Source organism: Nicotiana tomentosiformis, chromosome 4 (genome assembly GCF_000390325.3).
Source record: "Nicotiana tomentosiformis chromosome 4, ASM39032v3, whole genome shotgun sequence".
In the NCBI taxonomy this organism is placed as follows: domain Eukaryota; kingdom Viridiplantae; phylum Streptophyta; class Magnoliopsida; order Solanales; family Solanaceae; genus Nicotiana; species Nicotiana tomentosiformis.
Window position 1 is genome coordinate 104,164,680 of NC_090815.1, and position 72,089 is coordinate 104,236,768.

The following is a 72,089-nucleotide window of genomic DNA, read 5'->3' on the forward strand; positions in this document are numbered from 1 at the left end:
CTTTGACCTCGTTCATCTCGGGCCGAAGCTGGTCAATCAAGTCTATCTTCTCTTGGACCTGCAAGGTTGCGTTTTTAGTCACTATGCATAACCTCTTGTTTTTAACCTAAAAAATCCTTACCTTCTCGACCAGTTCGGCATGCTTCCGATTCACGGACAAGGCCTCCTTTTGTAACATTTCCAGCTCGGCTCAGAGAATTGGGAGATCTTTGAGGGCCTCATCTTTTTGTTCACTGAGAACCCTATACATGTCCTTCTGCCTGAGTTACTCTTTGATCTCGAACTCGAGATCGCAGACTTTCATTCGAGACCAAAGGAAGCTTTCATGGTAGAGCACTGAAGCCTGAAAAACAAAATGATAAAATTGTAAGAGGATGTTGAGACTAAGCAAGATTTGCAAAGGGAACAAGGAATAGATAACTTATCTGGTTCAGTGCAAGTTGTGCCTCGTTGAAGAGGCTTGATGTGCCTAATTCATTCATCTCCGCCTGGTCCTCCTCGATCACCAGGCAACGAGGATAGCTGGCCACACCTACCGGAGTGGATAATGCTCGGGAATCTGTCGGGATAGTAAGCACGATCGTTCTTTTACGGTCGAGGATCCACACTCGGAGCAAGGAACTACCTTACTGTAATGACCCGGCAGGTAATTTTGAGTATTACAATCCCGTTCCCCCATTTACTTCTCAATTTACACTTTACAGTTGTTATGTGCCTCGCCAGGGTGATTGGTTCGAGTCCGGTGAGGTTTTGGAATGAATGGGAACACTTAGTTCCAAGGTGTTAAAGTTTAAGTTAAAATAGTGTCCAGATGTCGACATATGTGTAAATAACTCTGGAATAGAGTTTTGATGATTTCAATAGCTCCGTATGGTGATTTTGGACTTAGGAGCATGTCCGAAAAATTATTTGGAAGCCCGTAACTAAATTAAACTTGAAATAGCTAAAATAGAAATTTATGTTTGGAAATTTGACCGGGGAGTTGACTTTTTGATATCGGGGCCGGAATCAGATTCTGAAAATTGGAATACCTCCTTTATGTCATTTATGACTTGTGTGCAAAATTTAAGGTCAATCGGAATTGAATTGATAGGTCTCGACATCGAATGTAGAAGTTGGAATTCGATAGTTTTCGTTAAGCTTGAATTGGGGTGTGATTGGTGATTTTAGCGTTGTTTGATGTGACTTGAGATTCCGACTAAGTTCGTACGATGTTGTAGGACCTATTGGTGTATTTTGTTGAGATCCCGGGGGACTCGGGTGAGTTTCGGATGGTTAACGGATCACATTCGGACTTAGAAGAAATCTGAAAGTTTCTGCCTTCTGGTGCAATCGCACCTGTGGAATTTGGCTCGCATGAGTGAGATGGGCATCGCAGGTGCGTAAGGTCCGTAGAAGCGGACGGAAACTTGCAGAAGCGAGTCCGCAGAAGGGACTCTAAGGTCGCAGAAGCGGAGACAAGGGGAGCTGGGCAGGACCGCAGAAGAGGACAACTTCTTCGCAGAAGCGAGTCTGCAGAAGCGAAAAAGGCGCAGAAGCGGCAGCATGACCGCAAAAGCGGGACCAAAGATGCGGTTAGTTTTCCGTAGAAGCGGAACCCCCGGACAGATTACAAAACATAGGAGTTCCGACATTTCTGTCATTTGGGACATTTCAAGCACGGTTTAGGCAATTTTTCAGAGGGAATTCACGGGAAAACTTGAGGTAAGTCACTTGTGATCATTGTTAGTCAATAATATTGGATTATCATTGAGTATTTCGAATAGATTACATGTTCTTGAGGTGAAATTAGAAGATTTGGGCCTAGGGATTTCAAAATGATAATTTGAGATTTGGAGGTTGTCTTGAGGTCGAAATTTGGTAAATTTGGTACAAATGGACTCATGGTTGAATGGGCGTTCATATTTTGTAACTTTTGTCAGGTTCCGAGGCGTGGGCCCCATGGGCCATTTTTGGGTGAAATTTTGGATTTTGATGGAAAGTTTGTGTTTTGATATGTAATTAATTCCTATAATTTTTATTGACTGAATCAGATTATTTGTGGCTAGATTTGAGACGTTTAGAGGCCGATTCGCGAGGAAAAGGCATAGCATAATAAAGAATTATGCGGTTTGAGGTAAGTAACAGTTCTAAATTTGGTCCTGAGGGTATGAAACCCCGAATTATGTGTTATGTGATTGGTTTTGAGGTGACTCACATGCTAGGTGACGGGCGTGTGGGCGTGAACTGTAGGAATATTTACTTGGTCAATTCCATTAAACTGTGTAGTTGAATAAACTGTTGATATCCGAACATTTTTCACGTATTAGAAAAATTGAACTATAAATCCTGTTTAAGCCATGTGTTTACGCAGTTGGGACCCACAGAGGTCGTGTACTTGTGGAATTATCTGCTAAATTGTTATTTTGCACTCAATCACAGTTTTATTTGCATATTTCATCTCAGTCTCTATTGTTCATTATTGATGCATCATATCATTGCTGTTTGGGCTGCTTATCACGATTTCTGAGAGCCCGAGAGACTGGAGAGGTTGATGACTTAGTGAGGCCAAGGGCCTGATTGAGAGGATATTTATGAGGTCGGGATGCACGCCGCAGCATATTTCATTGTTATATTCCATGATTAGCTTGTTATAGCGCTTGGGCTGAAGGAGCCTCTACGGAGTCTGTACACACACCCAGTGAGCGCATGTACCTACTGAGTGCGAGTGCCGAGTGCTGAGTGATTGAGAGGAATGAGTGACTGTGAGGAATAAGTGACTATGAGGAAAGAGTGAATGGGAGGACTGAGTGACTGTTACTCTGAAAGGATGCATTGATTTCATTATTGTTGCATTTCAGCTGTCATATATCACTATTTTGGAAATTTCTAAAAGATATTAGCTTCTGTTTTAGTCGAAGTTGATATGAAATTAGTGTGGAATTTTAAATGTTGAACATGAGAGCATGCCTACCCTTTTTGTGTTGAAGACTACTGTATTTAGACTTAGCTGTGAAGCTCGTCACTACTTTCAGTTCTTATTTATTATTGTTACTTACTGAGTTGGTTATACTCAAACTACACCCTACACTTCGTGTGCAGATCCAGGTGATACCAGACACAATGGGTGTTTATTCTTTCGCACAATTGATTTTTCGGAGATTCAGAGATAGCTGCCATCCTTGTCTCTCCTTCCCTATCTCCTTGTTTACTGTATTTGGTCTCAAACTATTATAGACCGTGTTTTCCAAACTTGTAATGTATAGATGCTCATGTACTCAATGACACCGGGTTTTTGGGAGTGTATTTATATCCAGTATTTGTAGGATTTTCTCTTAAACTTAAATTATTATGTTTTCCGTATTTAAAAGAAATTGTGGGTTATTGATGTTGTCGGCTTGCCTAGTATTGAGATAGGCGCCATCACGACAGTTAGGATTTTGGGTCGTGATAAGTTAGTATCAGAGCCTAGGTTACATAGGTCTCACGAGTCATAGGCAGGTTTAGTAGAGTCTTGCGGATCGCTACGAAGACGTCTGTACTTATCTTCGAGAGGCTGCCGAACCCTTAGAAAGATTTCACCTTCTTGTATTGTGTCGTGCGAATTTTGCTCATTCCGGAAACTAAATTTCTGTTATTCTATTCTATCATAGATAGTGAGGACACGTACTACCAGATCGGATAGTCAGCCACCAGTGCCACCAGTTAGGGCCGCGAGAGGCCGGGGCCGTGGTAGAGGCCGCGATCGAGGTAGAGGTCGGGGTGTAGCTCGTACAGAAATTGGAGCAGCACCTGTAACACCACCAGTTGCTCCAGCTCAGGAGCATATTCCTGATATAGTTGAGCCGGCGGGACCATCTCAGGCACTAGCTGCACCTATTGTGATTCCAGGCCTTCGGGAGGCTCTAGCACAGATATTGACAGTTTGCACTGGCCTTGCTCGGGTGGTTTCGGCTCAAGCCGCACCAGCCACTTCTTAGGCCGGGGGAGGTACTCATACCCCTGTTGCCCGTACTCTAGAGCAGGTAGTGCAGGGACTTCAGATACCAGGGGGATTACCAGCCCAGCCGGCTGCAGCTGCTTAGGCCCCGGTAGTCCCCGTTATGGCAGACGATGAGCAGAGGAGACTTGAGAGATTTGGGAGGCTTCGACCTCCATCATTTAGTGGGGCTGATTCAGAGGATTCTCAAGGTTTTCTGGATAAGTGCCAACGGATGCTTCGGACAACTGGTATTCTGGAGACCAGTGGGGTCTTGTTCACTACTTTTCAGTTTTTGGGGGCTTCCTTCAGATGGTGGTAATCTTATGAGAGCACATGCCGATCGGTGCGGCACCACTTACATGGCAGGAGTTCTCCGTTCTCTTTTTGGAGAAGTTTGTGCCGCAGTCTCGCAGGGAGGAGCTGTGCAGACAGTTTGAGCAACTTTGGCAGGATGGCATGTCTGTGACCCAGTACGAGATACGATTTTCTGAGTTGGCTCGTCACGCAGTCTGGTTGGTTCCCACTGATAGGGAGAGGATTGGGAGGTTCATTGATGGCCTCACATATCAGCTTCGGTTACTTAGGACTAGGGAGAGGGTATTTATTGCTACTTTTGATGAGGTAATAGACATTGCTCGGTAGATAGAGGTAGTCCGTATTCAGGAGCGTGGTAAGAGGGAGGCCAAAAGGCCTCGTGGACCAGGTGATTTAAGCGGTGTTCCTTCAGAGGGTCAGTTTTACCGCGGCATGGGTCGTCCTTACAGGCACGCTCAGATGGGTCATCCAGTTCACCATGGTGCATCATCCAGCCATGGTTCATACAGCTCTCATCGGGGTCAGCCATCTCTCTGTGCCCTTCCAGCCCAGAGTTCGTCCAGTGCCCCTTCATTTAAGGGTTCATTTGCTCCAAGTGCTTTTAGAAGTTATTCTGGTTCTCGGGGCCCGATTCAGTCTGCACCACTACCAATACCGGGGAACTACTTTGAGTGCGGGGAATTTGAGCATAGGTGGAGACAGTGTCCTCGTCTCCCGGGAGGTCCAGTGCAGTAGAGGAGTCAGACTATGACTTCAGCATCAGTACTTCGCCACCCGCCCAGCCAGCTCGGGGTGGAGCTCAGTCAGCTAGGGGTCACCCAAGAGGGGGAGGCCGATCAGGTGGCGGTCATGCCTGATTCTATGCTTTTCCTGTCAGGCCAGATGTTGTTGCTTCAGATGCAGTGATCACAAGTACTGTTTTAGTTTTCCATAGGGAGGCTTCTATATTATTTGACCCTGGTTCCACTTATTCATATGTATCATCATATTTTTCTCATTATCTGGATATGCCCAGTGAGTCCTTAGTTTCACATGTTCGTGTATCTACGCCGGTGGGCGATACTTTTACTATGGACCGTGTGTATCGGTCGTGTGCGGTAACTATTGGGGGTTAGAGACTAGAATTGATTTTTTATTGCTTAGTATGGTTGATTTCGATGTAATTCTGGGTATGGATTGGTTGTCTATATGTTATGCTATTGTGGACTGTCACACAAAAATTGTGACATTAGCAATGCCAGGGCTGCCGAAGGTCGAATGGAGAGGTTTGCTAGATTATGTTCCCAGCAGGGTAATCTCCTATTTGAAGGCCCAACGTATGGTTGGGAAGGGGTGTTTGTCATATTTGTCCTTTGTGAGAGATGATGCAGATACTCCTACTATTGATTCAGTACCGGTAGTGCGAGACTTTCCGGATATATTTCCTGCAGACCTACCGGGTATGCCACCCGACATGGATATTAATTTCGGTATTGACTTGGTGCCGGGCATTCAGCCCATTTCTATTCCTCTGTATCGTATGGCACCAGCTGAATTGAAATAATTGAAAGAGCAACTTCAGGAACTCCGTGATAAGGGGTTTATTAGGCCTAGTGTGTCACCTTGGGGTACACCGGTCTTGTTTGTGAAAAATAAAAATGGTACTATGCGGATATGCATTGATTACAGACAACTGAACAAAGTTACAATCAAGAACAAATATCCTTTGTCGGGCATTGATGATTTATTTGACCAACTTTAGGGAGCGAGGGTAATCTCCAAAATTGATTTGTGATTGGGATATCACCAGTTAAAAATTCGGGATTCGGATATTCTAAAGACAACATTCAGGACCCGTTATGGTCACTATGAATTTATCGTGATATTTTTTGGGCTGACCAATGCCTCAGCAGCATTTATGCACTTGATGAATAGTGTATTCCATATCTTGATTTGTTTGTCATAGTATTTATTGATGATATCTTGGTGTACTTAGTAGCCAGGAGGAACACGCATAACATTTGAGTATTGTACTACAGAGACTGAGGGAGGAGAAACTTTATGCCAAATTCTCCAAGTGTGAGTTCTAGCTTAATTCAGTGGCATTCTTGGGACACATAGTGTCCCGTGAAGGAATTAAGGTGGATCTGAAGAAGATAGAGGCAGTTCAGAGTTGGCCCAATCCATCTTCAGCTACGGAGATTCGAAGTTTTCTCGGTTTGGCCGGTTATTATCGACGCTCTGTGGAGGGTTTCTTGTCTATTGCATCACCTATGACTAAATTGACCCAGAAAGGTGCTCCGTTCAGGTGGTCGGATGAGTGTGAAGAGAGATTTCAGAATCTCAAGACGGTTTTGACTACAGCCCCAGTATTGGTGTTGCCTACAGGTTTAGAGTCTTATACTATGTATTGTGACGAGTCTCGTATTGGTCTCGGCGCAGTGCTAATACAAGACGGTAGGGTGATTACCTATGCGTCCAGACAGTTAAAGGTACATAAGAAGAATTATCCGGTCCATGACCTTGAGTTAGCAGCTATTGTTCATGCCTTGAAAATTTGGCGGCATTATTTGTACGTTGTCCATTGTGAGGTTTATACCGATCACCGGAGTCTACAGCATTTGTTTAAACAGAAGGGTCTTAATTTGCGGCAGCGGAGGTGGTTGGAGTTGCTTAAGGATTATGACATCACCATTCTCTATCATCCCGAAAAGGCCAATGTAGTGGTCGATGCCTTGAGTCGTAAGGCGGAGAGTTTGGGCAGCTTAGCATACTTATAGGTAGCAGAAAGGCCTTTAGCCTAGGATGTTCAGGCCTTGGCCAACCAGTTTGTCAGATTGGATATTTCCAAGCCGAGTCGAGTTTTGGCTTTTGTGATTTCTCAATCTTCTCTTTATGATCGTATCAGAGTACGTCAGTATGATGACCCCCACCTGCTTGTCCTTAAGGACACGGTTTAGCATGGTCATGCCAAGGAAGTCACTATTGGAGATGACGGTGTATTGCGGATGCAGGGCAGGCTATGTGTGCCTAATGTAGATGGTTTGCATGAGTTGATTCTCCAGGAAGCTCACAGTTAGTGGTGCTCCATTCATCCAGGTGCCGTAAAGATGTATCAAGATTTGAGGCAACACTATTGGTGGAGGCGAATGAAGAAAGATATAGTTGGGTTTGTAGCTCGGTGTTTAAATTGTCAACAGGTAAAGTACGAGCACCAGATAACGGGAGGATTGCTTCAGAGACTTGAAATTCCGGAATGGAAATGGGAGCGTATTACCATGGATTTTGTAGTTGAGCTCCCACGGACCTTGAGAAAGTTTGATGTTGTTTGGGTGATTATAGATTGGTTGACCAAATCCGTGCATTTTATTCCAGTTGGTACTAATTATTATTCGGAGCGGTTGGCTGAGATTTATATACGAGAGATTGTTCGCCTACACGGTGTGCGAGTGTCCATCATTTCAGATTGGCGCACGCAGTTTACATCACAGTTTTGGAGAGCAGTGCATCAAGAATTGGGCATACAGGTTCAGTTGAGTCCATCATTTCACCCTCATATGGACGGACAGTCCGAGCGCACTATTCAAATATTGGAGGATAGGTTGCACGGTTGTGTCATTGATTTTTGGGGTTCTTGGGATCAGTTTCTGCCACTCGTAGAGTTTGCTTACAATAACACCTACCAATCGAGCATTCAGATGGCTCCGTATGAGGCTTTATATAGGAGGCGGTGACGGTCTCTAGTGGGTTGGTTTGAGGGTGAGACTAGGCTATTGGGTGCTGATTTGGTTTAGGATGCTTTGGAGAAGGTTAAATCGATTCAGGAGCAGTTTCGCACGTCGCAGTCTAGACAAAAGAGTTATGCCGATCGGAAGGTCCGTGATGTTGCTTACATAGTTGGGGAGAAGGTTCTGCTCACGTTTTCACCCATGAAGGGTGTGTTGAGGTTCGGGAAGAAGGGAAAGTTGAGCCCTCGGCATATTGGGCCATTTGAGATACTTAAGAAAATTAGAGAGGTGGCTTATGAACTTGCTTTGCCACCTAGTCTATCAGGTGTTCATCCAGTGTTCCATGTATCCATGATCCTGAAATATGTCGGGGATCTGTCTCATATTTTGGATTTCAGTACCGTGCAGCTGGAGAGTCCAGCCAATCGGGGAAGCTACTTGGGAGTCTTAGCGGGAGATGCGGAGCAAATATCTACACCTATTTGAGACTCCAGGTATAATTCTAAACCCGTTCGAGGACGAACGTTTATTTAAGAGGGGGAGAATGTAACGACCCGGTCGGTCATTTTGAGTATTACAACCTCGTTCCCCCATTTACTGCTTAATTTATGCTTTACAGTTATTATGTGACTCACCGGGGTGATTGGTTCGGGTCCGGTGAGGTTTTGGAATATATGGGAACACTTAGTTCCAAGGCTTAAAGCTTAAGTTAAAATAGTATCCGGTTGTCGACTTATGTGTAAACGACCCCGAAATAGAGTTTTAATGATTTCAATATCTCTGTATGGTGATTTTGGACTTAGGAGAGTGTCCGGAAAATTATTTGGAAGCCTGTAGCAAAATTAGGCTTGAAATGACTAAAATAGAAATTTAAGTTTGGAAGTTTGACCGGAGAGGTGACTTTTTGATATCGGGGCCGGAATACGATTATGAAAATCGAAATAGCTCTGCTATGTCATTTATGACTTGTGTACAAAATTTGAGGTCAATCGAAATTGAATTGATAGGTTTCGGCATCGAATGTAAAAGTTGGAATTCGACAGTTTTCATTAAGCTTGAATTGGGGTGTGATTGGTGATTTAGCATTGTATGGTGTGATTTGAGATTTTGACTAAGTTCGTATGATATTTTAGGACTTGTTGGTGTGTTTGGTTGAGGTCCCGGGGGACTCGGGTGAGCTTCGGATGGTTAACGGATCAAATTCAGACTTAGAAGAAATCTGAAAGTTTCTGCCTTCTGGTGCAATCGCACCTGTGGAATTTGGCTCGCAGGTGCGAGCTCGCAAAAGCGAGATAGGCATCGCAGGTGTGTAAGGTCCGCAGAAGTGGACGGAAACTCGCAGAAGCGAGTCCTCAGAAGCGACTCTAAAGTCGCAGAAGCGGAGGCAAGGGAAGCTGGCAGGACCGCATAAGCGGACAGCTTCTTCGCATAAGCAGACTCTTGTCCGCAGAAGCGAAGAAGGCACAGAAGCGGCAACATGACAACAAAAGTGGGATCGTAGATGCGGTGAGTTTTCTGCAGAAGCAGAACCCCTGGACAGATTACAAAACATAGGGGTTCCAAAATTTCCGTCATTTGGGACATTTCAAGCACGGTTTAGGCGCTTTTTCAGAGAGAATTCACGGGAAAACTTGAGGTAAGTCACTTGTGATCATTATTAGTCAATAATATGGGATTATCATTGAGTATTTCGAATAGATTACATGTTTTTGAGGTGAAATTAGAAGATTTGGGCCTAGGGATTTCAAAATGATAATTTGTGATTTGGAGGTCGACTTGAGGTCAAAATTTGGTAAATTTGGTACGGTTGGACTCATGGTTGAACGGGCATTCATATTTTGTAACTTTTGTCGGGTTCCGAGGCGTGGGCCCCACGGGCGACTTTTAGGTGAAATTTCGGATTTTGATAGAAAATTTGTATTTTGATATGGAATTAATTCCTGTAATTTTTATTGATTGAATTAGCTTATTTGTGGCTAGATTCGAGACATTTGGAGGCCGATTCACGAGGCAAAGGCATAGCAGAATAAATAATTACGTGGTTTGAGGTAAGTAACAGTTCTAAATTTGGTCCTGAGGGTATGAAAACCCAGATTATGTGTTATGTGATTGGTTTTGAGGTGACACACATGCTAGGTGACGGGCGTGTGGGCGTGCACCGTAGGAATTATGACTTGGTCAATTCCATTAAATGTGTAGTTGAATAAACTGTTGATATCCGTATATTTTTCACGTATTACAAAAATCGAACTATAAATCCTGTTTAAACCATATGTTTACATTGTTGGGACCCACAGAGGTCGTGTACTTGTGGAATTATCCGCTAAATTGTTGTTTTCCACTCAGTCACAGTTTTATTTGCACATTTCATCTCAGTCTCTATTGTTCATTATTGATGCATCATATCATTGTTGTTTGGGCTGCTTATCATGATTTCTGAGAGCCCAAGAGACTGGAGAGGTTGATGACTGAGTAAGGCCGAGGGCCTGATTGTGAGGATATTTATGGGATCGGGCTGCACGTCGTAGCATGCTTTATTGTTATATGCCATGATTGGCTTGTTATAGCGCTTGGGCTGAAGGAGCCCCTCCGGAGTCTGTACATACCCCCAGTGAGCGCAGGTACCTACTGAGTGCGAGTGCCAAGTGCTGAGTGATTGAGAGAAATGAGTGGCTATGAGGAATGAGTGACTGTGAGGAAAGAGTGGTTGTGAGGTTGGAGTGAATGGGAGGACTGAGTGACTGTTACTCTGAAAGGATGCGTTGATTTCATTATTGCTGCATTTCAGTTGTCATATATCACTATTTTGGAAATTTTTAAAAGACGTTATCTTCTGTTTCAGTCAAAGTTGATATGAAATTGCTGTGGAATTTTAACTGTTGAACGTGAGAGCATGCCTGCACTTTTTGTGTTGAAAACTACTATATTTGGACTTAGCTGTGAAGCTCGTCACTACTTTCAGTTCTTATTTATTATTGTTACTTACTGAGTTGGTTGTACTCATACTACACTCTGTACTTCGTGTGCATATCCAGGTGATCCCAGACACAGTGGGTGTTGATTCTTTCACGCAATTGATTTTTTGGAGATTCAGAGGTAGTTGTCGTGTTTCGCAGACCTTGTCTCTCCTTCCCTATCTCCATGTTTACTGTATTTAGTCTCAAACTATTATAGACCGTGTTTTCCAGACTTTTAATGTATAGATGCTCATGTACTCAGTGACACCGGGTTTTTGGAAGTGCATTTATATCCAGTATTTGTGAGATTTTCTCTTAAACTTAAATTATTATATTTTCCGTATTTAAAAGAAATTGTGGGTTATTGATATTGTCGGCTTGCCTAGTATTGAGATAGGCGCCATCACAACGGTTAGGATTTTGGGTCGTGACACTTACTAGCTTCGGGCTCGAGCTCGGATCGCTTGTTCCCAATGGTACATCCTTTTTTGGGATCTCCCGGTAACCAAGCCCGGAATAATCCTCCAATGCGCTCATGTTTATGCCATCAAAAAACATGTTGAGGGCATCATCTACCCCGTTCCATCTCATTTGATTTCTCTTTATCAGCTTGAGCCTCGTCGAACATAGATTTTGGGTAAGACGGAGACTTCGCGATGTCGGTAACACCGGCTACTTCCTTCGGGGCAAGGGCGATTTCTCAGGAGACCGTGGCCTCTGATTCTCCTTCTGGCTCCCGATCTAGAGGGGGATCGGCCTCTCGGCCACTCTCTCCGATTGCCGCTTGTTCTCCTTCATCGATGGTTAAACCATGAGCAACGAACTCCAGATCATTGTCCTAAGGGTAATCCCTGAGCCAGAAGCAGGAATTGGGGTCTGGTACCCTAGCTTTGGTAATCTTTTTATTGCTTTTCTGGACCCAGATAGCTACCCTCTTCTTTTTGAACTCGGCGTCCAGGGAGCCAAAGGATTTCCTCTTTTTCTTCTCTTTCTCCTCCTTTGCAGCGGCTACGGGTTGTCTCGAAGCGGAGGGTTCAGCAAGCGAGGACAAAGCCTCATCCTAATCCAATGGATGAAGCTCAGTGGTCTTGGGAAAGCCTGTGAAAGAGAAAAAGGCTTAGCAAAAATAAAAGTTAAGTATGAAAATAGAATTGTTCGGGAGGAGGACTCACCATGGGAACGGGACTCCCATTTTCCCTTTGAAAGCTTGCGCCATTTGCGCTCGAAATAAGACATTAATTTGCAGATCCCCTTGATCCACTCCTTGAAGCGAGGGACTGCATTGGGAACTTGGGTGACCATTGCACAACGGTAGACATAAGCAATTAGAAAAAAAACAAAGGAAGTGTCGAGTACTCAAGAAGGAGAGAAAACTTACAGGATGAGTTCCACTTTTCAAGGAACGGTAATAATTCGTGGGGAATGAGGTCTTTAGTTTTCACCCGAATGAACCCCCCATGCCAACCTCGATCTTCATCGATGCTCGAGAATGGATCTTTGCTTGCTCGACGAACGAGATTGATCAACCCCTCTCGGAAGACTCGGGGACTGTAGAGACGAAGTAGGTGGTCTAGGGTAAACCTAGGTGCATCGGTGTTGTTGACGAAGTGGCGAAGGAGGATTACGATCCTCTAAATGGATAGGTGAATCTGCCCAAGGCAGACCTCGTACTATTTGTAGAAGCCGATAATTATAGGGTCCACCAGGACGAGCGTGAAGGGGTAAGTGTAAACACTTCGATATCCCTCCACGTGAGTGATAATGTCTTTGTTGGGCCCGGGGACGACCACTTCCTTGCCCTCCCAGTTGCAGTCCACCCGAATTGTGTGGAGTGTATCCTCGGTAATGGAGCATATGTACCTCCGTACTTATCATGACCCAAATCCATATGACCGACATCCCGCACACTACCTGACCCAAGCAAACCAACCCATATGTCAAGAACAAGTATAATTGTGGAAGCCAATTCAAAATCTTGTACATTTTCAAATCAAGTTACAAAATATTTTTTCATTTCAAAAATCATACATGAAACTTTTCATAAAAATGATATAATCAAATTAAATAATTATTCCTTTATGCATGACGTCCACAATCCTATTTTTACAATCCAACACAACTATCTATGGAGCCTCTATACCAAAGAATAGAACCAACACTTAGAATAATTCCAACAAAAGAAAATAATAAATAACATGATAGTTATCACACCTCGGAAAGAGAGTCATCCTAGGCATGTCCACACATCACGTGCCATATCTTATCCTGAAACACGTAAAGAAAATGGGACCCTGAAGGGGGCCAACCACAATGTTACTAAATAAGTGTCATAGATTCTCTCTAACTCAAGTTCTTGGGACAAGATTTGATAAAAATAAAACAATCAAAATCGCATACAAAATAATAATAATTTTATCAATTCATATCCTTTGTCATTTTTTATGAAAAGACAAGTGAAATTTCAACCATGATGTAAACTTTTAAAATATTTATATCATTTGTGATTTTTTTAATAAAGATCATACAAAACTATTTCAATTTCATCAAGTCATTAAAATCACTTTCGGCTCCTTAAGCCTAAACATAAGAAAATCATCCTTACTTTTCATTGGGAGTATTATACCATCACCGACACAAAAAGATCAACTAGATTATGTACCTAGCGGCAAGTATCATATACCCTACTTTCTTAGATCGTCTCATCGTAGTTCCATATGAATCAACTCAGCCATGCTAATAATAACACAAAATAGTACTCTCTCGAGGGAGAGCACTCTACCGTAGTCTATACCACAAAGTGGCCATCTACGCCTACACCGGCACGTGTAGTTTCATGAAGATGAACACAATATATCCGAAGCCAATCTCGGTGAACACAAGTAACTCCCAAAATATTTGATTCTCCAAAAATAGATTCATAGCCAAATAGCCTCAAAGTATTTATTTTACCAAATTATGACATTTATAGTCAATCCAAATCATTTGAACAAAATTAAATGAAATTCTTTCTCATTTCATATTAAAGCAACTAACAAAATGAGATTCCAATCCTTACAGATTTAACAAGTGCTATGTCAAAATGTAAAATTTTTAAAATATCATATTTTCTATTTTATAAAATAAAGATAACAATAGAACTCAAATGTTTAATCTCTTTATCATCAATATAAATTTTTAATAAAACTTATAATATTTTCCTCAAGTGTCATTTGACATCAAGTCCTTGGAAACAAGATTATTTTTTTAAAAATAAAATAATAAGGTCTTTTCTATGCAACACAATTTAAGATAATTGGTGACATCCTTCCCTGCTTGCCCCCACAAGTATGGGTGCACATTTATAAACAATTTCATATAGTCCAAAGCATAAGTTTAGAGAAAACTACTCGAGAAGAGTAAGTTTTAATCAACTTACCTCGCTTTCGCTTTATGAACATTCACAAGCTTACAATTCTCTTCCATCGTTCCAATATTGATTAAAATGCTCAAATATAACCAACAAGTCGATATCTACAATTAGATATCCTAATTATATCAAAATATAACCTAAAATATTGATCAATATCCATTTATGGCTCATAAGTTGGATACAAGCCTCCAACAACTCAAATCGCCTAATAGATTCACATGCTAGCCTATTCAACTTCATTCTTATAATTTAATACCCATTCGAAGTCATTAATGATACTACATTAATTATCCAATGCCATCAAGTTACTATTCATCATCTTCTATAATCAACACTTGCAAAATATACAATTCGGGTGATTACGTAGTTGATCACTTCTAACTTTTGCTAACAAATAATTTCATAGATTCATTGTATTCATCAATTTCGTCACCAAGATTACCATTCATCTTCTCTCTCATTTTCTCAAAAGTACTATTCATGCCATGAACTAGTGTTTTATAATCCAATCTTTCAATCGTTAAAACTTGTAACAAATGCTACAAATACTTGTAACTACTCATAATAAATGAGTTTGAAGCATTAAAATTACCTCTAGTAGATCAATCTTGAAAAATTATAACTTTGGTGATTTTTGTATTCTTGAGGATTTGATGATAAAATCTAGTATTTGTATGTAATAATGATATTAGAACTCATGTATATTGAGTAAGAATTAACCTAAAATATCATTAATAACTTATCTTAGTTGGTTAGACTTGTTTTGAGCTTAAAATCACCTCTTGGCCTCAAGAACCCTAACCACAAAAGCTCAAAATACTCTCTCTCTCTCTCTCTCTCTCTCTCTCTCTCTCTCTCTCTCTCTCTCCAACCTTGTACATGTAAGCCCAAATTTCTGGGTTTTGGACGCTGCCCCGTACGCTTCGTGTCCCCATTTCACTCCTCCTCTAATCCCGAACGCTATGGCAGTACTTCACTGTCAGTCTTTGGTAATTTGATCATAACTTCTTGTAGGAATGTCCAAATGATGAACATCTTGAAGCGTTAGAAACTAGACTCGAAGATCTTTCATTTGATAGGTTTTTCACCATATAAATCCTTATATATATATATATATATATATATATATATATATATATATATATATATATATATATATATATATATGCTCGTCCAAAATTATGTCTTGCGCGTACTCATTTGGAACTTTAGTCTATCATGTAATTTCCAACTTGACTTGTCCCAAGGGCTCTCCTTAGGCCCTATATCACTTCAAATATACCTCGTACACTTGTTATTATGTTTGTGTGATATCTTTTATATGATTAATAAATACACGCATACAAATAAATATAATTAGCACACGTCGGACCTCTTAATAACCTTATAATATTTCGAAACTTTTTTTGTGGGGAGCTACAATACTCTCTCGCCTCGGTTCTGTTGACTGGAGGCCTTCTCGACTTTGAAGTCCTTCTCAATGGAACAGCCCCCGGGGACGAAGCTCTTCAAAGGAGGCTCCGGGGCCACCTCAGGAACGGCCACCTCGGCATCCGTGGCCAGGGTGGAAGTTGAAGATGAGGATGAAGATTTGAAAATAGGGATGAAGGTATGAAGGTCTAACTAGAAGATTTTTTTTATATATATAAAGTTGCCCAGACAGCCGTTTAGGTTATGTTGTATTCAAAAAAGCGCAAGAGGGGGACTAGACCTTACCTCAGAAAATACAACAATCACCCCAAAAATAGGAAAATGAGGTTCATATATAACCCTCCTTCCTGGTAACCTATGAACAAATTAGCTAACAAAGAAATTAGATTTTTCATACTTTGTCCTTATACTAGGAAGTTGCCATTTATCTAGGAGAAAAAGTCCTTTTGCACTGTTGGGCATATGTTGGAATAAATGAAACAACCTTCTCTGATTTATGGTGGTAGCCAATTTAGCAAGACAATCCGCTACATGATTACCTTCTCTGAAGAAATGTTTGACAGTAGCTCTAGATTGTTTAACAATGTAGGATGCTCTGTCAATCACCCTATTTATCTTTATATTGTTTGTGTCTCCTTCTGTGAGCATGTCTACTACGACCATTTAATCCAGTTCGAGAGAAAACTTAGTGTATCCATTTTGGCTACACCATTTCCCTCCAAACTCTGTTGCTTTAGCCTCCACCATGGTATTACTATCACAACTGATAGGAATAGAAAATATCATAATAAGATCCCCTTGGCTATCCCTGACCACCCCTCCAATGTCTGCTTTTCCACTTTTCTTGCAAGAACTACCATCCGTATTAACTTTGACAGTTCCGAGTAGAGGAAGTTCCCATGTAACTTGTATCCATTTTTGAGATGGTATGAGTCTCTCAATTTTATCACATAGTAAGGGCCATTCCATCTGAGTGTAGTCACCAGGAACAGTGTTGGAGATAGCTGCTTTTAAAGTCCAAATGATTTGATGTCTCATAGTGTTCAGCTGAAACCTCTTCTGTTTTCCATATCTGCACGCATTTCTTTGTTTCCAAAGTTCCCAGCATATGATCGTGAGAGCTATCTGAAGAATTTGATTATGCACTTTATTGTTGGCGCTTATCTCCCACCATCTCTTGAAAGTAGCAATAACAGGTTCCTGTTGGTGTTTGATTCCAAGTGCATTCCCAATGGTATTCCATATGAAGTTGGCAGCTTCACTATTGTTGAAGACATGTTGCACTGTTTCTACCTGCGCAAAAGAACAACAAGAACATCTGAAAATGATGTTAGTACCAAACCTGCAAATAACATCATCAAATGGCAACCTATTTTTGAAAATTCTCCAAGTTATAAAAGACATTTTGAAGGGGATAGAATTATGCCAAATTTTATTTATAAAATCATTCTTTTGCCTTTTGAATATAATAGAGTGCCATGTTGAGTTAGAAGAAAAGTTTCCATCATTAGAAATAATCCAAACGGGGAAGTCGTCTTCATTTGGATCTCCAATTTCCAGGTGAGCAATATTATCAGTAATATGAGCAGGGAGAAATTCATTGAGTTTGCCAATATTTCATTCTCCATTATTCATGAAGTGTTTCACATGTACTTTAGTAGATCTCCCACCTCCTTGTAAAAGATTGGCTAAAGCACCTTTGCCTGTCCAGTTGTCCCACCAAAAGCTACTATTACCTTTCTGAACTTCCCATCTAATGTTATTCTCCGCTTTGTTCCTGATTTTGAGCATGTTTCTCCAAATATGAGAGTCGGTTGGATTTAGCCTTTTGTTCACCGGATAAGCTCTTTTGCAATATTTACTCTTGAGAAAGTTGGCCCAGAGGGAAGGTTGAGTTCTGAATCTTCACCACCTTTTAATGCTAAGTGTATCAATGATATCCTCCATTTTTCTAACATCGGCTCCTCCCTCATCTTTAGGGAGACAAAGATTGTTCCATGAAGACCAATGATATTTATTCTTACCTTTATTGGTACCCCAAAAGATGTTTGCAAAGTGTTTCTCCATGATCTTGGTAATTCCTTTAGGAGGATTCATAGCAGATAGAATATATAAGGGAAGGGATTGCAGGATATGTTTGATCAAAATTATTCTCTCCCCAGAAGACATCATATTGGTTTGCCATCCATTGAGTTTTTTGATAATTTTGGAGAGCATACCATCAAAGAGATTGCCAGTCTTCCTCCCATAGTATATAGGGCACCCCAGAAAAGAGAAAGGGAAGGACTTATCCATATAACTAGTAGCATTTTTAATTCTATTGATTCTTGTGGCACAAGTGTGAGGGGCTGTAATAAAGAAACTTTTGTCATCGTTAACTTTCTGCCCAAACACTTTTTCATACCTGTCAATAACCTTTTTGATAAGCTTGATAGTCATGTTGTTTACTCCATAGAATATAACAATATCATCGGCATAAGCTAAATGGTTGATCATTGGACCCCTCTGATCCATGCTAAAAGGAGTGAAGCTAATAAAGTCATTCAGCTCATTAAGAGATCTAGAGAGAACCTCAACTCCGATAATAAACAATGAAGGCAATAAAGGATCTCCTTGTTTGAGGCCTGAGTAGATGTAAAAAAACCAGTTCTAGCCCCATTGATGATAATATAGTACCAGATACCTTGTAGAAGCCCCCAGATAATGTCAATCCAATTTTTAGAGAAGCCAAATTTTCTCATAACTGCCATCATAAAAGTCCAGGAAATTCTATCATAAGCTTTTTCCATATCGAATTTTATAATAACATTGCCCCCTCTGTTCTTCTTGTTCACACCTTGAGCAATCTCCTGGGCTAGTAGAATATTTTCAGTGATCAATCTACCTTTCACAAAGCCACTCTGATTCTCTGATATAAGCTTCTCTAGGATAGGATTCAGCCTTCTGGAAAGGATCTTGGAGATAATCTTGGCCGTAAAGTTACTCAAACTAATAGATCTCAAATTCGAGAAACTACTAGGAGAGTCCACATTAGGAATAAGAACCAGGTAAGTATGAGAAAAAAACTTAGTGAGTCTCTTACCATTGAAGACAGCTTGAACAAAATCAGTAATATCCTCCTTAATGATATCCCAACAGGTTTGGAAGAATTTTCCATTATATCCATCCAGCCCAGCTGCACTAGTAGGACTCATGCTGAAAATAACATCTCTAATCTCTTCTGTATCAGGAATGGCAGCGAGGTTTACATTATCATCATCAGTTACACATTGAGGGATACAATTGATGATATTTTGATCATTAAAGTGGTGATTGATGTTAAAGAACTATTGAAAATGGTGGACAGCTGCATTGCCAATGTTAGAATCCCCCTCAATCCAGTGGCCTCTGTGGTCTTTGATTTTGAGAATTTGAAGCCTTCTCCTTCTCTCTCTCTGATGGTGCTATGAAAGTATTTAGTGTTAGCATCACCTTCTTCGAACCAGTTCACCCTAGCTTTCTTCCTGAGAATGTCATCCTGCATCCCCATCCATCTAATGTATTCTGCTTGGCCTTTATTCAGTTCAGTTCTAGTGATGTCATTGATATCAATAAGATCACTCTACTCAAGGTCTTTCATTTTGTTTTCCCAATATTGAACTTGATCAAAAACATTACCAATGTCCTCTTTAGACCATTGAGTCAGCCTTCTGCTAAGCATTCTAAGTTTTTGTCGAAGTCTCCACAAAGGATTTCTATTAACATGATTCATCCAGACTTCTTCAACTACCTGCAAAAAAGTTGGTTGGTTAGTCCAGAAATTTAAAAACTTGAAATATTTAGGCCCCTGTTGGTTAGAAACATGGCATTGAATTAGAATAGGTCTATGATCAGAGCCAATTCTAGCCAAGTGGTTAACTGTATTGTTTTGAAAAAACTGGGACCATTCGTCATTGATAAACACTCTATCCAACCTCTTCCATATTCTTCTTCTTGGTTCCCAATTGTTACACCAAGTGTATATTGGTCCAACAAAACCCAAGTCCATCATTCCACAGTTATCTATGCAAGTACTGAATTCAAGACTTTTACTCATTTTATGAGGTCTGTCACCTTTTTTCTCATCTGGGTCTAGAATGACATTGAAATCACCCCTGATGCACCACGGACCATTCACCTGAAGGTTGGTTAACTCTAAACTACTCCACAGCTCTCTCCTTTCTTCAGGAGTGCATTTAGCATACACTGTTGTAATATAGAGATCACTGTTAACTGCCCCATAATGCAATTTGATAGTAAGTTATTGCTCGTGATTGTTCAATACAGTAGTCATGTTGTTGCATGACCACATGATCCAAATCTGACCATTTGTATTAGAGCCACAGTGTTGATAGCCAAGGAATCTCTTGCACCTTTCAATTTGATTGATACTGGCAAAAGTTTCCATAATAGCAACAAATTCCACCTTATAGATGGTAATCAATTTTTTTAACCTTGGCAAGGCGTTTTTGGTATTTACTCCCCTAATGTTCCAAAATATTACCCTTATCATGGAAACAATATTCAAGTCAGCATGAGTGTCCTCCTTTAGGAGGTGTAGTATCTTTGCACTTGTTCTTTCTTCCTTTTTTCTTCCTCTTTTCTTTACCACCTATGATCTGAAAGGATCCCTCCTTCGAATCTGTTTGGAGCAGATCTTCAGGAATCATAATTGTCACCCTATTAGGGGAAGTCACTTCAATTTGTTGGCTAGTAACATATTTGTCTTGTTTTGGATTGGGTTCCATATTGAGATCAACTACCACATCAATCCCAAGAAGATTTCTAATTTCTGAAGGAACGTTGGTTGATTCATTGACATAATCTCTTATGTTAAGAGCTTTCTTTCCCTTTTGTCTGTTTTCAAGATCTTCATTTCTATTTTGAACATCATTTTCTTGAATCGACTCCTGATGATTCTCTTTGGTTTCACTGTTATTGGAATATGTATTATGATCCTACCTACTTGGGTTTGTACTAGAGGTATCCTGCTTATTGGCAGCCCCAAATTGCTCCCCTTTTCTACTATTATTCGACTGCCTCTGATCATTTTCAGCCACTTCGTGATCACTTTCCTTATTCAAATTTTGAAGAGCCAATGTTATCTCTTTGTTGTGCTTCTTTCTCCTGTTTGTGACATCCGATAGGTTGAGCATAGGTTTGAAGATAACTTTAGCTTTCTTCTTTGGCAATTTCCTCTGTTTGCTCTTCTTAATTTTTATGCTGGATCTATCATTGATGTTATTTGAAGGCTTTTGATGGTGATTCTCAATTTCATTGTCACTCTTTTGTTTCAATTGGTTCTATGTCATACTGTCTCTATCCTGCCCCTTGTTAATAGCACTTCCATTTTCAGAAGCTTTCTGTTTGTTATCCATTTCATTTTCTTTTGTTTCATCATTCTGATTTGCAATAGTTTTTTGAGCTTCCAATTCCCTGTTTTCAGCAGCTTTCTTTCTTTCTAGCACCCTATAGTTGATCATATTGTGTCCCAGCTTTCGACATAATTTGCAGTATTTAGGGATGCCTTCGAATTCAATTGTTTGCACAAAACCTTTCGGAGGAGCATTGTCATATGTTTGTCCAACATATACAGAATTAGGCTAGTCTTTAAGCAGGTCAATTTCGACTCTGACTTTTGCCATGCTAGGCCTTGTTCTTCCTCTAGTAGCCAGATCCATTTCAAAGGGAGTGCCAGTTGCACTCACCACTTGTTTAACATAGTTCCATGTATGCATATGAAAAGGTAAACCCGGAAGGAAGACCCATACCGGAGCAATAGGCAGTTCTTCTTCAGGCTTGAAATTAGGGGACCATTTTTGAAGCCACATCTGCTGCCCTTCGATTAAAATTACCCTTTTAAACCAAACTGAATTAAAATCTTCTTCATTGGTGAAATCAAGGAAAATATTGTAGTTGTCGTAAACCCCAATCTTGACAGAGCTCTTAATCGAGATTAACTCCTTGAATTTTGACCTAATTTTGTCAATGTGAGGCCTTGGTTTGAGAAATCGCCCAATAATTGTGAGCTTGCACTCTTCAGCCATAACACCGTAATAGTCTGTTGCTTTGAAAAGAACCACCGGCATTCCATTATGCATGGTATGAGTAACTATGACAGAGTCCCTACCATGGCGATTTGGTGGAGTCGGAGTATTCGAGGAGGAGATGACCTTGGTAGCATAGGACAGTTTTGTATCAATTAGTTCAGTAGGTTGGTTCGTCGTTGAATTTGGAGTCGATTGACCTTCCAAACGCGCCGGAGCGGCGCCATCTGACGGGTCCATCGGTGGGCGCGTGTAGTGAACGTTGGTTAGAAAATAGACGTTGATGTTCTGTTTTAGAGAGAGAAGTGGAAATAGTTGTCGAATAACTCGTCATAACTAGAAGATTTGAAGAAGGAGTATGAACATTTGAAGATAAAAATATAAAGATCTAGAAAACAATGGATGAAGGTTTGAAGGGGTTAGAAATAAGTGAAGAATTCGAGGGTAAGTCAGGGAGCTATGGAATCGAAAAGTAAAAAAAGTAAAAAAAAGGGTCGAAGCTTTTATAGAGAAAGGGTAATCAATGCGTGACGTTTTGATTTCAAGGATGGTCAATCGGCGGCTGACACATGTCCGAAATCAGAACGACGCGACTGATAGGACGTTTTGCTGACCCGTCAACTCGGTTATAGTGTACGGAAGAAGGAACCGGGGTGAATTTGTCGCTTCTCGTCGCTTCGATAAATCTACTCTCCGGGAAACGAGGGGACTATCTATGCATGGGTGAAATCAGGGGCAAAGTTTCTCCTGATTCCCCGATGAAGGAACAAAGAGGAAGCATGGCTCGAAGTGATTATAATTGAGGCCGATGAGCCCCTCGTATCGAAACCTAGGAGGAATAAACGATGCATCTGAGATCAAACTCGGTGAAATGACGGATCGGGGCCAAGTATAGCTTCTGGACCTCGGGGGACACGGTGAACGGTTACACATGACGAGCAGGGGGCCGTAATATTCTCCCTCAACCGGATATTACGGCGTGAATCCCATTCAGTATCAATTTAGATCAACATTTACCGGAAAAAGAAGATTTTTACCTTTTTTTTGTGTGATGACCCAAAAGGTCATCTTTAAATTTAATAATTATTTCTATGTTATAAGACCTCAAAAATCACTATTCATCATTCCTAGACTTGCGTGCGCAGTTCGTATAATTTTCTGAAAAGTTTTTATTGATTAAAATGAGAAATAGAGCCATAAAACTCAAATTAAATGGCTTCATCCCGATAAACAGATGCTACACAAGGGCCAAGGCCAGACTAGTAAAGCTTTTTCTTTAGGCCAAAAAATTTGAGGGCCCCAAAAAATTTTAATAGGAATTTTTTTTTTTTTTTATGTTCGCTTATAATATTAAATCTTGTAAAAGAATAAATAAGAAAGTACAAAATCTTTATACAAATAGAAAGAGAGAAGATAACTTAAATTTTTAATAATAAAAGTATTTTAGAACTTTAAATTAAACTATTTAAATCTTCATATTAGTAATTAAAGTATTTTATAAGAATGTCAAAGGTAATGTATCATAAATAAATGGCTAATATCTTATTAATGTGAATAAAGCTTCACCACTATAAATAATTATATTATTATGTGAAGTTAAAACTTTATATCTTGTAAGAATATTACACTATAAACAACAAGTAAATTCTATTAAAAAGTTTAGGGCTTCTTATTAAAATTTGATTTTAGGTCATTAACTATATTGAGCCGCCTTTGCCTATATATTTATTAGTAATATAATAAAAAATAATATAAATGTATGTGAAGTAGCATGTTTATGGTTCGAATTCACCTTCTATACCTAAACGGCAAATTTCTATTACCATAAATAGCACAATTTTTTTAAATTTTTTTTAATATTGATAAATTGTTAAAAGTAATTCAGCACAAAACATAAAGAAAGGGAGTATTGAAAATCACTTTCTTCCTATATGGTTATTTTTGTGGGCGTAGTTTATGGGAAAATTGTTTTAAATAAAACAAGATTGGAGTCAGCTCTAACTTGTATCTTATGAGAGAAGAAGAGGATTCATTCCAGTAATAAAAGCTTCCGCATTTCCCAAGTCTATCGAATCAAAGCCATATAGATAATTTCAAATTTAATGGTCTTGGTATATTTAGCAGGGAACCTTTAAGCTTACTTACTTTTCTTCCTCCCAAACTTCTCGCCCTTCTGATTCATCTTCATCCTCTCTAAATCACAAATTGTTTCCCAAGAAAGCATCCACATTCCTCTATGTTTTTACTATATAAACCTGTAATTTTTCATGTACTATATATTAGTTAAACAAATAATGAAGTGAATACTTTGAGACATACATTATTGTTATAGAACAAACTTATATTGTTATATAGCAACTCAATTGTATTGTGAGAGATTTAAAAAACGAACGTGAAAGAAGTTTTGAGTTGGATGGATTGATATGACACTCCCCAACTCATCTTGCCTTTATCCAAATTGACCTAAATAAACTGGGGAGGTGGATTATAATAACATCTTGGTTGACTTAATTTATTTTAACTTGCCTTGATCATTTGAACCAATGAAGGGGATAGTATTAAAATGAAAAATTATAATTAAAACACTGATAGAGGAGTTCATCTCCTTTCTTGCTTTAAAATTCAGAAATAAACGGAAAAAATAAAGAAGAAAAGGAGGTTCCTAATTTCTAGTTTCTACTACAAACAACTAGGAAAAGAAAAGTCAAAGTGAAAGAATACCCTAATCACTACAGGCTCATGTTATTTATAAGTCTCCTATTCCCTTCAGCTACCAGTATTTTAATGGAGTAGCTTTTTCTCAATCTAGATCTCACATACATTAGTTTTCCGTATTCTACTAATTGGCCCAAATATGGTAGCTTCTAGCCCAACAGTATAATCAGTAATTGGCCTGTTCACAACACTTACCCATTCATCACTACTAAATTTTGAACTAATCCAAACTTTCATGAGTTCCCATTTTACCAAAACCTATTTGAAATTGGATTACTATTTATTAGACTGAAAATAAAAAATAAAATCAAGAAAGAAAAGTTGTATTTTATGATGACAATAATTTTTCTGTGAATCAGTAAAATATTTATGAATTTTTTTTGTAAGAAAACATAATTATATGACTTTGATGGGAAAAAAAATCATAATTATATGATTATTTGTAAAATTTACTCTTCCTCTGTGTCATTGTGTGGCAAGATTGGCTTTAACAAAAACATAGAAAATCAAAATTGAAACAAATAAAAGGAAGGAAAAGAAGAGAGAAGTTGATTGGATATAGTACTGACATCCAACAACCACTATGGGCATGCATTAGTCGACAGATACCGACTACCCTGAATGTAATCACATGTGGTTTTTCTAAGATTAGATATGAAAATTAATTATTCGCTACCTAATTATTTTTCTAATCATACTTCTAGATATTGATTTATCACCTAAACCCTCAAAGTCGTGCTTCATATGTACCACTCAACATTATGAGTTACCAGCTATCACTGTGCCAATGAAAAAAAAAAAATAAACGCAAGAAAAATATAGTACTTCATATATGCCAATGAACTATGCGAATTAGGATAGATATATTCGTCGTTAATAGTTTGGTACAGATATGCACAATCCGTCTAATACTTGTTCATTCATGCCCTTAGTTTAACGGAACCATTATTTTATCTTTCTTAAATAATTAATAATCGGACCCAACCAAAATCTGTTGACCCGATCCGTTAGGACCTGACCCACCCTTATTTCAAAAATATTTTTTGATATATTATTTTTGTTTGATTGAGAAATTGTGTGATAATCATATTTATTTATTTGAGTAATTTTTGATAATCGATTTTTTTTTTTTGCTATACATCATTTCGGGAAGTAATCCTACTAAAAGTAGTAATTGATATTTATTTATTATTTTAATAATATAATATTCGAATTAGTTTGTGCTTTCTTCAATCATTTTACCATCTATTTTTATTTTTCTCAGCGGTGCTTGTTATGAAATAATATTTGTTATGAAATAATTAATTAATAAAAATGGAAAAAGAATTAACAGTGGTGCTTGTTATGAAATAATATTTTTTATGAAATAATTAATTAATAAAAATGGAAAAGAAGCACCACTGTTTTAACAATTTATTACTTATTTCATAACAAATTTGTAGTGCAGAAAATAATCTAATAAACTAGTAATCAATCATATAATGATCACTTATCTAAACAAATAAACGGATCTATCAGGTTAAGTTATAGTGAACATCGAGTTATTTGTATTTGTATTGGTGAAAAATACAAATAGATTGTGAAAAAAATAAAAATAGATGGTAAAATGATTGAAAAAAATACAAACTAATTCGAATATTATATTATTAAAATAATAAATGAATATCAATTACTACTTTTAGTAGGATTACTTCACGAAATGATGTATAACAAAAAATATTGATTATCAAATTACTCAAATAAATAAATATGATTATCACACAATTTCTCAATCAAATAAAAATAATATATCAAAAAATATCTTTGAAATAAGGGTGGGTCGGGTCCTAACGAAGCGGGTCAGCAGATTTTGGTTGGGTTCGGTTATTAATTATTTAAGAAAGACAAAATAGTGGTTCTGTTAAACTAAGGGCATGAATGAGCAAGTATTGGACGGATTGGGCATATCTGTGCCAAACTATTAACGACGGATATATCTATCCTAATTCGCTTAGTTCACCGGCATATATGGCCCTTTTCTGTAACCAAAATATAGCTAGCCAATTGGAAGAAAAGTAAGGAACGAGTAAGTTAATAACTTCTTGCATCCTCAAAAGGACACTACCAAAACTTAGAGAAGAGTGAAATAATTTTCTTTTGACTAAGATTTAATCATATATTTTAAAATTCTTTAGCTAATTATAAAACTTTAGATTAATATTTTCTGTGACTTTCTAAACAGTGTACTCCATCACATAAAATATTTTATGTGGCGCTATCACTATTCGGAGGTTCAAACAATTATTTCTTTAAAGACATTTTTTCTTCAAACATCTCTTGAATATTTTGAATAAATTATTATGACTTATATGTTGTTACCGGATATATAAAGTTTGTTTAAGAATTTGAGGAATCTATCTCCAAATTGACATATAAAAAAATTGCACGGACACCCTACTTGGTCCCCCCATTTAACTTATACCCACTTTTTAAAAAAAAATTAACTCGTACCCAATTTTAAAACAACTTCAGGCTTTTTTCTCCTCTTTCTTCTTCTTCTTCTTCGGGTGACAGTGATTTTATATGGTGTTTGTGAACATATTTGAAGGTAGTTAATGATGTTTTACAGTGGTGAGTTGTTATGGCACTTTATTTTTTACTATTGTTTAGCGTTTTTTCTTCTTCTTCTATTTTTTAATTGCAAAATGGGTTCGTTAGATTCATTGTTGTTTTGACAAATTGATGATTGGGGTTTGTTCTTGATGATATTTGGAGGTTATATTTCAAATTTGAGCTCATTTGGATCGGAGTAGATTTAAGTATTAAATTGTATATTTGATTGTTATAATTCGAAGAACAAATTTCTATTTCTGGACAATTTGCACTTCAGGCCTACTTGGCCTTAAGTTCATGATAATATTGGTTGCACTTTAGACTTTTTGGCCTTAAGTGCATCTGAAGTGCAAATTTTCACTTCAGACTTATTGGCGTTAAGTATGGGAAAATGTTTATTGCAGTTCAGACCTTTGGGCCTTAAGTGCATCTGAAGTGCATTTTTTTACCTCAGACTTATTGGTTTTAAGTGCATGAAACCATTAGTTACACTTCAGACTTATTTGGCGTTAAGTGCATCTAAAGTGTAATTTTTTACTTCAGACTTATTGGTCTTAAGTGTAGGAAAACGTTTGTTGCACTTTAAACCTTTTGGCCTTAAGTGCATCTGAAGAATAATTTTTCACTTCAGACTTATTGACCTTAAGTGCATGAAGTCATTGGTTGCACTTCGGACCTATTTGACCTTAAGTGCATCTGAAGTGCAATTTTTTTATTTCAGAGTAATTTTTTTTAAACTTCAGACCCGATAAGTCTGAAGTTGAACGTAAAGTGGGTAGGTTTGCAAATATTTTTGCAAAGTGGGTATAGGTTCAATTGTGACCCCAAAACTGGGTATAAATGCAAAAGCCCCAAAATTAAGTGCTATGATCTGGAACTCCGATCAGTTCACCTAAAATTTAAAAGAGGGAGTAACTTCCTAGAAAATTATTATAATATAAATGTCTGAAATTATATCAAAATTTAAATATGTTGACCCTTCTATTTTTCGGGACAGAGCAACTAACTTATTACACGTAACAAAATTCTACCACTAATTAGTCTTGTATGCTTTGACTGTGTAACTAACAGTAATGTATACCATACATGAACCATTGTATGCAATAGAAAATGCTGATTAACCTTTACTTTTCCAGAAAATTGACTAGCAATAATGTCATACTTACCATAGGACAAAAACAAGCAGACTACAATATGGCTATGTATGTGAGTTGTGACAACTAATTAGGTCCAAGGTCAAATAATCTCGTGGAATTCAGCTCAAGTATCGTAATTTAGCACGGAATTTATCATTTTGTTTGACAAGTAAAATGCTTGTAATTCACTCTAGTTTGCTTCAAATCAATGTTTCTTAACTAAAAATAACAAAATAAATAACAACAAACCCGAAAAATAAAAAGATTGTTTCTGATAAACCCTTGGCTTAAGAAATTAATGTATCTCAACTATTCATGGAAAATTTTAAAATATTCCAAGGAGCCATCAACCTCATATATTCAATTGAATGAAAGCAAAAGACCCTCTAAAAATCTTTATTCAAACCTTGGAAAATAACAGGCTTATCATCCCTCCACCTTGTTGACAACTACTCATTGAGAGAAAGAATTAAAGAACCTTGAAAATAAATCAAGAATCTCAATGACTACTCACCTAAATCTTCTTCTACCCAAAATGAAACTAACTCCATTATTGTTTTTCTAAGATCAAGAAACATTATCTATCAATGGCTATGAACACCAGAAAACTACTTCAAACTGCAAATCAATCCAAAGATTGTTTGTATTTTTGTGATTCAACATGTCCTGATAGTTGTTATCCATATGTAGACTTGGATTATTACACACCACCACCACCACCTCCGCCGCTGCCGCCGCCACAATTAAGTAGCAAACATCATCAGAATATATCACCTTATATTATCATCTCTGTTGCCTTATTTGCTAGCTTGATTCTTCTTGTTAGCTACTATTTGATCATTGTTAAGAACTGCTTGAATTGGAACAGAAGAAGAAGCACCTCAGCACAAGGCTCCAATGAAGAATTTTTAGACGAAAATCGAGCTCCTATAATTGATCATCCAATTTGGTACATCAACACTGTGGGTCTTCAACCATCTGTTATTGATAAGATAACTATTTTCAAGTTCAAAAAAGGGGATGGTCTGATTGAAGGAACAAACTGCTCTGTTTGCTTGAATGAATTTCAAGAAGAGGAGTCTCTTAGACTACTTCCAAATTGTAAACATGCTTTTCACATCCATTGTATTGACACATGGCTTAGATCACACACCAATTGTCCCTTGTGTCGTGCTTCTATCGAGCCGAATTTAGGTACTAGTTTCAGTACCAATGAAGAAAGGATGTTGGAAATTGATGAACAGAGAGATGATACTGGAGAAGTAAATAGTAACAATGAGGCCACAGATGGCGAGATTTGCGAAAATGCTGGTGAGCAAGAAGAGGTTTTGCAGATTGAGAGCCTGGGAACTTCAGCAAAAAAAGTTAATACCAAATGGGATAGTGTAAATGGAGAGGTACAAGGAATGAGGAGGTCTGTTTCAGTAGATTCTTCAATTAGTTTAAATATAGGACTTGGTATGTATATGTTGTCAAGAATGAGTAGAGGTGAAAAGGGATGTGTTGAAACAGCAAAACTGGAGGAAGCTGTTGGTGAAAATTCAAGTTCCATGGCATTGTCTCTGCATAAAGAACATGTTTTGATGAAGAGATCATTTTCATATGGTGGTAGGTCTTTCTTCTCAAGACATCATCGTAGCTCCAGTTCAGTACTTCCATTGTGAAACACCTTTAGTTTCTTTCATACAACATTAGCTAGGTCGAAGTTCAAGGCACATAACATCAGCTTTATGGTTCTGAAGAGGACCATTTATGAACCAAGAGGAAGAATGAGGATTTTGGCAACCATGATATCACAAGATATGACCCCATGGGGTTGTATTTGTATGCTAGTTTCAAGACGACTGAATTCTCATTGGTTTGCACACTGTTGTAAATGCATAATATAAACAAGTTTTTAGTCTCTAGTTAATTGCGGAAACAATCTTCTTCTTCTTTTTTCTTTCTACTTCCTCCCAGGATTGTATGTTGTAGTTGGTACCAGATTAATTAGTATCTGGAAGGACATGAATGAGCACTTTGCTGAGCAAGAAAGATGAGGTAAATTGGATGTATAATGTGGGTTGCATAATGAAATCTGGTTAACATTCTGCAATATTTTATGTTCTAATCTCCCAAGTTGATGGTCATCGGAAACATTGGATTTTGAGATCCTTCAGCGGAAAGTTGATTGCATGCCTCGTCCAGTGAAGCTGCCCTTGGAATTGAAGACTCATTTGTTAGTTGTTACGAATCAATAGAAATTTTGTAGAATCAAATGGAAATCGAAAACAAATGGCAATTTAAATACATGGCAACCAGCAGCAACACGGGACACTTTGAACCAACTACTCCAAAATTTTATTGGAAGCAAAAGCACGTTATAAATCATTAACTGGCCCTGGATCCATCAGCAAGGGCTTCAACTCAATTCACAATAGGATTAGATATAAGGGTCGATCATAACAACTCTGTGTCCAAGCTCAAGGTTCAATTCTTCCTCTGAGCCAATAACCTTCATTGACTGCTATTAAGTCTACCCTCCATAATCTTTTTTTTTTCCATTTCCGGAGAACTATCCTGCAATACTTTTTAACTAGACGAGCCGACGAGGGGAAGAATCAGAGTCATCAGTGACTGAGTGAAAGAATGTTAGTGGACTAAAATTAGAAAAAAGAAAAAGGACAATAGATTACACGAACAGATTTCCTCATGTCAAGTCTCAGGTCACAAGAGAAAAGACCTCTTAAACCCTGCAGCAACATTTGCCAATGATAATATTCCCTTATGGCATCCTCCTAGAGTAAGGACAGACTTATAATCTAAGACAGGAAATTTAGGCTACCAAAATCCACAGATACTTCTTTCAACAAGAATGCCACAGCCTCTTTTCCACATCCTAACTGCCAGTATCTCCTGGAAGGTATGCTCTCAGTTAGTCTTCTCTCATACTATCTGGTTTCCTCTTTGCTTGCATTGCAAGACGAGCATCTCTCTCCCGCTCAAATTCTCGATAATCAGCACGTTCTAAGAAAGAAACCCTGTCTAGATACTGATTGGAACTCTTCTTGTAAGCATCCAGCTCGTCTTCCATGCCTTTATTTTCTTCCTTGAACCCCTCCCAGTCTTTCTTTGTCTTATCAAGCACACTGAGTTTCTGCTTCTTTTTTATTTGTTCAAGGATAATATCAACAGGAGAAGCAGACGCTACAGGGCCTTTGCCTTTTTCAGATGCTTCCGCAGAGTTGGCATCAACATATTTTTTTACTTCAACTTCTTCACCAGCAAAATCTCGTACTTCAGTGATCTGTAAAATTAGACTAGGTATAAAGAATGTGCAAGGAAAAAGGAGCTACAACAAATCTGAGAAGCATATGCACATCTTAAGAGTGATAATTATTAATCTAAAGTTCTCCATCAAGTGGTTCAGACGACCAACTGCTTGCAACCATTCTCACAAATTTCCTCAACCCTGTCCTTCTCTTCTGGTGCCTGGTGTTGTATTGATGATAACTATCAAACTTAAAGATTAAACAAACAAAAGTGAGCAGCAGTTTCTTTCTTTCTAAATTTTTCTTTGGGGTTGGGGAGTGGGATAAGTTACTTTAGTGACAACAGTATCAAGCATTCTTGCTCTTTGAGAAAAGTAAAAGAGATCTGTAAGCAAGTTTTGCATTCTCCACAGGTTATGTCACATAGAAAGAAAGTGAATCAGTAATAATGTACAGCCAAAAAAGCTCTAGCACCTGGCACTCTATGAGTGTATTACAACATTTGGAACCAAGTCTTCAGCTACAAAAATGAAAAGCTAGTACTGCACAAAAATATCATGAGCAAGAAGGCTAGACTTACAACTTTACCCCGGCCTGAAGAGGCAGCAGCTGCGGCAGCCTCCTTTACTGCGCAGAGAGCAGCAGCAGCAAGCTTCTTTGCCTCCTCGCTAGTTTCATTTTGAGTAGGCCTAAGACACTTCTCAGGCGTGCTTCTTTCAGGCTCTGATGTCTTCTTTTGGGACAATCCCAGTACTGTCATCCAACTCTGCCGAGATTGTTACACCACAAGTCCGAATAAAAACGGGGGCATATCTCACACGATTGTAAAGTAGAGGTCTTATACTCACAGAAGACGGCGGTTTTGATGATTTCTTTGAGGAAGTTTTATTTGATGCTGAAGAAGGCTTGTTTATTATGGAGTACAGGGTCCTCGTAGACACTCCTTTATTCATTTGCTGCCAAACAGCATCCACTCGAGCTTTCCTTTCTGAAAATAAAAGCATACAGATGAAAACATTGTTCTTGTGATCCTGGTCTCTTGGCAAAACCATAATGAAAATAATTGGGGGGAAATATCATGAATGACAGGAGCATCGGCATCTCCTACCGATTTCTTCGGGCTGCATTTGCATGTTAGGAACACATGCAGCATCTTGTTTGGACATCATTTGGAACCCATCGACATTCTCTAAATTATCTGAATCATGAGGCAAAGACATTTTCTCCAGATGTCAGCAGTACAGAATGAGAGAGCTCGACCTAGGGCATAATCCGTGACTTCAATATCTCATAGCAAGTATAGCACCAAGAGACAGAGTAATGCTTGCAGAGCAACATGTAAATAAAACCTGATGCCGAATCAGCCAGAAAAGAATTGGAGAACAGACAAAGACAAGGTGCTAGGAGAGAGGGAAACAAGATAGAAACTTCATTTAAGTGTTAAGGAGGATAGATGCATAATTACATATGCAGGATTCAGGAGACTTTTCCATTAAGGTTCTTTTTTACATTTTCTCATTTCAAGGAAAAAGGACAAGGTAGAGTTGTTATTCCAGGAGAGGAGACATCATCTAAGTCGCTCAGACACGGGTGCGGGTGTCCGACACGGGTATGGATTTAGAGCAGTGTTGTGAAGAGCGTGAAGCGAGGAAAAGCGACAAGCCCCTTTTCGCTTAAAGCGAGAAGTGAGAAGCGAAGCGCTCACTTTTTTGAAGTGAAGCGGCATTGTAAAAAAAAAAAATTAAAATAAATAATGTATAGACAACACATGTAACTGTAAGCAAATGTTCAATACTTCAATGTAAAAACTAAAGAGTAGTATCAATTAAAGCACAAAATGAGCATCCTATTCTTCTACAAGATAGTCAAATTCTTGTATTCCACTATCATTATTATATTGCTCGTCATCTTCTTCAACTTCTTCTTCATCAACTACGAAAAGGGCAGTATAACTGAAACAGCATTTCATCATTTTTATCACTGAAACAGTGCAAGAAAATGAAGAAGAAGAAGAAGAGGAGAAGAATGAGAAAGAAGAACTGAGGGGGGGAAAAAAAATCGCCAACATTTCAATGCTATTTGGACGCTGAAACAGCGAAAGAAAAAGGAGGAGGAGAAGAAATCATATACCTGGACTAAACTTGATGATCTTGAAGTTGAAAAGTGTATAAAAGAACAGCTTTTTAAATTAAAAAGGTTGGCAGCCCTTTAAACCAGAGAAGCGCTTGCTTTAGTCGCCTCGCTTCGCATCGTCGCTTCTCGCTTTTTAGTGGGAAGCGACCGCTTTTGAATACCTGCTACGCTTCAGATAGCAGAAGCGGTGGTTGGGACACCTCGCTTCGCTTCTCGCTTTAAGCAAGGAAGCGCCCGCTTTTCACAACACTGATTTAGAGGTCGGATCCTTCGATATGTAAATTCTAAGATTCGGGGATATGGATCCTAGTACGTATTCGGGTGCGGGGATCCGTCTAAAAATAATTCAAAATAATAAAAATATTCTCTATAATATGAGAAATTTTGCGGAATACTTACGTATAGCTTGTAAGGTGTGAATTTCTTTTTTATTAAAAGATTGATTTCCCCGGGAAAAAAAAGATTTCCTAGATAAGGTATGCTATTTTCTTCAAATTTACCCTAGTTTTGGTTCTGATTTTGGGAATCAAATTGTATCTTGTCTCAAATTTTTCCGTCCGTCGTGGTCAAAGTAGCCAAATTATTTGATCAGATCCGGTACGGATCCCATACCCACACCCATAGTAGTGTCATGTCGACATGGGTGCGGCACCTAAACTGTCGTGTCGGAGCAACTAGGGTAGCATATGATCTTACTCGCCCACACCAAGGATTGGAGGTGAATCAAAACAACCAAAGCGAATTACACGCAACAAGCTTATGACGCATATGGGTAAGCACAAAAACATACTAATAAGAAAAAGGTTTTTTTTTATGAAGTAAGGGAATTTCATTAAATGGCATCAAGAAGATGCAAAGCAAAAATTACAACATAAAGGGATTGTCTACTCATATACAAAAAATATTACTACTTTCTAACATATACATGTATAGGTATCATTTTCTAATAATATTACTGCATGTTCATCTAGAATTTTCCATGTAAAACAAATTCTTGTGATAATGAACAGAAAAAAAGGGGTTAGATAAGAGAATAAAGGAGCTAAGACAATCAATGTAGTTTTAGACTAACAGTAAGCCATGCGAATCTGCTTATTCATAGTTTCCTCTTCCCCATTGCAGTTCTTTTTTATTTTTCCTCTGATATTAAAAATCTCTGACAAAATGCCTGTTGATTAATCGCCAAGAATGGTAGATGCAGTTATCTCAATAACTTGTTCATTCTATTACAAGATTATGAAACCATGACACATGATTTTAACCAGACAAACTGAAATGTCATTTCTCGCTATTTACTGTTAATATCCTTTCTGGCACATTTTTTTATTCCTTTAATAAGACCTAAAGACAGTTGTTTTCTGGTATTAATAATTTGATGAATGAGAAGCTTATTTCACTCATATCAAAGTTGAGTCTACCATAGCTCCACAGCTCCTGGGAAACTCGAAAAACATGTGCATGCTCTATTGACAATTTTGTCAATGTAAGGCAAAGAATAGGCATTAATCCAGTACTAGGTGATAAAACTTCCTCAAAAAGTTAGACAAAATCCTTGTGATTTATAGGCAAAATCCATTACAGCCCCATGGATGTAACTTGGGTAAGAGGGCAGTATTACAGCAATGAGGAAGTATGGATTATGGTTATCATGACATGAAATAGTGATAACTGTTCTTGGTTAACAACACATGCTTATCCTATGCTTGGAACATTCAATCTACAATTAAGAGGGCCAGACCAGCTTGTCTTCTACTGTAACCCTTTCTTTCTTTCATTTTTGTTAACTCTACTGTAATTACACATTGCAAGTTTATTTTTTCTTTTTGCTTCAACAAGATAGATGACCACATAGATTTTATAGATTTCACAGACTAGCTGCTGCATACTGCATTACTTACAGCAGATAGTAACGTTAATCTGCTCCACTGATAAAGAGTCGACCCAAAAGAACGAATGGGCTTTCACAACAGTAGGAAACTATAACAAATATGATGACACGACATAGACTTATCAACATCACTGCTATATTTCCATTAATATCTTTTTAATTTGCCAATAGGTTAAATGCCTGACAAACAAACATAAGCCATCTTTGACTTTGAAGTCACATTGGACCATACACAAATGCTGCACTGGTCATATGAAATAGTAGAGGGCTGATTAGGTTAGACACCAACACTAAACAGATTAGCTGGAAAGAATATCTTCAGAACAGTAAATTTAGGATTTAGCTACATATATCCATACTGATTGTGTGAAGCTTCCTCCAATTCCCAATGCCAACAATAAAATCTCCAAACTCATCTTATTGCAAAGACTTAATATTAAGTTAGACATAATAAGAGCATAATTTCACACAAGTCAGCAGAACCTTAACATCTTATGCAAAAGCAGGTCAGCTAGTTTTGTATGAGTCCATTAAAACTAAGTAAAATTCAAGTGACCAGTTGCGACATTTAAAATAAAATAATGAAATGCTAGCAGAGGAGACAAACGTGAAATGAAACCCGAGAAAATTATGTAAATTCTAAAGAGGAAATGCCAAAGGTCATGTCCTCGTTAGAAGATAATTGATAGAATTGACAAGAGGGAAAGGACAGGTACATTAAATAAAAGTATTTTACTTTGAACAAGCTGGGCTTCCGCAGTCAATTCAGCCATATTGCTTAACCTGTTCAATCAATTCATAAACCATAAGAACAGCATCAAATTACCTAAGATTGAAATGGAAAGAAGAAGGCGGAAAGGAGTGTAATAGGAGAAACACATGTTCAAGTGAAAAAGAGAGAAAATATATCTTCACCGAAAAAAGTAAAACCAAATACCCATTGGGAAACACTGATAGTCTCGGGCAATTCGTTAAGGCATGAATAACATAAACAACCTAAACTGCACTATGTAAACGTTACCACCCTTCACTTTGTTTCATAATGATAAATCCCTCCCGGAAAATTTTGAGGGGCTTCACACTCCAAAATAACTTGATATGACAGGAACATAGAATAAGATCAATGCAAGTTAAGTGGTAAAAAATAAAAACATCTAAATATAAACAAAGATTTTCCCTGTAAGACGAACATCACAATTCAGCCACTTCAAAAAATATAACTATAGGTGAACATTGGTTACAGTCATCAACTGCATGTTAACACGATAAGGGACATGAATGACAATGTTTTTTACCTTGGTAGAAATTAATGGTGTATTGACGTTGTACTAGACCTCGTAAGATGGGTTAACTTCACTTACTATAGACCCCCTTTACAGAATGGGGAAGGGAGAAACTGTGGGCATTTGAAGCTTAGAGATACCAGCATTCAGTGTTCAAAGGCACGGAACTTCAAGAAAGGCACCAAACTAAAGTGCAAATATAGCATTCAAGATATCAAGTTTACATCACACTAATCAATTGAACAACCAATTTAAAATGTAAGATAATTTACTTTCCAAAAGATAGCACATGAAAAGCCTAGCAGGCTACAGAATTCCAGCAGAAAGATACAGCAAAATTCAGCAGAAAAAAACATAAATTCAAATTTTTTCCAGCACAATAAAAATCAGAGCTTTATCATATTACTAGCCATAAAAATCATACCAATACAAAAGTTGTTTTAGTTTTACCTATACAGATTGCAACAACAACAACATACCCACTATTATCCCACGCCGTGAGGTCTGGGAGGGTAGTGTGTACGCAAAACTTACCCCTAACTTGTGAGGATAGAGAGTGTATACGGTCGAAATAGATTTCGGCCTTCACTCGTCCGATCGAGTTCGAACGATGATCTATCGAAGTAAGATCCCGAAGATGGAACAAACTAACCTAGTTCGATATCATTATCAAGCTCGAATCCAAATCGAACCATGATGCAGAGTAGATCTATCATGCTTATAATCCAGAGACCAACCAACATTGACCTCGAATCAATTCGAGAGCTCGAGTCAGGATCGGGCTTGAACCAAGATCAAGAGCTCGAGTCGAAATCGAGCTCAAACCAAAATCGAGCTCGCAGACAAAAGCCGTTGCAATCCCACTAGAGAGAATCTTGGCAGAAATTGTGGAAAAGCTGGCTTATCATGGGTCTCCCACTGAATGTTTATTTTATTATGCTTAGAGCCAAATCCCTCCACTATAAAAGGGCTTGGTTACTATTTCTGTAGGACAAGTTTATTTCTCAGGCTTACATTGTAATAAAAACGCTATATTCTTCTACATTAAAAAATTATTCTTTCAGATTTTTTAAATTGATTCTATTTGTTGAGTCCTAAGATTCATTTTTCCTTACAACCTTATCTACTTCGCATTCTCTGCAATCCATATTTACATTTCTATTTATCCTTACAATTTGTATAAGTTACACCACATATCCTCGGAACTACGTATAAATTCAACTCTATCCATTTTTCGGGTAAACAGTTTGGCGCCCACCGTGGGATCGAGGATAACAGTGGTTATTTGATACAAATCTGAAAAACCACGCCATTGTGCTTTGCGCTTATTTCCGAAAACATCTTGAATTTCGGATCAGCTACGAATAACCATCAATCAAATGGCTTCACCAATCGATAACGGGGCCGCTCTTCAAGACGAAAACAACAACTTGACACCCAGTACTGAAAGACCACTTGTGAACACCGTTGGAGCTCGAATCGGAGCGCCAATTGATATCAATTCGCATGTAGCCATTGAGGCGAACCTACATGCTGAACCCGAGAATAGCATCCATGGTGGAACTCGGTCTGCGGTTCGAGATACTCATAACGTCGAGAAAAACGGTGTTAGCTTGCGTATGATTTTCGAAATGTTGCAAGCCCAACAGGCAGCAATAGCCCAGTTGCAAAGCCAAACCCAGCTACAAAGCAGGCCGGAGCCCAATCCACCCCGAGAAATCACCCACAGAACAGAACCATCCATAGTGAAGTCAAATGAGCAAGAATCGGGGACTACTCCCAAAATTGCTAAATTGCTCAAGGAACTCACAAAGCGAGTCGAAGCCAACGATAAAAAAGTAGAAACTTATAATTCTAGGGTCGATCAGATCCCGAGAGCTCCACCAATGATAAAAGGGCTGGATTCGAAAAAATTCATACAAAAGCCTTTTCCCTCGAGTGCGGCCCCAAAACCAATCCCCAAAAAATTCTGTATGCCCGAAATTCCCAAATATAATGGTACGACAGATCCTAACGAACACGTCACCTCTTACACATGTGCCATCAAGGGTAACGATTTGGAGGACGATGAGATCGAATACGTGTTGTTGAAAAAGTTCGGGGAGACCCTCTCGAAGGGAGCAATGATCTGGTATCACAATCTACCGCCAAATTTCATCGATTCTTTTGCCATGTTAGCAGATTCGTTCGTAAAGGCACATGCTGGTGCCATAAAGGTTGCAACAAGGAAATCAGACCTCTTCAAAGTAAAGCAAAGGGGTAATGAAATGCTGAGGGAATTCGTATCCCGATTCCAAATGGAACGCATGGAATTGCCACCGATCACAGACGATTGGGCCGTACAAGCTTTCACCTAAGGGTTGAATGAGCAAAGTTCGACAGCATCACGTCGGTTGAATCAAAATTTGATCGAGTATCCAGCAATAACTTGGGCAGATATACACAACCGATATCAATCAAAAATTAGGGTCGAAGATGACCATTTGGGAGCTCCGTATGGACCCGTGCATCAGAACAGGACAGCTACTAAAAACCAAAGGGAGATCGACAGAGAACAAAGGTCGAACAGAGACCGATATCAACCGTACGTCGCAGATCGGATGAACAACGGTTCAACACGCAATACAGTTCGGAACAATCGAAGGATTGATCGAGGGCAAAATTCTCGGGGACTTATGAGCAAGAGCGGCTTTGATAAATATGCCGACCCTATAGAAGCACCTCGGTTATCAGAGTATAACTTCAGCGTTGATGCATCCGCCATCGTGTCGGCTATCGGACGCATCAAAGACACTAAATGGCCTCGACCCATGCAGACCGATCCTGCCCAAAGGAATCCCAATCAAATGTGCGAATATCATGGCACTCATGGCCACAAAACGGAAGATTGCAGGCAACTAAGAGAGGAAGTAACCCGCTTATTTAACAAAGGGCACCTTCGGGAATTTCTGAGTGATAGGGCGAAGAACCATTTTAAAAACAGGGATTTCGGCAAGCAAAACGAGCAAGAAGAACCGCAGCACGTCATTCACATGATCATCGGCGGCACCGATACCCCTCAGGGACCAGTGCTTAAACGCACTAAAACATCGATTGTGAGGGAAAAGCGATCTCGAACTCAAGATTACGCACCCATAGAGACTTTGTCCTTCGATGATGAAGATGCAGAAGGAGTCATTCAACCTCATAACGATGCACTGGTAATATCCGTACTCATGAATAAAACTAAAGTTAAGCGTGTGTTGATCGATCCAGGTAGCTCGGCCAACATCATCAGATTGAAGGTCGTAGAACAAGCTCGTCCTGCAGGACCAGATCGTACCCGCAACTCTGGTTCTAAACAGATTCAATATGGCATGTGAAACCACCAAAGGCGAGATAATCCTACCAATAAACGTGGCCGGAACCACCAGGAAACGAAGTTTCACGTGATCAAAGGCGACATGAGATACAACGCCCTTTTCGGAAGGCCATGGATCCACAACATGAGAGTTGTACCTTCGACCCTACACCAGGTCCTCAAATTCCCAACATCGAGAGGTGTCAAAACAGTGTACGGAGAACAACCGGCCGCAAAAGAAATGTTCGCCGTCGAGGAAGCGAAATCAATATCCTCGCCTTCGCCAATAAAGGGATCGGGCTCAGAAGGAAAACGGGACGCCAAATAGCAATCACAGATGTCGGCTTCAACCCAGCCAGATAACCAAAAGATCGAAGAAGATGATGATCAAAGGGTCCCTCGATCTTTCATGATTCCCGATGACTCCGACGCCACCAAATCAACAATTGAGGAACTAGAGCAAGTCACACTAATCGAGCACTGGCCCGAGCGAAAGGTATACTTGGGAACGGGGTTGAGCCCCGAACTCAGGAAGAAACTTGTTCAATTTCTTATCGATAACATTGATTGTTTTGCCTGGTCCCATTTAGATATAACAGGGATCCCACCGGACATAACGACGCATCGGCTGAGCTTGGACCCTAAGTTCAGACCGGTGAAGCAAAAGAGAAGACCCCAGTCCGAGGAAAAGCACGCATTCATAAAGGACGGGGTAACCAAACTTCTCAAGATAGGGTCCATTCGGGAGGTGAAATATCCCGAATGGTTAGCCAATGTAGTTGTAGTGCCTAAAAAAGGGAAACAAACTTAGAATGTGTGTGGACTATAAGGATTTGAACAAAGCGTGCCCCAAATATTCCTTTCCGCTTCCCAACATCGATCGCATGATTGATGCCACGAGATCCTCACATTTCTCGATGCCTAGGGTATAATCAAATCCAGATGAACCCGGAGGACCAAGAAAGGACTTCATTTGTCATCAAATATGGAGCATATTGTTATAATGTGATGCCCTTCGGGCTAAAAAATGCAGGGGCTACTTACCAACGCCTAGTAAATAAAATGTTCGAAGAACAAATAGGTAAATCAATGGAAGTTTATATTGATGATATTATAGTTAAGTCCCTGCGCTCAGAGGACCATTTGACCCATTTGCAGGAAACGTTCGAGATTTTGAGAAAATACAACATGAAGCTCAACCCCGAAAAATGTGCTTTCGGGGTCGGTTCGGGCAAGTTCCTCGGCTTCATGGTGTCAAATCGGGGAATCGAGATTAACTCCGATAAAATCAAGGCCATCGAAGACATCACCATCGTGGACAGCATGAAAGCTGTACAAAGGCTAACGGGACGGATTGCAGCCTTAGGCCGATTCATTTCGAGATCATCAGATCGAAGTCACAAATTTTTCTCTCTACTCAAAAAGAAGAACGATTTCGCTTGGACCCCGAAATGCCAACAAGCATTAGAGGAACTAAAACGATATCTATCGAGCCCACCACTACTTCACGCTCCAAAAACAGACGAAAAACTTTGCTTGTACTTGGCAATATCGGAAATCCGCCGTAAGCGGTGTCCTAGTTTGAGAAGAGCAAGGTACGCAATTTCCCGTTTATTATATAAGTCGGACCTTAGGAGAAGCAGAAACTAGATATCCGCACCTAGAAAAATTGGCACTTGCACTGATAAGCGCCTCTAGAAAGTTAAGACCATACTTTCAATGTCACCCCATATGCGCATTAACCACTTACCCGTTTCGTAATATTTTGCACAGGCCCGAACTATCAGGCCGATTGGCCAAATGGGTCGTCGAACTCAGCGGGTACGATATCGAATATCAACCCCGTACGGCCATCAAGTCTCAAATTTTAGCAGACTTCGTGGCCGATTTCACGCCAACCCTCATACTCGAAGTCGAAAAAGAACTCCTGTTGAAATCGGGTACATCATCGGGGGTATGGATCCTTTTTACGGACGGGGCTTTGAACGTGAAGGGGTCCGGGCTAGGCATAGTTTTGAAACCACCCACGGATAGCACTATTAGGCAATCTATTAAAACTACCAGGTTGACCAACAACGAGGCCGAGTATGAGGCCATGATTGCAGGCCTCGAGTTAGCTAAAAACTTGGGAGCAGAAGTCATTGAAGCCAAATGTGACTCCTTGCTGGTGGTAAGTCAAGTAAACAAAACCTTCGAAATTCGAGAAGATAGAATGCAACAGTATTTGGATAAACTACATGTCACTTTGCACCATTTCAAACAATGGACGTTACAGCATATTCCACGAAAGCAAAACAGTGAGGCTGATGTACTTGCAAATTTGGGATCGTCGGTCGAGAAAGGTGACTTGAGCTCGGGGACTGTCGTTCAACTCTCAAGATCAGTAATTGAAGAAGGTCACGCCGAGATAAACTCTACAAGCTTAACCTAGAATTGGAGAAATAAGTATATTGAATACTTAAAGAGCGGAAAGCTCCCATCGGACCCTAAAGATTCTAGGGACCTACGGACTAAAGCTGCTCGATTCACGTTGGCTTCGGATGGAACGCTATATCGAAGGACATTCGACGGACCGTTGGCAGTATGCTTGGGTCCGGGAGATACCGATTACATCCTACGGGAAGTGCACGAGGGCACTTGTGGGAATCACTCCGATGCCGATACATTAGTTCGAAAAATAATCAGAGCAGGGTATTATTGGATCGATATGGGCAAAGATGCGAAGTAATTTGTTCGAAAATGTGACAAATGTCAAAGGTTTGCGCCAATGATCCATCAACCCGGAGAACAACTTCACTCAGTCCTATCCCCATGGCCGTTCATGAAATGGAGAATGGATATCGTTGGCCCTCTGCCATCGACCCCAGGTAAAGCCAAATTCATTTTATTTATGACTGACTATTTTTCTAAATGGGTTGAAGCGCAGGCGTTCGAGAAAATAAGAGAGAAAGAAGTTATAGACTTTATCTGGGATCATATCGTATGCCGATTCGGGATACCCGCCGAAATAGTATGTGACAATGGGAAACAATTCGTTGGCAGCAAAGTAACAAAATTCTTCGAAGATCACAAAATAAGAAGGATATTATCAAACACCGTACCACCCCAGTGGGAACGGACAGGCCGAATCAACGAACAAAACTATCATTCAAAACCTAAAGAAGAGGTTGAACGACGCTAAAGGAAAGTGGAGAGAAATCCTGACCGAAGTCCTTTGGGCATATCGGACAACGTCAAAATCCAGTACGGGGGCGACCCCATTCTCCTTAGTATATGGGTTCGAAGCATTGATACCAGTCGAAGTCGGCGAACCCAGTACCAGATTTCGATTCACGATGGAAGAATCAAAGAACGAGGCTATGAATACCAGCCTCGAATTATCGGACGAAAAACGAGAAGCTGCTCTCGTCCAATTGGACGCCCAAAAGCAGCGAATCGAAAGATATTATAATCGAAGAACCAAGCTCCGTCATTTCAAGCCCGGGAACTTAGTATTAAGGAAAGTCACCATCAATACCCGAAATCCGAACGAAGGAAAACTAGGACCAAATTGGGAAGGACCATATCAGGTTCTCGAGAACGTCGGAAAGGGATCATACAGGCTCGGCATTATAAACGGCAAACAGCTATCAAGCAATTGGAATGTGTCACATCTAAAACGATACTACTGCTAAGGTACGACCATTTCATATTCATTTACAAAACTGACCACTGCAGAAGTCCGAACAAAAGCTAAGATGGATCCTTCGCCTGAAAGCACGCGTTGCACTCTTTTTCCCTTAGACCGGTTTTATCCCAAATGGGTTTTTCGGCAAGGTTTTTAATGAGGCAACCAATGATCGTGCTGCACTTACAACAGTATCCGAGGCCTCTGTACAATTGACCTCGAATACTGGGGGGGCATTAGCCCTCAAATATATCAAGTTCTGATGCAAGAAAGTTATTTCGCAACAACGTGGCTCCAATAGGAAAAGTTGTAAGAGCCAAAATGGTCAAAACGAACCATGCTCATGTAGTTGGCCCGAACCCAGACGCGAAACATGAACACATGTATAATGACTTTCAAAGAAAGTCCTCCTCTTTACCGATATCTTATATCCAAGAAAAATTCCTCTATTTGGAGATTTATTATGCAACCAGAATTAAGATAAACTCGACCACTAAGCCTACGGGATACTTTTATTTCGAGTTCGAGCAAACACTCACTCGACCATTACGCCTACGGGCTACTTTTATTTAGAGTTCGAGCAAACATTCACTCGACCATTACACCTACGGGCTACATTACTTCGAGTTTGAATCATTCACTCGACTAAGCCTGCGGGTTACTTTTATTTCGAGTTCGAGCAAACACTCACTCGACCATTACGCCTACGGGCTACATTACTTCGAGTTCGAATCATTCACTCGACTAAGCCTACGGGCTACTTTTATTTCGAGTTCGAACAAACACTCACTCGACCATTACGCCTACGGGCTACATTACTTCGAGTTCGAATCATTCACTCGACTAAGCCCTACGGGCTACTTTTATTTCGAGTTCGAGCAAACACTCACTCGACCATTACGCCTACGGGCTACATTACTTCGAGTTCGAATCATTCACTCGACTAAGCCTACGGGCTACTTTTATTTCGAGTTCGAGCAAACGCTCACTCGACCATTATGCCTACGGGCTACTTTTATTTCGAGTTCGAGCAAGCACTCACTCGACCATTATGCCTACGGGCTACTTTGATTTCGAGTTCGAGCAAGCACTCACTCGACCATTATATTTCTTCGAGCTCGAATCATAGACTCAACTAATAAGCCTAAGGGCTACATCGCTCCAAGTTTGAGTAAGCGCTCGCTCGGTTACAGAGGCTACGAAGTCCAAATTTGATTAAGTTGTTTAAATCCTTGTGAAAACATTCATAAGGCGTGAATAAAGTCCTCACAAGACAGAAAACAAAAACAGAAGCAAGTCGGCAAAAAAGGGGATATATCTATATACAAATTTATCTGCATGGTTGATTACAACGTAAAAACTAAGAACTAAACTTCTCGGTCAAGAGCGGTCTCTTCTTTATCAGGCTCCCCCCGTTCTCGGATCCGCTCTTGCTCCCATCATCATCATCATCGCCATCAAAAACAAGAGCTTCAGCATCAGCTTCGAGTTCTTTGGTCCTTTTTATCTCTTCAGCGAGATCGAAACCACGAGCATGGATCTCCTCGAGGGTTTCCCTTCGGGATCGGCACTTATCAAGTTCGGCGACCCAATGTGCTCGAGTATCGGCGGACTCGGTTGCCTCTCTTGCTTGGACTTGGGCAGCTTCAGTATCGACCCGATAGACGGCCACGAGTGCATCCGCATCGGCCTTTGCCTTTTCGACATCAGATTCGGCCTTGGCAAGTACAGAGGCCAACCGAGCCTTAAGCTCCTCTATTCTTCTTGCTTGAACCAGGCCTTTTTCCTTCATTTTCTGAAGTTGAGTTTCGGACGATGATAACTGGGCTCGAGCAGTTTCTTTCTCTGCAGCAAAGCGGTCTATACCTTCTTTCCACCGCAAAGACTCCGTTTTTATCACGTCGACCTCCTCACGAAGCTTCCCGATCATCTCGATTTTTTGCTGCAACTGTGAGACCGAAATGTTAGCTATCGTTCCGGTATCAAGCCCATAGGCTTTCAAAAGTATCATTACCTGCTCAGACAAATCGGTCTGATCTCGATAAGCCTTGGCCAGCTCAGCTCGGAGGTCTTTTATTTCTTCTCTCTGCCCTAAGGAAAGTCTAAAGGAGTTCCTCTCATCAGTAGCCCGTTGTAGGTCGGCCTCGTATCGATGCAGCTCATTTTGGGATCGAGAACATGCTTCTCGATGAACTGCCGCTGCCTACAAAGAAACAAGCTAAGTTAACGAAAAGTGAACATAAAGGTAGTACCAACAAAATAATTTTAAAAGCTCACCTGATTCAAAGCCTGCCGCAATCCGTGAAAAAGATCTGATTCATCACCAGCACCGGCAACGTCCTCAATGCCGGTAAACAGGTCACGAAAGGGATCTTCTTCATCGTGAGGTCTGTCTAGATCGAGGGCTCCCAGAGCTTGGGCTTCCCGAATCACCCCTACGGTAAAAGCAGGAAAGGTAGGCGAATCCTCGATTGCTGCTGCCCCAAATGAATCGCCTGGAGCATTCTCCTCGGTTCGAAGGGGTTCGAGGGCCCCTTCGATCATATCCCCTGCCCGTTGACTCCGATGAGATGCGTCTTCGATATCCGATAGTTCGGGGACTCTACCCGAATCCTTCTCCGGTATATCCTCAGTTCGAGGCGGAGCCTCATGAAGCATCATCGATCCAACCACCGATGAGGCGTCGGTGGTTCTCTTCATTCGGACCGCCAGCGCGGACTCATCGTTTTCTTCTTCTTCTTCATCTTCATCCCTTAGGCGCAGAACAGATTCCACGGTCAAAGGAATGGCATTCTTGTTCGGCTTACGAGCCATCCTCTTCTTCGGTTTTGGATCTTCGGGAACGGAGGCTCTTTTCCTTTTATTTTCCTTCACCGGCTTTGGGACAGAGGCCGAAATTTCTTCCTCGTTGGACAAGGGCCTCAAAGCCGTGTCTTTACCCAAACCTGCATATGGAAAACCTTAATAAAATGTTTTGAAAACCACCTCGTTCGAATCATCAAAGAGTACGAGAAATGGGCTTACCATGATATTTGGCCTCCCATCGACCCTTTGATAAATCACGCCATGAGCGCTCGGCGTATGTGGAGGTCAAAACAAGAGCTCGTACCCAGTTCTTGAGATCGGGAACTGCTCCGGGCATCCAGGGAACCGCTACATCACAAAAGGAGGAGTGTCGATGAGAGAAGAAATGAAAGAACAAAGTAGAAGTAACAGTAGGATCACACTTACGTTTCATATTCCACTCCTCGGGAAAGGGCATCTTTTCAGTCGGAATCATGTCCGAAGTCCTTACTCGAACGAACCTGCCCATCCAACCCCGGTCTCTGTCCTCGTCAATACTCGAGAACATAGCCTTGGTAGCCCGACGCTGAAGTTTTATTAACCCTCCCGAAAAAGTCGAGGACGGTATAATTGGATAAGATGGTCGAGGGTGAACGGCATCCCCTCGATTTTGCTCACGAAATATCGGATCAGGATAACGATCCGCCAAAAGGAAGGGTGGACCTGGCCTAGGGTTATTTGGTATTGACGACAGAAATCAATGATAACTATCGAGGGGACCCAACGTGAAAGGATAAGAATACACATTCAAAAACCCTCTCACGTGCGAAGTGATATCTTCGTCAGAAGAAGGAATCATTATTTCTTTTTTATCCCAATTGCAATCTTTCTTTAGTTGTTGGAGGTGCTTCTCGGTTATCGAACATATATACCTCGATACCGGTTCACATCGACCAGGGACCGATGAGCTTTTATCAACCTTGAAATCAGAAGTAAGGACGCAGGCCCCGGGAACGCACTCCTCAGGCCGTGGTTCTGCCGGCGTATCATCGGCGGCACACTGTGAAGATGAAGCTTTCTCTTTCTGAGGAATGGTTTGTGACGTTTTCGCCATTTTCGAGTTCGGAAGTAAGGAATAGAGAAAAGTGACAAAGATTTGGTAGAAGTGAAGAGGGGCTTTTGTAGAAAGAAATCACAGATTTACTGGTAAGTTGGAGTGTACGAAAAAGGACTTGGGAAATTTGGAAGATAGAAGATGTAAAAGTGGTAAAGGATAAAAGAAAGGGTTATTTATAGGTTCAAGCGATGGTGGTTCAGTATCAGCGGTAGCCGACCACCGCCTGACATGCATTAAATGCCTTGAAAGACTAAACCGACGGGACAGCTACCAGATACGTCATGGTCGAACCCGATGGAAACATCAAGTTATAATCCGATCGAGCCGTTAAAAAATCATATCGTTTCTCACCACATTCTTTCTGAGAAATGAGGGGACTATCTGTATACAGTCGAAATAGATTTCGGCTTTCGCTCGTCCGATCAAGTTCGAACGATGATCTATCGAAGTAAGATCCCGAAGATGGAACAAACTAACCTCGAACCCTGGGGGGCCGATCCGTGTCGAGTTCGATATCATTATCAAGTTCGAATCCAAATCGAACCATGATGCAGAGTAGATCTATCATGCTTATAATCCAGAGACCAACCAACATTGACCTCGAATCAATTCGAGAGCTCGAGCCAGGATCGGGCTTGAACCAAGATCAAGAGCTCGAGTCGAGATCGAGCTCAAACCAAAATCGAGCTCGCAGACAAAAGCCGTTGCAATCCCACTAGAGAGAATCTTGGCAGAAATTGTGGAAAAGCTGGCTTATCATGGGTCTCCCACTGAATGTTTATTTTATTATGCTTAGAGCCAAATCCCTCCACTATAAAAGGGCTTGGTTACCATTTCTGTAGGACAAGTTTTTTTCTCAGGCTTACATTATAATAAAAACGCTATATTCTTCTACAGTAAAAAATTGTTCTTTCAGATTTCTTAAATTGATTCTATTTGTTGAGTCCTAAGATTCATTTTTCCTTACAACCTTATCTACTTCGCATTCTCTGCAATCCATATTTACATTTCTATTTATCCTTACAATTTGTATTAAGTTACGCCACATATCCTCGGAACTACGTATAAATTCAAGTCTATCCATTTTTCGGGTAAACAGAGAGGTATAGACCATCGGCTCAGAAAAGTACAAGCACACAAGAAGGGACAAAAGCACCAGTACAGATTGCAAATGGTAATAAAATTATTTAATTTACCAAAAGAAAAAGAAGTCATACCAATGCAGGAACAGACGAACAGAAACCCTAAAGACTTATTTCAAAGCAATACAAAAAAAAGGGATTGAAGCAGAAAAGCTGAAAATAAACAAACCAATGGGAGCAAAAGAGCAAATTCACTCAAGAAATTTTACGTGATAAGCTTTGCGAGAGAAAAGAAACCTCGAAGCAATCGTGTACGGGAGGAGGAAGAAGGTGAAAGCTTTCAAAAGTGGCCGACTTGCACCCGATCTTTGTATATATATAGCTCCTGTGAATCGAAAGGTCTGTCGAACCGAACAGGGATCCAGTGACCAAACCGGTTTGTATCATACCAATTACCAAGTTACCAACAGTCAACAGATATTATTTTGTTCGCGCACAGGGTGAAAAAACTTATCTTAAGCAGAGGTCAGCCCAGTAGTATTAGGCCATTTGTAATAAAAGCCCATACGTACTTGCCAGGTGATGGACCTGATGGCCTTTGAGTTAAAAGTTTGAAGAATTAATCCAATTAGTGGCTCACTCTACCACTTAAATTAAAAATAGCCGATGAATATATAATATATGAATAATTTATGTATTACATGTGTATAATTGTGTATAATAAATATATAATCTATATATATGGCTAGAAAAAATAAATAATTAATATGGCCGGCTATTTGTGTAAAAATCCCAAAAAGTTTAGGGAAATGACACCAGGTAGCCACTTTTAAGCATGGTGTTTAAAATATATCCACAGTTTACAATATATTTAAAGATTATCCAATTTCGTCCAAACTTCACGACATGGTGACCTAGAGTTTAAACCTCAAAGTTCAAACTTCAGGACATCGTATACTAAGGTTCAAAATTTGTGTCCAAAAGTTCAAATCTTATGTCCTGAATTTTAAATTAGTAGTTCAGAAATTCAGGACCCTAACTCCTGAATTTTTCAAATTCAAGACACTAAGTCCTGAATTTCCAAATTCAGGATACTTAGTTCTGAAGTTTATGAGAAATTGGCTAATCTTTAAATACATTATAAATTGTGCATATATTTTAAATAGCGGGATTAAAGTTGGCTATTGTTGAACTTCGCTCGTTAAAGTTTAGGGAAATTGACACCGGCTAACAATCTATAGGGGTATTATCACTTTTAGCCCGCACCAGAAACTATTTATATTCGGTAGCCGAAAAATGTATAAAATTTATATAATTTTTGTATATAACATACATAACGTGTGTGTGTGTGTGTGTGTATATATATATATATATATATATATATATATATATATATATATATATATATATATATATATATTCGGCTACTATTTTAAGAGCGGATATACAGTATCATTTTCTCCATTATATAATATGAATTGGCAATTTTTTGGTGGTAGATTACGTTTGGCAAAGGTAGTCCAAAAAAATTAGCATTGTATAGCCAAATCCCAAAAAAAACTACTTCCCTATTTATTCTCCCAATCACTCTCCCTCCCGATCATATTCTCATCTCTACAAATAAGAGAAAGCCTAAGAAGTGGCTACGATGATGACGGCAACGGTAGTTAGCAATGACATTGGCACGTCAAACGATCTTCATCTCTAATTCGAACTCAAATGGGAAAAGCAAAATCTCAAACCTTAAGACAAGATATAAGAAAAAGTACCATAAATTGATCCTATTATCCCCAACATCAGTATTCACATTAACTCATGATCCCTATATCAGATTAGTAGTTCACAATTCCTTTAGCAGACTAAACTTTAAACCTATTTTTTCTTCCCTATTTTCTTCTTCTTTTGTTTAATTTAAAAAACAGTTCTAATTCCCATCTTGTCTATCAATGTATCTTTAACATCTATATTTATGTATATCTACAATAAATTATGTGTATACATTGAGATATACAACGAAGAAAAATAAACTTTTGATATATATTTTGATATACAAAGAAAAGAAAATAAATTTTTGATATATATTTTGATATACACAAAGAAGAAAAAAATAAACTTGTGATATATATTTTGGTATACACATTATTTGATGAATTATATACTGTGATATACAAATAATATTAGTATATTATTGTGGGATAAATTGATATAGAGACAACAATAAATTTTAAATAATTATATTTATAATTTTATAGATATACAAAAAAATTTAATATACATTTTAGTAAACACAAAAAAGGAATATAAAATTATGAATACGTTTGATATACATAGTGTTGTTATGATATACATTTATTGGCTACTCATATCAATATCCATAACTAGGGCTATTTTTTACTCTATTGTCATACCGTGCCAAAATTCCAGTTTAGGGAACTTAACATCCCATAAATCTTAGAAAGGGGAAAAGACCACATCAGAAAGATATAGATTAAAAATTAAATTAAAGAATGATAAGAATTAAGAACAAATTCCAAATCTAACAAGTGGTGCACACCATGACAATCTTTAATGTTTTGCCTTTTAATAAACTCAAACCGAAAAATAAAAAAATATCAGAAATTAGTAACCTAACTCTTATCTCATCCACTATACTATTATCTTTGTCAATTAGTTAATGGACATATTAGTAATTAGAGAATCTCTTCCAGTTGGTCGGGTGTTTGATTATTGTTTTTTACGTATATATTGATAATAATGATTTCAATGGCTAATGCATAAATTATTCTCTTCTTTGATACCCGCGCAGTCCGTATCTATCCCCCAAATCTTTGCCGATTAGATTTCTCTGATCACATTAATGAATAATGACAAATTGATTATATTCTAGCTAATTTGTACTCTAGGAATCCATTTATTTTAGTTGATTGAACACAACTTGGTCATGAATCTTTGACTCTAATTAGAATTAGAATTGTTTATATGTTTATTCATGTCTAATCTCTTCAATGTACACACGAAATATTTTTCCCCGTATATTCACCGGATTGACTCGATATATTCTTTAATACCAAGATATTTTAATGGTTCAAATTAATAATAATCAAATATATATACAGCTTAATCGGAAAGATAACCCCCTTTCATTTGTCAATTTTGAGATAATTCTTTTAACGTAATTTTAGGTGTACCTCATTTTTTTAACCTTATGTCACCAATATCACACCTACAGATCAGTGTAAGACAGTCACACACTAGTAAAATAATCTTTAAGATTTAGTAAAAAAGTAAATATAAAGAATCATAAACTTGTGCCAGTGAGCATTTTAAAAAAGACTGCATGACCCTCTATTGACCTAAGGAAAACTTGAAGATCCAAGATACAAAAAGGAGTGGTTAAAAGGCAATGTGGCTTTGGACAGATGGTGGCGGAAGCAGGTTCATAAGGAGATCCAAAACATTAAAAAACAAATACGCTAATATATATATATATATATATATATATATATATATAAAATTAATTTTATATACATAACGTAACTTTTGACCTAGCTCCGCCCCTAACTGGGCAGAAAGAAGAGTGTAGATTAAGGGTGGCAAGTGGGCCGGTCCCGGGCCTAAACGGGCTAAGTGGTCCGGTCCAAACGGTCTCGGTCCCTGTCCCGGACCGGTCCCAAATTAAACGGGCTAAACGGTCCCGGGCTAAACGGTCTTTTTGCAGGGACCGGCCTGGGACCGGGACCGGAACCGTTTGATCCCGGGCTAAACGGTTCCGGTCCGCGCACTAAATGGGCTAAGTGGGCCCAATGGATTTTTAAAAAAAAATAAATAGAAATTAGAGATAAAAGGATGTTAAAAATAATATCTAAGTCTAAAGACAAAAATATTGTAAAGAGATATGCCTTGTAATTTTATTATAGCATTAAAACATATGGCAATATCTTTCTTAGTCTTCATCCCCCTATGGAATGAGCACAACAAGGTGCTAATATCACCATTGAGAAGAAAAAGAAACTAATCAAGATGTGCCAAAATATAAGTTACATAATACATACTAATTTTTGTTCATACAAGTTACATAGTATCTCTTACAAACTTCATAAATCTATCAAGGTCCGGAGGAATTTCTGTTGGTGGCGGCGGAAAAGTAGCTTGGTCATCGCCAATTCCGGGCGAAGCAACATCCTCCTCAAGTTCAACTAGCATTTCTTCGTAAGTTTCGTCTTCATCTGGTTGTGATTCAGCAAGTCCAAAATTTCTTCTTTCCGACCGAATCCAATCTCTGAAAAGTACTGATTTTTCCAAGCTCTCCCTCATAGACGCTCTATAATTACCGAGTTGAAGTGTTGCTTGACTGAAAGCGCTCTCTGATGCCACTGCTGAAACTTGAATAGTTAAAATGTCTCGGGCCATCCTTAAAAGAACCGGAAAGTATTTTTTTTTTGTCCTTCCACCATTTCAAAAGATTAAAGGAGCCATCGGGATTCACTTCCTCAATTCCTTGCGACAAATAAACTTCAAGCTCATTTAGTTGTGAAAAATCACTACTACTAGAACCTTGAAAACCCCTAAAACCCCGCCCAAGCACTAAGTGCTCTTACTCCCGCAGTTCTTTTAGATGATTGAGAATAAGAAGAAGAAGAAGTTGGAACATTTGGTCTAGCATGATTTAATGCAACTTGATAAGTATTAAAAATAGTTTGAGCACTCATTCTAATTGAGGCTATTGCTTCCAGAAGTTGAGACAATTCCTCATCTTCAAGTGCTAAACCATTATAAACAGTTTCATACCAAAAATGAGGACCTCCTAATTTCATACAAGGATTTAACAAAGCAAAAACACTATAAATAGGGGAAATAGGGAAAAAATATTTTTTATACTTTTTTCTCATAGAATCAATAACAAGTTTATAAATTTCCCCACTCTTTGAAAAATGAGCAAACAAATTTGCAAGTTCTGCAATATAAACTAAACAGTTAGAAATAGTAGGATAATATTGCCCATTAAATTCATTTATAGCAATATGATTTTTTTCTAAAAAATTTACAAATATTTTAACATTAGCCCAATCCCCATTTGTAAGGTGCTCATCATCATCACTTACATGTGCATTAAATGTTAAGTTTATGGGATTTCTATATTCATATGCAACAACCAAACTTTTATACATGTAATTCCATCTAGTTGGACAAGGTTTAGGAACCTTTCTTTCTCTTAGGCCAAATTCATCGCATCTTTTAAAATATTCTCTAAGTCTACTTCTACGGTTTGAATAAAAAAGCCAATTAAGAGCCATTTTAACCTTTTCAATTTCAATATTTAAAATTCTCATACCATCACCCACAATTAAATGGTAAATATGACAAATACATCTAACATGAAAAATATCACTAAATGCAGGATTTAGCGTAGTGGCAAGCAAGACTATAGCATTTGTGTTACTAGTAGTATTATCCATTGAAATTGACATTATTTAATCACTAATGCAAAAATATCTACAAATATATGTAACTGTGCTAGCAATAAACTGTCATGTGTGACGTGAATTAATTATTCTATAAGAAATAATGCGCTTTTGCATTATCCAATCCTCATCAATCCAATGACTGGTAACAGTAAGTTAATCATAGTCGTTACCACTTCTACCAATATCAGTTGTAATAGCAACACGACAATTTATATGAGTAAATAAATAGCGCAAATATTATTCATATTCATGTTTATATTTATAAATATCGCTCTTTACGGTTGTGCGAGGAAAACCTCTATAAGTAGGATTAAAAAAATTTCTAATATAATGCACAAAGTTAGGGTCAGAAGAAAAACTATAGGGTAAACACATAACAGTTACCATTTTTGCCAATTCTTCCTGATCTTTTTTTGGATCATAATGTAAAATATCACCGGTAATAGTGTTAATTTCCGGTTGAAATTGATTTGAACAGGTACTAGGGTCAACCTGACTAGGAGTAGGCAGACTTTTCCCATCGGCCAAAACTTTCAAACGAAGATATCTCACTCTATCTTGAGGGTGTTTCATTATGTGTCTAGCCAAAGTTCCCGTCCCCCTCCCCCCCCTCCCGCGATCCAAAATATTTAAAAACTAACTCCGTACCACAAGTTTTACACTTAGCCTTATTTTCTGGAATTAGTTGAGTAAAAAATGGCCAAACGGGAGATATTTTTGTCCGTTTGCTAGGTTGTCTAGAAAAAGTAGGGGTAGTAGCAGGAGTATCAGATGGGGCATCATTTGGATTAGCAGGGTTATCACTAGTTGAGTTAACATCAGGAGCAGGACTAGTTGGTGTATCATCATCCGGTTGAGTTTCATCAATATTTATTTTCTCGTCATCATTTTCATCAATAGTTGGATTAGAATAAAGAACATTCATTAATTCATAGTCTAATTATTCACCAGCTCTAATATTATGGCAAAATTGACTTTCAGTAAATTGTAATAAACTATTATCGCTATCAAGAATAGCAGGTGTAGGACGGATATGGAGTTTGATTCGGGGAGCCCGGGGCAGTGGAGGAGGAACAGATTGAGCACTAGATTCGTCATTCTTGGATTTTTTTTTATTTTTACTAATTTTTTTTTAAGGAAGCCATCTTAATTAATAAAGTAATAGAAAATAAATAAAACAAACAAAATTATAATACTAAAACTTAAGAGTTGGAACGAGTTTACTGAATTGACGAACAACTTGTTGAAAATTGATTATCGTTGAAGAATTCAATTCACCAACTTCACAATTGTTTCACAAATTGTAACAATAAAGTAAGCAATAGTAGCAATTATAGAAGAAAATTAGAGAGAGATTGTGATAGATTGATAATTTTATAAGAAAAAATAAAAGAATGAGGAGGTATTTATAGTTGAAAATAGGGAAAAAGTGTAATTATAAAAAATTTGAGATTAAAACAAAGTTGAGGGGGTTAAATGGCTATTTTATAAATAGCCAACGGCTATATTTAAAAAACAATTAAAAAAAAATAGTCGTTGGGACCGTTTGGCCCGCTAAGAGACCGTCCCGGTTCCTAGCGGGCTAAATGGTCCCGGGCCCATTAAAATCGGCCAAACAGTCCTGACCCATTTAACCCATTTAAACCACGATCCCGGACCTGGACCGGCCCACTTGCGCTTAGATACGCCAAAAACAGCAAATTCCCCTTTTTAAAGTGGTTTTCACGTATTAGCAGAATTTCAAATCATATCATTGTTTACTCCCATGGACCTTGCTTTTTCTTTCTTTCTTATGATAAGTCCATCACAAAAAGCAGATCGAATTGCTTTTTCATTAGTGCATCGTAACGCATAAAACAGAAACTTGATATGACGTCTTTGGAACTAAGTAAACCACCCCGCTCCGACTCCGGAATCGATGTGTGATTCTTTTGGACTCAAGCAATACAAATAGATTAAAAAAAATTAGGCATCATTTTATATATAGCGCTGTTATTTACTGCGCTATATTTTAACGGCAGTTTTGTCTGTGAAGGTATAGTCCGGTGAATAACTGCATTATATATAAAATGTGGCCCCACCAATAATTTATCTACACTTAACTGACCCACCAATAATTCATATGTGTATAGCGCCTATTATGCATGCGCTATACATTAAATAATTGTACCCCCGGACTGGTTTTTTCTTATTTAAGGAGTTTCAGAATTTGGTAAAAATCCATTTAGGATCCTTCAAGTCTTCCGAAATATTTGTTCGTTAAGTTATTTTGTATTTTATCATAATGTCTGAAGAGCAAAAAAATAGGGTTTCATTATATTTGGGGGTGAAGTTGTGGCGGAGAATAACTCAGTACGCTATAGTTGTTCTCCACAGTGTCATGTTAAGTTGGCACTTACAATGGGGTACGATAGATTGGTATCGTTGTTATGTAAAAAAATGAGTGTGAGCAAGCGTTCAGTGAATATTAAGTAACCGCAAGATATCCGTATTATGTTACTCCGCAAGGGGTTGCTTATTATGCTGAGTTTAACATCGAAGACGATGAAACTCTGACAGATTTTTTGAGGACTCCGGATGAACACCGGGAACTTCTTGTGATAAAAATATTGGAAATATATGTCAAGGCTGAAGACGTTCGCAATAATGAGGTTCCGCAAAGTAGGAATATCCCTCAATCATCGGGTGGTTATTTTAGAGCAGTTTTAGCCGAACAGGTTCCGGTGAAAGAGTTTGGCCTAATCTAAACTTATCTCCACGGGCGAATGAGGAGCGAGGATATAATTTCTCCCCAAGTTTACATAATTCACAAGCCGAGTGGTAAACTTCAATTTTTCTTTGTGTTACGATGTTTATTTTTATGTACTGAATTTGTATTAACACTCATATATTCCACAGGGGGTACCAGCCAGATATGAATTTTACAAGTTATGAACCAACGGACAATTGAAATATGCCTAGTTTTGGTGTGTTGGATCATGGTGGTCTATTCTGGAGTCATCACCAACAGGATAATATGCATCATGGGATATCAACACATTATGATTTGTAAGTGAAGTGACAAAGTTTATATGTAAAGTTTGGATGGATTTGAGAAACTCATTATTTTATTGGTTGTGTAGTGAAAACGAGCAACTTGAAGGTCCCGTCTTTACTCAATTGCCCGAAAATGACATATTTAACCGGGATCTAGCAGATGCGCAGAGTCAGAAGATGATAGTGATTATGACAACAATGTTGACGAGTATGGTGATGACACACCCTTCCCTGATGAGGGTGACGGTGATGAGGATGAGAATGATGAACCTGATTTGACGAGGGATCATGCTCCACCTCCCGTTAGGCCAAGTATGCCGGATGTCGATGCCCCCACAAGGGATCTTGACGAAATTCGGACAACAATGTGGGCTATGTGCCGACCTGTAAGAACGTGAAACATAGCTCCTTACCAATATGCGTTATGTGTATTGTCATGTCCTAAAAAAGTTGTCGGTCTGAAAAAGCTGTTGACGTGAAATGCTGGACCCACTTGTACCCGAATGAATCATTATCACGCGAAACATAGCTCCTCACCAATATGCGCTATGTGTATTGTCATGTCGACCTGAAAAAGATGTTGGCCTGAAAAAGCTGATGACCTTAAATGTTGGACCCACTTGTACCCGAATAAATCATTATCACTCGAAACATAGCGCCTCACCAATATGCGCTATGCGTATTGTCATGTCGACCTGAAAAAGCTGTCGGATTGAAAAAGTTGATGACCTAAAAAAGCTGGACGTACTTGTACCCTAAAGATTCATTATCATGTGAAACATAGCGCCTCACCAATATGAGTAATATAACCTAAAATCACTCTTAGCTGTCTATAAAAACCTCGCGCATTTTTGTTATTATTTGCGTCGTAACGAAACGAATAGAAAAACTTTCCATTAATTTTCCATTTTCAAGCATTACGACATGTTTGGACGCAATTACGTACCAAGGTGTTACTGTGGAAAACATGCGATTTTGAAGCCATGTTGGTCAAATTGCAATCTAGGGCGCAGATGTTAGATGTGTAAACAAGTTGTAAGTTATTATTCTTGGAAGAAATGTTTGTTAATACTTTTTATATAACATGTTAATTAATAGTCTTGTGTTATTCCCTCATTGGTAGGACGAAAAAAAATGTGATTTTGATGAATGGTATGATGAACCCATTAATCATGAATACAACAAATTATGTTTGCTAAACATTTGGAATCTGACCGGTGAATACAAACTCCAGATCGTAAAATTACAAGAACAACTTGCGGCATTACAGGAGAAACTAAAATAGGCAGAAGAAGAAAAAAATAGGTTGGAGGAGAAATTTAAGTGGTTGAAGCGCAGAATAATGGGCGATAGTGACTAAACAAACACAATAATGCGTTGAGTATAGTATCTTATTTGTATGTTGTACGTGTCATGTATTATCTTTAATTGCTAACGAATTTAAACTTATGTTAAGCTGTCATTTTTTTTTTTGAAGTGTTAAACTAATAAATATCAAGAAATAAAAACACATGCGCAAATTTTGTAAAACATAAATAATGTGGCTATTATATATTTAATGTCATATATACAAATAATAATAAATGTCAATGTGTACCACAACCTGTATGCTTTAAAGCATTGGCTGGCCTGAGGCGCATCCCATCCCGCCCGGCTACGCTATCAGGATCATCCTCATCACGTCGCCTCTTTATCGGAGGATGCACTGCAGCATGATAGTCGGTAAGGCTGGCAGACTCGGTAGAAGCGGCCGTCGGGCCGACAATAACCTAGAGAATAATAAGATATTTTACTATATGAAATAATAATTACTAGCGTACGTGTTAGGAAATGTATTTTAATGGTCATACCATTGTCTCAGCGGCCTCCTGAATAAGATCATCAGTCTCCGACATCTCAGTATGCACAATGCGACCTATGTGACGGGCGATGCCGATGTCTTTAAACAAAATAACAATGCTTTAGATATTACTGATCCCACTCTTGTCGTGTAATGGTCGTGCCCGCGATCAATAATGGAGCTGACGGGTCACCTGTGAAGTCCATGGCGACAACTGAAGGCTGAATGACGACATGTCATGCTGAGCATCATGTGGATCAGGGTGGTCACCCGACTGATCATCTCTGATATTGATATCGTTCATGGGTGCCTCAACGCCCCCTTGCTGGGGACTTCGTCCTCGCCGACCACCATGACCTCGTGGGATACCCCTTCCTCTCTGCCCATGTCTGCCACGTCTACCACGTTCAGGCTCCACTAGTGGCCCATGATAGGACTCCTTTGGTGGCACATAAGCAACCTCGTATCCTAAGCGCTCATCATCTCGGGCACGTCTCAATGTCTCGGCAGCAAGATCAGTAACCCGACGGCATACCCGTGCAAAGCTGCTGCTCCCTCACCGGTATACTACAGCATCTGCAGTCCTAACTGGTAGAACTGATGTAAGCCAATAGCCTGCATAACATGTAAACTATTAATTACATAAGGATAATGTAACGTTATAAGTAAGTATAATAAATAACATACCAGTGCCTCATGCCTCCTAGCGTATGGAATGTACCGACCTCCAGCACGATGAAAGAGATTTCCGACGAAAAGTCGGGTAACGCTGCAATACTAACCCATATACTCATGCTCGCCATTCGTACGCTCAAGTGCAGGGGGTAGAGGAATCATGTCATACCTGTAGTCCCAAACCTCAATATGGGCCTCTATCCATGCCAAGTATGTCTGGTCAACCCTAGAACAATCATCCTGTTGGTAATGTGGCCTAATCCAAGTGGGCGGAATAGGTACAAGTTGCGTTCAACCAAACTGGCGAAGGACTTGCTCAGTGGCATGATGCTCGACAATATCGAGACATATCAGTGGGATAGAAGAGCTCCACATAGATTGGCCGTAGGAGCAATAAAAGGGCAAACCAAATATGAGCGCATCGTTGTCAGGCCTCCATACGAACTATTAATTAAACACAGGAATCGTTAGTAAACGCAACAGATATAAAGTGAGGCCAAGTAAACTTAAGTATACATGTACCTGCACGCCTTCAAGCAAATCCAACAAATCCCTGTAATAGGGGAGATGATTTCGAGCCTCGAACTTGCGTCCGTAGCCTCGCCTATTGATAGAAACTAAGAATCCGCCAAACTGTATAGAGAACTTGGTTCTCTATCAGTTCCCACAGTAAGCAATAGACAGTAAAACCAAACAGTATAAGGAACCAGGTTCTCTATCTGTTTCCACAGTAAATCGACAGTAAATAAAGAACATGCGATATTTATGTGAAAAACTCCTTGCTCAATGGATTAAAAACCACGACCTACCCTAGTAGGATTTCAACTCCACTAAATCGAGCAAACTTCATATTACAACCTATTGCAATCTAGGAATTAAACTCTTAATCTCCTACCCCTTAAAATAACTATATTGTAAGTCATTTGCAATAACTCTATCTCAAAGCAACAAACCTTGACTAACTCTAGTCAAGAAACTAAACCAAACAGTGGTTTAAATCTGTCCTACAAAGACACTTCTTGAAAGTAGTGTAGGATTATAAATAAAGAACAAAATAATAAAGACTCAACAAACCTAAGGACTTAAGATATCTTCAATCTTTGGATCTGGTCCTTAAGGTTGCAACAACTTTGTTCTTGAGAGAGGTGGTGGATAACACTTGAGAGAATATTCTTTTGATCTGCAAGTGTTGGGAGATGAAATCTCTTTCCTCGTGTTGATTATATGTGTGTGTGATGTCATCAAGGATGATGCAATAAAGTTTCCTTTAGTTTGGCCTTAACAAGCTACAGTTATGCTGCTGCCAGACGGTACTGTGCAACAGCCTACCAGATGATACAGTGCAACAACTTTTACATATGTAAAGTTGGTTGTACGACGACCAGGGGAACTGATCCATATTTGTTCCCGCTAATGTTCCCTTATATGATTTCATTGAGAATTGAACAATACATATGACTAGTTACTCTGAATGCAAGAGAACTAATTATATTAGATTCCTTATCTGGTTCTCTCATGAAGTTTGTCAAATCATCAAAACAAAATACGCATAACTTATCAATTTTCCCATTTTTGATGATGACAAATTTAGAATTGATATTCCCCCTGAGAACCATATCTCCACATTGTTCCCCCTACGAATCAGCCATATCCCCCATGAGAACAAGAACAAAGGAATTGATCACAATTGGTTCCTCGAGACTGTTTGGCAAATCATCAAAACACAAAATAGTATAACTTATCAATTTTCTCCTTTTTGATGATGACAAACCCAGAATTGATATCCCCCATGAGAATCAGATTTCTTACATGTACTGATCACATCTGGTCCATACCTGGTTCCTTGAGAACGTTTGGCAAATCATCAAAACATGAAACAACAAAACTTAGAGCAATTTCCCTTTTTTTGATGATGACAAACCCAAAATTGATGTTCCCTTTGAGAACCAGATTCCTCACATATTCCCCTGCGGATCATACCTATAATTAACATGTTATCAGCAACTTTCCCCTTGCAAATCAGAGCTATCTTTCATACATAACAAAACATAACAATTCGATTTTGTTCCTCCACCCCTGTTGACACCTATGTAACTTTTCCCTTTTGGCATCGTTGAAAAGAATAACAGAAGAAGCACAACCAAAAAGTAAGTTCAACAATAGTAACTCGTGCCACATGGGCAATACAACATAAACAATAACAAGAACAACAAGTGAATGTCATTGCAAAAAATAGAGTGATTGCCCATAGTAGAGTAATTATGACAAAAGCACAGTAGTTTCAACAATACAGAATATGACAATTTAAACAACTAAAGTACCAATGTCATCAAACATAGGGATCAAAAGAAAATAGGAATTCGAGGGAATTTGGAAGGACTGAAAGACACGGATCACTGGGCATGAAGAAAAGTAAGGGGCTAAGGCCTTGATGAGTCTGTCCATTCGTTCATTCATAGTCCTTTGATCAATGATCATCTGCTCTCTCGGGTCCTCCACATGTTTCCTCAATCTTTCATTCTCACCCTTCAACTTAGAATTCTATTCTGCAAGGGTCCACGAGACTTGGTTCTCTACCTATTTGAGCAGGTTGAACCGTCAATCAGATCACCAAAAATCTCCCCAAGTTTCTCCTCATCAAGAACAAACTCAGTCCCATGCACATATAGCATCAGAGTATCACATACAACACATAAGTTTTTACTTCTTCTTCATAAACGTTGGGACTTAGAGGAACCAAGGGGTGATTATATTTTTGGAACTCAACAATGTCAAGAAGTTCCTCTATTTTTCAGCAATATCAGAGTCAACACTCTGCCTAACAACACTTTTCGAGACTTCAGAGTCTTCTACCTCTCCAAACCCGATATCTCAACCTTTTGCTTCTTTAAGGAACCAGGTTCCTCACTCACACTACCCTTTCTTTCCTTGAGCAGCCATGTCTCCCTCTTCTTCTTCTCAATCTGTTCACCCTTATCATCTGCTGCATCTTTCTCAGCCAACTTTCTTTTCTTCATTTTCTTTTTGAATTCTTTTCACAAGTGAAGATTTTTCCACTTTATACTCTCTTCCACAATCACCACATCAGCAGGTCACACCACTTCATCATCAATCAGCCTACTTTTCATCAATTCTTTTTACTGGATCGGAGGTTCGTTTAAGCACATAACTCAAGAGAAAAAGATGATCATCATAATTAACATCCTAAGAAGGATTTGAGGGACCATGTCCCTCATTCAGTTCCTCCTTTTCCAGTACGTTCACCGATTCCTCCATCCTTCAAGGCTTCTACAACCCCAACAACAATTTTAGCCTCACTCTTTAGAATATTAGATCTACCACATTCCTTTTCAGTTAAAGTCCTATCAAAATCTACCAAAGACTTTTTGGGTTTCAATTCAGATGGAGTTAGGATTTTGGAAGGTGATAGAGTTGGGTTCACTTTTGGCATATTTGGAGAGAACGATTCTTCTTGAGATAAGGTTGATTTGGTTTTGAATAAAAGAATCGGTTTTGGTTGGGTGTGAGAGAAGAAAATGGTTTTTTGGGGCAATGAGTCGGTTGAGAAAAGGTTTAACATTTTTTACTTCAAAAATTTAGAGAGAGACAGGAATAAATTAATGATATTACACTTCAGCAGTTTAAAAAAGCATATAAGTATTGAAGAGACTACTAACCTGAGTCACATGAACCAAGTTCCTTGCCGATTTTTGAAAATTTGAGCAAAAACTCCTCGAAGTGCAATGTCACTCTTACTTGTTTTGTCCTGAAACTGCCATGTGTGTATACCTGTAACAGTATAGATTTGAGTTAGATGTCACCAAAAAAATACTTTTTAGATTGTACCTTTCCTTTTTAACATAGCCAATCATCGAGGGACCGTGTCCTTAGTTAATCATGATCAACCCCAACTCCAGACGATTTCTTTCAAAGTGTTCCCTACTTAGTGCCTTGGTGAAGATGTCTGCTACCTGGTCCTCCATCTTCCAGAACTTCATACAAATCAGACCCTTTTTAATATTATAACTCAAAAAAGTAATGTCGCACATCAATATGCTTTGTCCTCTTGTGTTGTACCGGGTTCAAGTTGTAAATACACCAAAGTCATCAAGATGTTGCTTAATCTATAGTAGTTGAGAACAACAAGAAGTAGCAACCACGTATTCAACCTCAGTAGTAGAAAGAGCCACATAATTTGTTTCTTTGTACCCCATGAGATCAAGCATGACCCCGAAAAATGTGTCGTTCCAGATGTGCTCTTTCTATCCACCAGATATTCAACATAATCAGCATCAGCATATCCAACCAAGTCAAAAGTATATCTTGAAAAATAGACGAGGAACGAGTCTTGTGTTCCCTTATGATACCTCAAAATTCCCTTGGCATCCTTCAAGTGAGAGTTTTTTGGGCCAGGTTCCAATCATTGTTCTGTCTGAAGGCCTAGGGACCAGGTGCCACACTTTGTTCCTCTCAACTGATGGAGTTCTTCTTGTATAGAAGCTATCCAGTTAGCATTTTTCAATGCTTCTTTGATGTTCTTAGGCTCGATTTGAGACAAGAAGGCTGAGAGGGCAAACATGTTCCTTGCCTTAGAACTAAGTTGAATACCAGAGTCTAAGGGTGTGATTATATTTTGAAGGGATGTGAACTCTTTTGCTTCTAGTTGGATACTTGAACTTCAGAAATTGAAGGACCGGGTTCCTCCATATTTTGACATCAACATAATTATGACTTCCACTCCTTTGTTCTGCATCAGGAGTACCTAATGCAGCATCGACAACCCTATGTTCAGCTTCAGTCGAGGTGATAGAAAGATCAGGTTCCTCTGTGCCTTTTGGAGATTCTACTACATCTCCTTAATCGCTTTACTTGACTTGACTCATCAAATCAGTCTTTCCATTTGCAATATCTATAGCTTCACCAGGAGTATTTGTAAATTCTCCATCTTCATCTTCTTTGTTATGTGCCCATTTGCCACAATTATTGAGGACAAAATATTTTGCATCAAAAGGCTCTCGGGTAAGTCAGCTTGGGTTTTCTCCTATTGAGCAGTTAATAGAGAGAGTTCTCGAGAAGGGACCTGATCATACATTTGTTAATCAAGTAGCAAGCAGTGTTAAATGCTTCAGCCCACGAATCAGGTCCTCCATAACTGACTTGTTCAGCAAATAACAACTCGCATGCCCCAGTCGTCTGTGCCATTACTCTACATCATCATCAATGACACTTAGGCATGTTATATCACAACCATTCAGTGAATCAAGGTCTGCAACATAGATTTAATCTCTTGGCTATCAAATACCATTTCACTAGTTTTATGATTGGTGAAAGTGCAAGATTTGGACAAGAACTTCACTTCATTTTTCCTTATCACAGATTTGAGACACACTCAACAAGCTATATTCAATCCATTCACATAGTACACATTTTTAATTGCGTAGGAGAGTGTTTTATCAATTTTGCCAACACCAGAAATATAGCCTTCTTGCCGTTTCCAAAGGACACACTCCTACCTTGGAAGGCCTAGAGTGAGAGAAAATCATTTATTCTTCTAGTTTTATGCTTAGAGCAACCGATATCCATGTACCATTTTGGACTGCTACCTCTCACTCCAACCTGCACATGAAATCAATGATTAGACTTAGGAACCCAAGTCAGCTTGGGTCCCTTATAATGATAGAACGGGCAGATCAAACTTCTTTTTGCCCATGCAGGAAACACATATTTTCTTTTCAGGGAACCAGGTTCCTCAACAGTAAGCCTCTTTTCAACAAAAACTTTATTTTTCTGCAAAGACTGAATTTTAGTTTTACAAGAGTCCTTGTAATGACCCGTTTGACCACAGTGAGTACACAATCAATTATCAGCCACAATTACATACTTGCTATGTGGATTATAGGAGGTTTTAGTCTTTTGAAACCCGATTCCTTGCTTGTTTCCACCATTACTCTTGTACATAAACGTTATTACATCAGAGGACCAGGTACAATTAAGTGACTTATCAAGATTATTTTTAACCTTTTTCAAATCCTCCTGAAGTTGTCTATTCTTTTCAAGCTCAGCAACAAGACTTGTTTTAACTTTCTTAAGCTCACTCTCAAGCTCAAGTTGAGCCTCACTAGCCACTTCTTTACCCTTAGTGTTGTCTATCCATTTTTTCGTTTAGTTTTTCAACAAGTTATTTTCTCTAGTTACTTCTTCCACTTGTTCCTTCAAATCTACAATGAAAACTACCATATTATCCCTCTCTTGTTCTATGTCACCAATTTCTTCTATTAAAGCATTCTTCTCATTAATGAGGCTATGATAGGCATCAATCAACATATTTACTAAGGACACCAATTTTTTCTTAGAGTAAGTTTTCAAATTTCTTTGAACATCAAGAAAACTTACCTCATCTTCCTCTTTGTCCTCATCATCATCAGATTTGTCCATGAGTGTAAATATTGACTCATATTCTGAAGATCCATTATCAGCAACCATCATAGATGTATCTCCTTGGTCATCTTCACCTTCAGATTCACCGGAGGAATTTCCCCAGTCAGCCAGGGTTTGCTTCATCATGTTGTCAGCAACATCTCTTCTTCTGAACTTTCTGCCAGGGACCTGGTTCCTCTTAGCCGCCTTTTCAGTGTTGGTTTTATAATGATCCTGCTTATGAAGAGGACAGTCTTTAATGAAGTGTCCAGGCTTTTCACACTTATGACATCAATCATTTCCTTTGAAATTCCTGCTAGAACTTCCTTTCTTTGGAATCCCACCATTTTTTTCGAATCATCTTTTAGAATCTTTGAGTAAGATACTCCATGTCAGATTAATCATTACTTGAATCATTGTTGGTAGCCTTGAGAACCATGTTCTTCTCCTACCCGGGCTCTCTTCTTTCGAGATCCTTCTTTCTCTTCATCTCATAAGTTTTGAGATTTTCAATAACCTCGTCAATAGTCAGCTTCTGCAGGTCTTTGGCTTAAGTGATAACATTAACCTTACTCTCCCAGGAACCTAGTAGAACACTGAGTATCTTCCGGACCAGCTTGTTGGTTGGAATGATTTCACCAAGTGAATGAGGCTCATTGATATGGAGGTGAAACGGGTATGCATCTCTTGAATGGACTCATCCTCTTTCATTTTAAAGAGTCCATACTCAGTTGTAAGCATATTTATTTTGGACTGCTTTACCTGAGTAGTCCTTTCGTGAGCCGTTTGAAGAGCTTCCCAGATTTCCTTGGCAGATTCACATGCCGAGATACGATTATACTCGTCTGATCCAATACGACACATAAGAATCTTCTTCGCCTTGAAGTTCTTCTCAACAGTTGTTCGGTCAGCACCATTGTATTCTTTTCTTATCTTTGGAACAGTCTTTGTTCCCTCTCCAACAACCTTCATAGGGACAAAGTGACCATCACAAATCACGTCCCAAAGATTGGACTCTTCAGCCATAATAAAGTCATGCATTATTATTTTCCACCAACCATAGTATTGGCCGTTAAATCTTGGAGGTCTATAGGTTGATTGTCCTTCCTAGAAGTTTGGTGGAGCAGCCATGATGATGATCCTTTCTAGGTATTAACCTTTTAGAAAGAACCTACCCTGATACCAATTGATAGAAACTAAGAGTCCACCAAACTGTATAGAGAACCGGGTTCTCTATTAGTTCCCACAGTAAGCAATAGGGAGAAACGGTGGAGATGGTGCATCCAGAGCCATCGGTGGTAGAGGTGGCTGGAACTGCAGGAACCGCTCCCAGGCCCAAACCTAATATAGATTGTGGACGTAATATTTAAGTATTTGTTTTACTATGTATGTTATAATCATGAAAAGAATTGACTATGTTTTCACCTGCAGCAATGGTAAAAATCCGGCAACGTCTCTCTAGGCGCCCATGCACGTCCGACACATCTGCCTATACAGGTAACCTAGAACAACTGTACCCTAGTTGTAACCAGGTAAATCATCTAGCCGCTCCAGATGATGTAGAAATTTCAAGCTGACTAGGTTTTCCAAAGTGTTCGGGAACAGTACACCACTAAACATCAGCAACAACAACAATTTCGTGTGCCGGTCGATATCCTCTGTCGATGAAGCATCTGTAATCTCTGCATCCATCGCCTCCAGATACTACCGGATTGGCGTTAGCTAAAATCGACTCGCCCCACTTAATGCAGTCTCCTCCGCTGGCTGGAAACCGGTGAGTCGCTGCAACATATGCAGGTAATGCACTCCCATATAGTCTCTAAGAGCATGCGGGTAAGCTACATGTAATCTATCAAACGGCAACCCAAAGAGAATCTCCACGTCCTCAAGCGTGATGGTAGCATCGCAGATGGGTAGATGAAACGTGTGCTTCTCTGATCGTCACCGCTCTATCATAGCCATGATAAATGCCCAGTCGAACCTCAACCGACCGATATCTATGATCCTGTAGAAACCCGTATCTTGAAGGCATCTAACTATACGGGGATGGAGTGGGTGGTCCCTAATGAACTCCCACATATCGTCTATACATCTAGGGCAGAATCTCTAGGACAAACACTGCCCATCCCAAATGTATGAAGACCAATGGTTGCCTTGTAGCAACAGTAGCTCTCGAGATGCAGGTCCGGGATGCACATGGGGAACCTCCATGACGATGTTTGTAAATTGAACAATATTAATTAAAGTATTTTTCTTTTTGATTGCTTAACGTCTTTAAATATATTGCAATATATTTTATATTAATATTTAATCAATATTTTTACTATATTATTACTTAAGTTGATACATTTTCTATATTATTATTTTATATGTTAATTTATTATTTTATATGTTAGGTTATTATTTTATATATTAGTTTATTATTTTAAATATTAGTTAATTATTCTATATGCTAGTTTATAATTTTATATGTTAATTTATTATTTTATATATTTGTTTCTTATTTTATATGTTAGATTATTATTTTATATGTTTGTTTATTATTTTATATCTTAGTTTATTATTTTGTATGTTTGTTTCTTATTTTATATGTTAGTTTATCATTTTATATGTTTGTTTATTATTTTATATCTTAGTTTATTATTTTGTATGTTAGTTTATTATTTTATATGTTAGTTTATTACTTTCTATGTTTGTTTCTTATTTTATATGTTTGTTTCTTATTTTATATGTTAGTTTATTATTTTATAACTATACATGATATAATTAATAAGTATTCATATAAAAAATACTTAGTATGACAAATATTGTTATTTTTATGTTATTTTCTTACATTTGTTGACTAACATTCGAGAGAGTTTGTGTTTGAACTATCATATTTTTTCAAATATTTTTGGGGTTAACAGATAATTAAATGATTAATTTCAATAACGACAAAGATACTACGCTAAAGGGCACTAGATTACAATTAAGGGCACAACATTACAATTACGGGCACAACATATCACTAAAGGGCATTAAACAATAATAAAGTCACATATTAATATATGTATAACAATAAAATCTAAACAACATTAATTATTTAAAAAATAATAATTTATCAATTTTACTAATATTTTAACACATAAATAATCTAATCCGGATAAAAAATAACAAATTAATTTAATCACAAAACAATCACGAAAATATATATACCACAATAAAAAATAATTAATAAACATTTTTTATAACTAATAACATTAATTATTCATAAAAAAATATTTTATCTATTTTACTAATTTTTTACCACAACAATAATCTAATCCGGATAAAAAATAATAAATTAATTAAATCACAAAAAAATCACAAAAAAATATAGATCACAGTGAAAACAACTAATACGCATTTCTTATACATGAATTTTAACAAAAATTGAGTCAGAATACCTCGATTTATAATTTTTTGAAAGGTGAGGATTTGATGATTTGGGGGCTGAAACGAGCAATCCACTACGCGATAACGCCTTAGATCCAGTGTAAGCTTGCTACAATACCGAGAAGTTACACTTTTTGTGGGACGGGTCACGGGTGGACTCCACTGAGTTTTTTTTCTTTAAAAATAGAGGGGGGATGATTTTTTGGTTTGGGGGTCTGCTTGTTCGCGTCTGGTGGGGGAAGTAGATGGCACGGTTTTTTATATAGTTATAGCGCGCATATATAAGGCGCTATACTAGAGCGCCTTATATATGTGCGCTATACCTCCCGCCCATTTTAAGTTCAAATTTAGCGCGGTTATTCACCACGCTATACCTTAACGGACAAAATTGTCGTCACGATATAGCGCGGTGAATAGCCGCGCTATATATAAAATGGTGCCGAGTTTTTTTTAAACCTATTTGTGTTGCTTGAGTCCAAAAGAACTACACTTTGGTTCCGGACTTCCCCGCTCTCTCTTCTTTCAACCATGCTACTCTCTTTGCTCAATCTAGTTTAGCCAAACACGAAGTTTAAGAAAGAAGAAGAATATTTTTTAAACTTGGTCTCTTAAAGACGTGAAATATCAAAAACATTTAAACATATATTATATTTGTGTGATTATTTTTAAATTTAGAATGAGATCAATTGTTTAACATTCTAAAAAAAGAAATAAGGTGACATAAACTAGAAAAAATTGAGAGAGTATTTTCTACGCCTTCCATTTCTTTTCATGTAAGGGTGACAAATCTTTTTTATTTATTTTCTTGAGTGGAATGATTAATTTCCTTTTCTTCATTTTAATTACTAGTAATTGCATGGACACATATAAATGGAGTCCAAAACCCATTTGTGATTGTTTTTGCCAAGTAGGACGGAAATACGTGTAAAAAAAGAGAGTTACCTAACTATATATAACACTCTATTAAAGAGCGCTATACCTTAACGGACGTTTTGGACGTTAAGGTATAACGCTCTTTAAAAGAGAATTATACATATATAACGCCCTTATAAACCGCGTTATGCCTGGGCTGATAAGACAGTTATGCATAGCGCGGTATATAAAAGCGCTATATGTATAGCGTTGTTGTATACCGCGCTATATATAGATAAAAACGGTCCCCTTCCCTTCTTTTCCACGATTAAAACCAGTCCCTTTCCCCCTTTTTAAAAAAAATCTGAAGCGTCCCCCCTTCCCCCCCAAAAAAAAGACTTCTCCAAAAAAATATTGAGTGGACCCCACCCGTCACACAAAACGACAAGATTGTAGGCCCCATATCGTAGCCAAGCCTTCTATTGTTGTGGTTTGCTTGTTTCAGACTCAAATTTTCAATTTATCAACTTTCTGAAAAACATAAGTCGAGGTATTCCGATTTAGTTTATGTCGAAACTCGTATAAATAATGCATATTAGTTGTTTTGAATGTGTTTCCATGTTATTTTGTATTTTTTTTTTTGCGATTAAACTAGTATGTTATTTTTATCCGGACTAAGTTATTAGTGTTCTAAAAAAATATGTAAAAATTGAGAAATTATTATTATTTATTAATAAAAATATTTAATAAATTTCTTTTACTATTCTATATGTATTTTCGTGAATGTTTTGTGATTAGATTTATTGTTATTTTTATCTAGTTTAGATTATTTATTTGCTTAAAGACTAGTAATATAGTGCCCTTTTAGCATAGTAAAATCTAGAGACTTTTAGCGTAGTATCCATGTAGTTTAAGTATCTTTTATATTGATAGATCAAATACAAACTCTGTCTAATTTACAAAAATTAATTATTTAATTTATAAAACAAACATATAAAATTATGAAACTAACATGTAAAATATTAAAATTGACACACATAAAAATTCAGGATAGCTTGGTGCTACTGGGTCTCAAATATCGAGCCTGGAACTCATAGATATATACTCTGTCTAATTAAATATTGTATAATTATAAAAAAATAATTATTTAATTTACACAACAAACAAACAAAATTATGAAAATAATAAAATTAACACATACAAGAATTCAGGATAGCTTTGTAGTATTGGGCCTCAAATATCGAGCATGGAACCCATAGATATATACTCTGTCCAATTAAATATTATAAAATTATAAAAAATAATTATTTAATTTACAGAACAAAACATACAAAATTATGAAAATAATAAAATTGACACATACAAGAATTCAGGATAGCTTGGTCCTACTGGGCCTCAAATATCGAGCATGGAACCCATAGATATATACTATGTCCAATTAAATAATGTAGAATTATAAAAATAATTATTTAATTTACAGAACAAAACATACAAAATTATGAAAATAATAAAATTGATACATACAAGAATTCAGGATAGCTTGGTGCTACTGGGCCT

The 72,089-nt window shown here is 38.5% G+C and overlaps 4 protein-coding genes across 9 annotated transcripts; 1 reads left to right on the top strand and 3 right to left on the bottom strand.

Annotated features, from left to right (window-relative positions):
• Nucleotides 1-19,381: 19,381 nt before the first annotated feature.
• LOC138910275 (uncharacterized) lies at nucleotides 19,382-20,206 on the bottom strand. The gene is made up of 2 exons (XM_070201504.1): nucleotides 20,125-20,206; nucleotides 19,382-20,004 (listed from the first exon to the last, which is right to left on the bottom strand). The coding sequence occupies exons 1-2, from the start codon at nucleotides 20,204-20,206 to the stop codon at nucleotides 19,382-19,384; spliced, it is 705 nt and encodes a 234-aa protein (XP_070057605.1).
• An 8,414-nt stretch (nucleotides 20,207-28,620) lies between these two features.
• Nucleotides 28,621-31,453, top strand: LOC104109006 (E3 ubiquitin-protein ligase RING1-like). The gene has a single exon (XM_009618180.4). It carries the CDS (start codon nucleotides 28,876-28,878, stop codon nucleotides 29,950-29,952), a length of 1,077 nt encoding a protein of 358 aa, XP_009616475.1. The 5' UTR covers nucleotides 28,621-28,875; the 3' UTR covers nucleotides 29,953-31,453.
• Nucleotides 30,906-49,291, bottom strand: LOC104109007 (uncharacterized). Of its 6 annotated transcripts, none has more exons than XM_070200093.1 (6): nucleotides 49,103-49,290; nucleotides 36,297-36,343; nucleotides 32,648-32,737; nucleotides 32,388-32,527; nucleotides 32,120-32,305; nucleotides 30,906-31,574 (listed from the first exon to the last, which is right to left on the bottom strand). In XM_070200093.1, the coding sequence occupies exons 2-6, from the start codon at nucleotides 36,331-36,333 to the stop codon at nucleotides 31,203-31,205; spliced, it is 825 nt and encodes a 274-aa protein (XP_070056194.1). In that variant the 5' UTR covers nucleotides 36,334-36,343; nucleotides 49,103-49,290; the 3' UTR covers nucleotides 30,906-31,202. The 6 variants fall into 6 exon arrangements, with proteins under 6 accessions (XP_070056194.1, XP_070056196.1, XP_070056193.1 ...); XM_070200095.1 differs by having other exon boundaries at nucleotides 30,934-31,574; nucleotides 36,277-36,343; nucleotides 49,103-49,291; XM_070200092.1 differs by having other exon boundaries at nucleotides 30,934-31,574; nucleotides 49,131-49,290.
• Nucleotides 36,350-48,962, bottom strand: LOC138909056 (structural maintenance of chromosomes protein 1-like). Its single transcript, XM_070200091.1, has 2 exons — nucleotides 46,128-48,962; nucleotides 36,350-46,053 (listed from the first exon to the last, which is right to left on the bottom strand). The coding sequence occupies exons 1-2, from the start codon at nucleotides 46,662-46,664 to the stop codon at nucleotides 45,211-45,213; spliced, it is 1,380 nt and encodes a 459-aa protein (XP_070056192.1). The 5' UTR covers nucleotides 46,665-48,962; the 3' UTR covers nucleotides 36,350-45,210.
• Nucleotides 49,292-72,089: the final 22,798 nt, after the last annotated feature.

Excerpts from the sequence above, each read along its gene's own strand:
- LOC104109006 (XM_009618180.4), top strand. The coding sequence starts at position 28,876 with ATGGCTATGAACACCAGAAAACTACTTCAAACTGCAAATCAATCCAAA.
- LOC138909056 (XM_070200091.1), bottom strand. The coding sequence starts at position 46,664 with ATGGCTCGTAAGCCGAACAAGAATGCCATTCCTTTGACCGTGGAATCT. Across the intron at positions 46,054-46,127 it reads TGCGGCAGGCTTTGAATCAG|GCAGCGGCAGTTCATCGAGA; the intron begins GTGAGCTTTTAA and ends GTTTCTTTGTAG.
- LOC138910275 (XM_070201504.1), bottom strand. The coding sequence starts at position 20,206 with ATGGAAACTTTTGCCAGTATCAATCAAATTGAAAGGTGCAAGAGATTC. Across the intron at positions 20,005-20,124 it reads CTGTGGCTCTAATACAAATG|TGTATGCTAAATGCACTCCT; the intron begins GTCAGATTTGGA and ends ATATTACAACAG.
- LOC104109007 (XM_070200093.1), bottom strand. The coding sequence starts at position 36,333 with ATGGCTGAATTGACTGCGGAAGCCCAGCTTGTTCAAA. Across the intron at positions 32,738-36,296 it reads GGAAGCCCAGCTTGTTCAAA|ATAATTTAGAGAATGTCGAT; the intron begins GTAAAATACTTT and ends CTCATGATTCAG. Across the intron at positions 31,575-32,119 it reads CTTCAGGCCGGGGTAAAGTT|ATCACTGAAGTACGAGATTT; the intron begins GTAAGTCTAGCC and ends CTAATTTTACAG.